Consider the following 72089-nt stretch of genomic DNA (forward strand, 5'->3'; position numbering starts at 1 on the left):
TGTTGGGGTGTATTAGTTGGGATTGAAATCAACTTGATAAGTGACTCCTAAAATCTCTCAAGAGGTACTTGCCACTACGATCTTCCATAGTGACTTTTACTTTATTCCTCCACATCAACCTTGTACTCTTTGAACTAATCAAAGTACTTAGTCTTATGGTACATTAAGTAAATTTATTTGTATCTTGAATAGTTGTCTATAAATTAGACAAAATATTCAATACTACCTCTTGTCCGGATAGTCATAGATCACACAAATCGAATGAACCATATATCTTCGACTCCATACCCCTTGGACTTAAAAGCTTCTTGGTTATTTTTCTTCCAAGTAAGACTCGTAGGTTGAAAGATTTCACTACCAATGAACCCAAAAGTTCATCACCTACCAATGAATCCTACTCAAGTATAACCTAGCTTTATATGCCAAAGATATAATTAGTTCATTTCGAATGTTGCTTTCTCTTAAAATTAGAAGATGTGTTACTAATTTCCATTTGTTGGAGTTATTGGATTATAAATTGTCAACCATCATACCGTAATAGATAACTTTCCTATTTTTCTTGATAACAACTTTGTTATCAAAATAGACACAATATCTATAATAGTTTAGAAACTGAAATCAGGTTCTTTCTAAACTTGGTACGTAAAGACAATTACTTAAAATCCATATTTTATTCTTATCAAAGGATAAACATCTCCCACTGCAACAGCTACCACATTTACAGTAGTGCCCATGTGGACGGTGATTTACCTTTCATTTAGTTGTCGGGTTTCCTGGAACCCTGCAATGAATTGCAGACATGATTAATGGCATCTTGTATCTACACTCCAGGTACTAGTAGATAACACCACTGGACATGTTTCAACTAATGAATTAAATACATCTAAATTGTTCTTAGTTCTAAGAAGACAGTCTACCTTAATGTCCAAGTCCTATTTCCAATCATTACAATTGGGACTAATAAGTCTTTTTCTATAGTATGACTACTAGGGATTGACAAACATCCTAAGAATCACAAAAATATTTGGTCAAGATCAACTCCTTAAAATCTCCATGAATTTTGTGTATACAAAATCGAAGAAGAGATTTTATTCATTAATTTTATTATCTCGTCAACTTTACTTTATGACGAATAAAATTAATAGTTGATCTGTCTTTGATCAAATATTTGGTCAAAACTTTTGAATTTAAAATAAAATATTGATTCCTCAAACAATATTATTTAAATTCACCAACACCTCAAACACCGTGAATTTTGCATGCCACGTTAGTGTGGACGTATACAAATTCAACATTTGTAAAGGAGGGTTTTACCCATTAACTATCTTGTCAACGTATCTTTATGACAAATAAAATTATCTCAAACACCGTTAATTTTGTATGCCACGTTAGTGTGGACGTATACAAAATCAATCATTTGTAAGAGGGGTTTTAACCCTTTAATTTTATTATCTTGTCAACCTAGTTTTATGACAAATTAATAGTTGGTTTCATTTGGTCACACAAATAATAGCAGTGACTCGATGGGAGGATACTATTAGATGTGTCTAAGTGTATACCATTACTTGACACTAAGTCCATTAATAAGATTATGCCCCTTCCGTTGGGGAAGATCACACGCTCTTAATTAACTTCCTATAGTCATCCAAAATGGAAGTCTGTTCTAGTGATCCACAAACAAGCTCATCCGTTATGGAGGAAGGCACTCGAGCCAACGCGCAAGCTTGTTTGCATCACTTACAAAACAGTAATGGAGACCATGGGATTTATTTAAAATCCCTCCCACTTAGTTATTTATAAGCGAGGAATTTTAACTATGCTAGCCTACTAGTCATGTATACTAACATGCACACAAAGACAATATAAAAGCAATAAATAGAAAATCTAATTTTCAACTATTATGGCTTTTATCTCTAGTTGTCCTCCATGTGTTGTCATCCCAAGCTGCTGCCATATTTGGCCACCGCCATCGGGTCTAGCTGTCGCATCCATCTTTACTAGTTCCGCTGCGCCTCTGGTCCTTAGAAGGTTCCACGCTTTGCAAGATTCGATCCGCGACATACATAGAATTTTACATTTTGATCCTATATTCCATAAAAGGAATGTATATGTATCTAGATCAAAAATAAAATCCTAATAAAACTAAATACAGCTGTATTTTAAATACAATCATGCACACAGATAAATGCCCTTGACATGTCCAAGGGTCCAATCACACACATAATAACTAAAAGCCATAATAGTTGGATCCTCGTGATCCACAAAGTTAGCACATCCTACTATTAACTTGCCTAAATTATGTATGACATGCATAATTAAACTAATACCAAATACGAGGCAAAACCCTAGCTCGATACCAATTGTTGGTTGCTACTGAAAACCTATAGGTTCCACTGCATAAAAATTTTGTACAAAGGTCTGAACCTTTCCTAGCTACCATGTGTTCTTTTAAATTAAATTTTGATCGCCTGGAACTTAACACGTTTGATCCAAAACTTAATCTATTTGTTCTTTTAGGTTTTGACTTGGATCTCTCGCGGAACTTAACACGTTCGACCCAAGTCTCCTTAAGTTATTAATTCCATTAAATATTAATTTCCATAAAAGGTTCCCAAGTTCGACGTGGCGAGGCACATGGCCTTCTTGGATATGGGAGCAACCACCACCGACTAGACAAAACCTTTAATAGAAAGCTAATATTTAATTTCCTAAAATAACTTTAGGTTAACCAAAGAGAACAATCAAATCACAAGGAAAAGAAAGAAACAAAGAACACAACTTGAAAAACATATTCAAATTCTAGAACGTAAGCCTCTTGTATTTGGTATTATTTTCATAAATAACTAGCATGATGCGGAAATAAAATTTACTAGTTATACCTTGTAGAACAACCTCTTGATCGTCTACCGTATTCCTCTTCTAACCTCGGACGTTGTGTGGGCAACGATCTTCCGAGACGAGAAACCACCAATCACCTTCTTCTCCTCCTAGCTAGGTTCGGCCAACAAAGAGGAAGCTTCACCAAGGAAGAAAACAAAATACTAACCAAGCTCCAAGAGATGCTAGCTTTCTCCTTCTTCTTCTTCTTCTCCGAGTAGTATCCGCCACCACAAGAGCTCCAATAGAAGGGTAGGGTTCGCCACCACAAGAGGAAGAGAGGGAGAGGATGATGGCCGACCACACCAAGGAACAAAAGAGGGAGAGAAATAATAGAGGTTGTGTCTCATGAAGGCACCCTCACCCATTCTTTTATATTCCTTAGCTTAGCAAATTAGGAAATTTAATTACAATAAAATTTCCTTAATTTCCTTGACATGATTTAATTGAGAAAAATAAAATAAAATTTCCAATTTAATCTCTAATGGCGGCCACTTCTAGAGGAAATAAATTAGACAAGTTTTAATCAACAAATTAAAACTTCCTAATTTGTTTCCGAAATTTTAAAAAATAAAATTTCTCTTTAAAATCTCTTCATGGTTGATAAAGGAAATTTCTATAATTTTAATTTTATCAACATGTGGATAATTTTTAAAGAGAAAATAAAATAACTCATCAATCTACAAATAAGGAAAGAGATCTAATCTCTTTCTTTAATCTTTGTAGATCTTTTACAAGAGAGATATTTTAATTTTAATTCTTTTAAAAATTATTTCTTCCACATAATAAAAACTAAAATTAAAATCCCTTTTTTTTAATTTGGCCCCACTAGCTTGGGTTCAAGCTAGGCCGGCCACCCATACCTAGGTAGGCCCTAGCTTGGTTCCCAAGCTAGCGCCCCTATTAGTGGGTATAGAAGGTGGGTATAGGTGGGTATTAAACTTCTACAAATAAGAGGCTACGATAGGACCGAGAGGAGGAATTGGTTTTGGTCTCCGATAAAATTAAGCATCCTGTGTGCCGAACACACAACTTAATTTATCAATGATAATTCATTCCACTAGAGAATTATCATTGAACTACCGCATCAATCCCAAATTACATTTTTGGGCTCCTTCTTATTATGAGTGTGTTAGTCTCCCTGTGTTTAAGATATCAAATGTCCACTAATTAAGTGAGTTACTGACAACTCATTTAATTAATATCTAAGTCCAAGAGTAGTACCACTCAACCTTATTATTATGTCGGACTAAGTCCACCTGCAGGGTTTAACATGACAATCTTTATGAGCTCCTCTTGAGGACATTATCAACCTAGTATCTCTAGGACACAGTTTCCTTCTATAATCAACAACACACACTATAAGTGATACCATTTCCCAACTTATCGGGTTTATTGATTCAACGAACTAAATCTCACCCATTGATAAATTAAAGAAATAAATATCAAATATATGTGCTTGTTATTACATTAGGATTAAGAGCACACACTTCCATAATAACTGAGGTCTTTGTTTCTTTATAAAGTCAGTATAAAAGAAACGACCTCAAATGGTCCTACTCAATACACTCTGAGTGTACTAGTGTAATTATATAGTCAAGATAAACTAATACCTAATTACACTACGACCTTCCAATGGTTTGTTCCTTTCCATCATGGTCGTGAGCTACTGTTTATAATTTATAAGCTACTGATAACATGATCTTCTGTGTGTGACACCACACACCATGTCATCTACAATATAAATTAATTGAACAACTACATTTATCATAAATGTAGACATTCGACCAATGTGATTCTTATTTCTAGATAAATATTTATACCAAAAGCTAGGCTTTTAGTATCAAGAGCGGGATGAGGGCTCCGCTCCAGAAGAAGAGCGGCCTCTCCAACAAAAAAAGGCGCCGAGTGGAGACTCCCCTCCGATCAGCTAGGTCTGCGGTTCAACCGTCCGCTCGAGCCACTACAAGTGCTCGCGGCAAGGCTCCAGAGATCGAAGCTATTTCGTCCGACCAGACTCCCTCTGAATGGGACGAGCCGGCAGCCCCTATTGAGGCTATTCCGGTCAGCACCCTTCCGCCTGCTACACAACCAGTCCAACGTTCAACCATTCGATCTCAGTTTTCGGCGCCGGCCTCTGATCCTTTCCCAACCACCGGTCAGACGACCCCCGGTCATGGCCGCGCTGTACGGGTCACTCTGCATCTCCCGACTGAAGAGCTGCTGTTAGAGGCCGACCGACCAATCGCGCCCGAGCATACCATCACCTTGAAGGGGCCCCTAGCTGAGATGTGGGCCGACGCTCGAGCGCGCGTCGCGCTGATCCCCCTCCGAAATTTGGCCAATAGCCATATGCAGGAGGCCACGGGGGTAAGTTTATTTTCTCCGAAGTTTTGTATGCCTTCCTTCCGATAGGCCACTTACAAGTTTTAATTTCTTTTGTCAGAGATGGGTGGAGGAGATTGTTGTCTCCAACCGCCTGGCCATGGTGGATGAAGAACTAGCCCAACTGAAGGCAGTCGGTCCGTCCAGCTCTCGAGGCCCATCATACTCTGAGCTGCAAAAGGAGCTTAAAAAGGCTCAGGATTTGCTGGCGGCCGAGCAGAAGAAGACAGCCGACCAGGCTCACCATCTGGCCGAGCTCGAGTGAGTGAAAAAATCTCTGGATCACAAGATAAGCTTGGCGACCGAGCGGAAGAACACGGCTATCTCCGACCTGGAGAAAAAGAATGTGGAGGCTCGGGGCCTAGAGCAAAAAGTAAAGGAGCTGATGGATCAGCTCGATGGCGAGAAAACGGGCCGCTCGGCTGACGCGCTCAAGCATGTAGACGAGCTGAAAACTCTGTAGGAGTCCCTCGCCGCGTCCCAATTGGCCTTCAAAGAATACCAAGAGGCCGAGCCAAGCCGGGTCGCCGCCCTGAGACAGAATTACATCCGCTCACCCGAATTTTCGAAGAAAGTTTGCGAACGTATGTACACAACCTTCGACCTTGCTATGACCGCCACCACAGCGTATTTTAAGTCTAAGGGTCTTCTTCCGGATTCCACTACTATCCCGGTCGGAGATCAAGTGGCGCTCCTGGACAACATCCCCAAGGACCTTTGCGATTATATTGAGTAGACATTTTATATGTAATTCGGCCGCGCCAGAAAATGATCCTTTTTGTAATTAGGCCGCTCGGCCTAAAGTTTTATTTTTAATGCAACGCTTTCCTTTCGTTTGCTTTGCCCTTTTGCTGGCCAATGTGTGTGTTGTCCGTTCGCCTCCTATCACACCTCCCATGCTTGACAGGTATTTTTACGAAGTATTTTGCGATACATTTCTGCTCGGACGAATATGTCCTGCTTCAACAGAAGAGGTTATTCACTGAATATTGATGAAGTACCTTTGGGTACTGGGCCGAGCGGAACGCAAAGGTGGTCAAGCGATGTTGACAGCGAGTACGAGTCTTCTTGATCACCTTATTCCTCTCGGAGGGTTTATAGACGCCGGCCCGTCTCTCGATTTTTAACGTCGGAGCTCGACGGTCTTTCGCTCGGAGGGTTTATAGACGCCGGCTCGTCTCTCGATTTTTAACATCGGAGCTCGACGATCTTCAGCTCGGAGGGTTTATAGATGCCGGCTCGTCTCTCGATTTTTAACGTCGGAGCTCGACGGCCTTCAGCTCGGAGGGTTTATAGGACGCTCGTCCTCGATTTTAACGCCTGAGCTCGGCGGTCTTCCCTCGGAGAGTTTATAGACACCGCTCTCTCTCGATTTTAACGCCGGCTCGCTGGGTCTTCCGGAGGGTTTATAGGCGCCTCGCTCTCGATTTTAACGCCGAGCTCGGCGATCTTCCACTGAGGGTTTATAGGACGCCTCTGCCTCTCGATTTTAACGCCGAGCTCGGCGGTCTTCCGCCGGAGGGTTTATAGACGCCGGTTGCTCTCGATTTTAACGTCGGGCTCGGCGGTCTTCCCCTCGGAGGGTTTATAGACGCCGGCTCGTCTCGATTTTAACATCGGAGCTCGGCAGTCTTCGCTCGGAGGGTTTATAGACGCCACTGCCTCTCGATTTTAACGTCGGCTCGGCGGTCTTCCCGGAGGGTTTATAGACGCTCGACTGCCCTAGATTTTTAACGTCGGAGCTCGGCGGTCTCACTCGAGGGTTTATAGCACTCGTCTCAGATTTTAACGTCGGAGCTCGGCCTTCCGCTGAGGGTTTATAGCACCGGCCTCTCTCGATTTTAACGCCTGAGACTCGACTGTCTTCACTCGGAGGGTTTATAGCGCCTACTCTCGATTTTTAACGCTTGAGCTCGACGCTTTTAAGGCTAATTTTGATCGCCGTTCGTGAAGCTATTTGCCATCCTTTAATTATTTTCTTCCCGCATTACAAGGACATAGGCGACCAAAACATATATAAAATTACATCACCGTACCTCTCACCCACTCGAGATGATTCGCGCTCCATGGTCGTTCTAGCCGCCGTCTTCATCCTCCGTAATAAGTGCCCGAGCGGAGCTTTCGATGACTTTGAAGGCCCGCCAAGGAGCCTCCACTATCACGCGTCGGCTTTACTTTCTTCCACAAGGTCGCCAACGAATGCCCAGGGATTACGTAGTTTTGCTTCATCCGTTGACGGTACGCCATCAGCCGGACGGACGCCTTGGCTCGCTCTTCATCGACCAAATCCAGCTTCATGTTCCTCCGCTCGGCGTTATCATCATCATAATTCTGAATCTGGACGGACTCGACGCCGACTTTGACCGGAATAACTGCTTCGCCGCCATACACCAAGTGGAATGGTGTCACGCCCGTGCCCTCCTTCGGGTTCGTTCGGATGGCCCATAGGACGCCCGGCACTTCATCGACCCAGCTTCCTCCCCAATGGTCGAGCAGAGCGCGCAGAATGCGAAGAATTTCCCGGTTGGCTACTTCGGCTTGACCATTGCTTTGGGGATATGCCACGGACGTGAAGTGTTGCTCGATACCATAGCTTTTGCACCAATCTTCGAGCAACTTTCCCGCGAACTACCGCCCGTTGTCGGAAACAAGTCGACGGGGTATGCCGAACCGGCAGATGATATGTTGCCAAATAAACTTCTTGACCATCTGCTCGGTAATCTTGGCTAGCGGCTCGGCCTCCACCCATTTAGAAAAATAATCGACCGCCACTAGTAGAAATTTCCGCTGTCCGGTCGCCATAGGAAACGGACCCACAATATCCATTCCCCATTGGTCGAACGGACAGGACACGGTGGCTGCCTTCATTTCCTCCGCCGGTCGGTGGGAGAAGTTATGGTACTTTTGGCAAGAAAGGCAAGTCGCAACGGTCCGAGCGGCGGCCGCTTGTAGAGTTGGCCAAAAGTATCCGGCCAGCAGGATCTTCTTAGCCAGCGATCGTCCGCCCGGATGCCCTCCGCACAATCCTTGATGCACTTCTTGGAGGATGTACGCCGCGTCTTCCGAGCTCATGCATTTCAATAGCGGGCGAGAGAAAGCCTTCTTGTAGAGTTGGTCTCCAACAAGCGTGAACCGACCGGCTCTCCTTCTTAAGAGCTGGACTTCAGCCCGCTCGGACGATGTAGCACCCGAGCGGAGAAACTCCACGATTGGTGTCCTCCAATCGCTTGGAAACGCGAGGCCTTCCATCCGGTGGACGTGCGCCACCAAAGATACTTGTTCAATTGGCTGCTGGATGACGACTGGCGTTATTGAACTTGCGAGTTTGGCTAACTCATCTGCTGCCTAATTTTCCGCTCGGGGTATCTTCTGGATTATGACTTCTCTGAAATTGGCTTTAAGCTTTTCGAAGGCTTCAACGTAGAGTTTGAGCTGAGCGTTGTTAATCTCAAAAGTACCAAAGAGCTGTTGAGCGGCCAACTGAGAGTCTGAATGTAGCGTCACCCGTCCGGCTCTCACATGCCAGGCGGCTTCTAAGCCAGCTATAAGGGCTTCATACTCCGCTTCGTTATTTGTAGCTCTATAATCCAGCCGGACGGATAAGTGCATTTTTTCTTCTTGAGGAGAAAGTAATAACACGCCAATTCCGCTGCCGAGACGAGTGGACGATCCGTCCACAAATAACTTCCACATAGCTTCGGGCTCTGGCCTTTGCACTTCGGTGATAAAATCTGCCAAGGACTGCGCCTTTATCACCGAGCGGGGTTGATATTGAATGTCGAATTCGCTCAACTCCGTGGTCTATTTGATGAGCCGTCCGGACGCTTCTGGCTTCTCGAGCCCGGTGTAACAAGATTCAGCATCTTTTAAAATATGGCTCAGAAAATATACAGGCTCTTCTCCGCTCACCCTCATTAGTGCCGAGCCGACTGCTTGCTCATTTGAAGATAAATAGATACAAAGCGGCTCACCTACGGCTGGCTTGGCTAGCACAGACAGAGAATTCAGATATGCCTTCAGTTCTTCGAACGCCCGATCGCATTCTGCGTCCTAGTGAAACTTAGTGGCTTTGCGCAATATTTTGAAAAAAGGTAGGCTCCGGTCGGCGGTCTTGGAGATGAATCTGGACAAAGCAGTTATCCGACCTGTCAAGCGCTGCACTTCCCTCAGATTTCTTGGGGGCGGCATATCTTGTAACGCTTTCACTTTGCTGGGATTTGCCTCGATGCCCCGCTCGGTCACTATGTATCCCAAGAAACGCCCGCCTTTGGCTCCGAACAGGCACTTTTGAGGGTTTAGCTTAACTCCATATTTCCGTAGCGTTCGGAAAGTTTCCTCCATGTCTTCAAAGAGATCGGCCACTCGGACTAACTTGATGAGAATGTCATCCACATATACTTCGAGGTTTCGCCCGATCTGCTCCCTGAACACTTTGTTCATTAAGCGCTGATAAGTGGCTCCCGCGTTCTTCAGTCCGAACGGCATCACCTTATAGCAATAGGTGCCGTCGGCTGTAACGAAGCTGACTTTTTCTTGATCTTCTCGGGCGAGCGGCACTTGATGATAGCCTTGATAAGCGTCGAGCATGCATATCAACTCACAGCCGGCCGTGGAGTCCACCAGTTGATCGATCCGGGGTAGGGGATAAAAATCCTTCGGGCAAGCTTTGTTGAGATCCCGAAAATCTATGCACACTCTCCACTTGTTGCCCGGCTTGGAGACTAATACTACGTTCGCCAGCCAGCTCGGGAACTGAACCTCGCGTATATGGCCGGCCTCCAGGAGCTGAAATCCCTTTTTCTCTGCTTCACCGGCCGAGCGTCCGGTCGGACATGTAGCTCGTGCTGCGCTATGCTCGGTGAAATTCCGGGCAGCTCATGCGTCGACCAGACGAAGACATCGCAATTTCTCTGGAGGCATTTGATCACTTCGTCTTTCCGGCTCGCCTCCAGATCGGCCGCAATGAACGTGGTGGCCTCCGATCGGGTCGGGTGAATCTACACTTCCTCTTTTTCTTCATACACCAAAGAGGGAGGTTTTTCAGTTATAGCGTTTACCTCAATCCGGGGCGCCTTCCAAGCAGAATTGGCTTCTGCTCGTACCATCTCGACGTAGCATCGCCGAGCTTTTTCTGATGGAAGGTGGAGACGGCCGCTCGGAACTCGCTGAGCGCCGGTCGCCCTAAAATAACGTTGTATGCTGAAGAAGAGTCGACCACGACGAAATTTGCTGTCCGCGTCCTTCTGAGCGGCTCCTCTCCCTGTGAAATTGCCAGCCGGATCTGTCCGACCGGCAGAAATTCGTTGCCCGTAAACCCATAAAGGGGGGTTGTCATGGGCAGCAGCTCGGCTCGATCAATTTGTAGTTGGTCGAAGGCCTTTTTGAATATGATATTGACCGAACTTCCTGTAGGAAGACTTCGGCAATCTCTGGTGTTATGCGTGTCCGTCCGGTGGAATGAGCAGAACATTGGGGTCCATCTCTTCTTTTGCTTGGGTCGTTCGGCATCTACCTCTTGCACCTGGGACCTAATATGGGGGGAGCGGATTGCTTCGGCCCTAGGTCCTCTGGACGGGTGATGAGCAGTGTGCGGCTTCCGCTCGGAAGGTGGTGGACGCTCAGTCGGAGCTTCCTTCCTCCGGGTCGTCTGGGCTTCCTCCACATTGATATATTCATTAGCCCGGTGTAGTATATGATCATAGTCTCGGGGCGGCTTCCGAATGAGCGAGCGGAAGAAATCCCCGTCCACGAGGCCTTGCGTAAATGCGTTCATCATCATCTCGGAGGTGGCCGTTGGAATGTCCATGGCCACCTGGTTGAATCGCTGGATATAAGCTCTGAGCGACTCTCTGGGCTCTTGCTTGATGGCGAATAAGCTCACGCTAGTCTTTTGGTAGCGCCGACTACTCGCAAAATGGTGGAGAAAGGCCGTTCGGAAGTCTTTAAAACTTGTGATGGATCCGTCCGGAAGCCTCCGAAACCACCGTTGAGCCGATCCCGAGAGGGTGGTAAGAAAAACTCGACACTTCACTCCATCTGTGTATTGATGAAGGGTAGCCGTGTTATCGAACTTACCCAAATGATCGTCCGGGTCGGTGGTTCCATTGTATTCATCGATCGCCGGGGGCACATAGTGCTTCGGCAGAGGGTCCCGCAAGATGGCCTTCGAAAACTGACGGTTGATCCGCTCGGGAGAAGCGTCCGCTCGGGGGGCTTTGCCTTTTCTATTGTCTCGTATTGGCACTTCGTTCGATGAAGATCCTCGATCATGATTAACTGTTACTGCTTCTGGAGGTGTGCGGAATAGGGCTCGGTGAAACGGAACCGTGGCCTGAGGTGCTTCCGCTCGGCCCCCTGATACTGATGTCGCTTGCTGCTCAACCCGCTCGGCTTGCGCCTTCTGTTTTTGTTCCACAAGCTTAGCGGCCCTCGACTCAATCAGAGCGTCGAGTTCCTCCGTGGAGAGCGTCACTGTATGCGGTCGTCCAGCTTCGTCCATTGCTTCCGATCGGATGCAGGAGCGTTCCCACAGATGGCGCCAAATTGATCCTGTCCGAAAGCTGAATCAACAGACACTAGGCACGTGGAGCTCTCCAAGCGGTTGATGCAGATCTCTTGACTGCCCGCACGGACCTCCGGCGAACCTGCACAGAAGTCGGGCCGGGAAGGGGTTCCCGGCGACGACCCTCCGACGCTCAAGTCAGGTAAGCGAACAACGAAGAAATAGCTCCAAGTATCCAAGAATGCGTACCTCCGGTGAAGTGCGAGGCTCCTTATATAGAGCTAGGAAGGAGCCCCTGCATACATACCGAGGCGAATACGTGTCCCCAGCCCATACCTTAGTAAGGGCTTGTTAGCAAGCTTACCTGACACCATACTGCTACAGTCCAAGCACGTCTTCGATGGGACAGCGGAACCCCTTGTCGTAAGATTTGGAGTATGGCCGGATTATAGAGCATGCCTACTGTCAGAAGATGTCCCTTGTCCTTTTCTCCTTATTCCCTGCTGGTCGTCCGGTCGGCCAGCACGCGCCTTACGTCCGGCCGGTCATATATAGTGGTCTACTTGGGAGATTCTCGGTAAGGTGCTCTGTGGGGACTGTTAGCAGTATGCCACCTTATGTCTTCGGTCGAACGTGCCATCCGCTCGGCCCTACGATCTTGTTCAATGAGCGTCGGAACCCCAACTCCTGCCAGGGCGCCTTTTGCCATCAGTTAGACACCGGTCGGCCGGTCAGGCTTCGGCCCTCCCCTATCCGGTCGGCCTATCGATCCAACCCTTTCTCGGGTGTCCGGTCGGTCCATCCTTCTCCTATCGACCACCTGGCCATTTGACTTCCACGTGACGTTGACTCCCCAGAACGGGGGTCCCCTGCTCTTACCACCGGATCACTATCGTTGCTTTCATTGGCGGACGACCCGAGTCATTCCTATGCTACATTAGTGTAGGAGGGGTTTGGTATACATCATTTGATGGCCAATTCGCGATAAAATTGGCCGTAATCAAGGGGCACAATCCTATTTAATGGACTAAGTATCAAGTAATGGTATACACTTAGACGCATTCAATAGTATCCTCCCCAATGGAGTCACTGCTATTGTTTTGTGTGACCAAAGAAAAACCAACTATTAATTTTATCTGTCATAAAGTTAGGATGACAAGATAATAAAATTAATGGGTAAGACCCTCCTCTTACAAATGTTGAATTTGTATACGTCTACACTAACGTGACATGTAGTATTCACAGTATTTTGAGGTGTTGGTAAATTTAAATAGTATTGTTTGATAAATCAATATTATTCTAAATTCAGAGACCTGACCAAAGTTATTTTTGTGATTCTTAGGATGACTTTCAACCCACTGGCCATTATACTGAAAGAGAATAGACTTACTGGTCCCAACTATATAGATTGGAAAAGAAACTTAGGCATTGTCTTAACTACTGAAAGCTATAAGTTTGTACTGTCAGAGGTATGCCCAGATACACCTAACATTGATTCTACCCCAGAAGATATTGAGTATCATAAGAAATGGGTAAAAGCAGATGAGATGGCGCGGTGTTACATTTTGGCTTGAATGTCAAATGTATTGCAACATCAGAATAAAGATTTACCAACTGCTTATGATATAATGAACAATCTCAAAGAACTCTTTGGGCACCAGAGTCGGATTGCTAGGCAAGAGGCAATGAGAAAGTTAATGACAGCCACCATGACAGAGGGGACACCTGTAAGGGATCATATCCTCAAGATGATGACTTATCTGAATGAAATACAAGTCCTTGGAGGTGAAATCGATGGGGAAACCCAAGTCGATATTATTCTCCAAACGCTACCCAGAAGTTTTGAGCAGTTCCACCTGAACTATAACATGAACAAAAGGGAGTATACGTTGGCGGAACTTCTGACAGAACTATAGGCAGCAGAAGGTATATTTCGTCACAGTTCTCAGATTCACTATGCTAAAAATGGTTCTACTTCTAAGTCGAAAGGTAAGAAGAAGAATAAACAGGTTGTTTCAGTAAAGAAGGTGAATAAACCTCTAGGAACAGGACAAAAAGCTGGAATGAAGAAGCCGAAGGGCAAGTGCTTCATTTGCAAGCAAGCTGGACATTGGAAGGCAGATTGTCCTCGTAGGAATCAGAACAATAAAGGTATATCTCATTCTCTAGTAGTTGAAACATGTTTAGCGGTGTTATTTACCAGCACCTAGTGTGTAGATACGGGAGCCACTGATCATGTCTGCAACTCTTTGCAGGGGTTCAGGAAACCCGACAACTATTTGAAGGAGAGATAACTGTCTACATGGGCAATGCTACTAAGGTGACGGCTGTTACAGTGGGAGATGTCTACTTATCTTTTGATAGGAATAGAAGTTTAGTTTTAAGAAATTGTCTTTATGTACCCAGTTTTAGAAAGAATTTAATTTCAGTTTCTAAACTGTATTTGGATGGGTATTCTGTTTCTTTTAATGACAATGTGGTTATAAAGAGAAATAGGGTTATTATCTGTTCTGGTGCATTGGTTGGCAATTTATATACTTTAAATCTAATTCCTTCCACAAAGCAACAAATAGAAATTAATAACACATCTTCTAATTCTAATAAGAGAAAGGAACCTTCTAAAATGAATCAAACATATCTTTGACATCTAAGACTTGGTCATATTAACTTAAGTAGGATTCAAAGGCTTGTAGCCGATGGACTCTTGGGTTCATTAGAGTTGGAAAACTTTTCAACTTGTGAATCTTGCTTAGAAGGTAAAATGACCAAGAGACCTTTTAAGGCCAAGGGGTATAGAGCCAAAGACGTGTTAGAACTGGTTCATTCTGATTTGTGTGGTCCTATGTCAATATAGGCAAGAGGTGGTTATGAATATTTTGTCTCTTTTATAGACGATTATTCAAGATACGGATACATTTACTTGATGCGCCGCAAGTCTGAATACTTTGATAAATTCAAAGAATATAGGGCTAATGTGGAGAAACATTTTGGTAAAAGTATCAAGACACTACGGTCTGACCGTGGTGGCGAATACCTCTTTGGAGAGTTTAGGAATTACTTATCAGAAGCCGGGATTCAATCCCAATTGTCCGCACCTGGTACACCCCAACAGAATGGTGTGACAGAACGAAGGAATAGGACTCTTATGGAAATGGTTAGATCGATGATGAGTTATTCAGAATTATCAAATTCGTTTTGGGGATATGCTCTGGAAACAACAGTGTACATTCTAAATATGGTACCTTCTAAAACAGTTCCTTTTACTCCAATGGAATTGTAGAATGGGCGTAAGCCTAGTCTGAATCATATCCGAATATGAGGTAGTCCAGCATATGTGCTGAAGGGAGATACTGATAAGTTGGAATCACGTACATAAGTATGTCTGTTTGTGGGATATCCTAAGGGAACGAAAGGGGATTTGTTTTATAATCTTAAAAATCAGAAGATCATTGTTAGCACCAATGCTCGATTTTTAGAAGATGATTATGTAATGAACCATAGGCACATGAGTAAAATTGTTCTAGAAGAAATAAGAGAGGACACGTCTACTTTAGTACCAACAGTACAAGATGAAGTACCACAAGAGATTGCAACACGTGTCACACATGATACACAACCAGAGATAGTGTCACGTCATAGTGGGAGGGTTGTGAGACAACCTGAGAGATTCATGTTTTTGGGAGAGTCTTCAGACTTGATCCCGGGTAAACATGAACCTGATCCCAGGACATATGACGAAGCACTCCAAGATTAAGATGCAGTATCTTGGCAAAAGACAATGAATTCAAAAATAGATTCTATGTATTCTAATAAGGTCTGAGAGCTTGTAGAACCACCAGTTGGTGTAAAAGCCGTTGGATGCAAGTGGATCTACAAAAGGAAAAGAGGGATAGACGGGAAGGTAGAAACCTTCAAAACAAGGCTTGTTGCAAAAGGGTATACTCAGAAAGAGGGAATTGATTATGAGGAGACTTTTTCACCGGTAGCTATGCTTAAATCTATCCGGATACTCTTATCCATTGCCGCTCATATGGATTATGAGATTTGGCAAATGGATGTCAAGACAGCTTTCCTTAACGGAAGTCTTGAAGAAAACATCCATATGAAGCAACCAGAGGGATTCATTGAAAAAGGCAAAGAACATCTAATGTGCAAGCTGAATCGGTCCATTTATGGACTGAAGCAAGCTTCAAGATCTTGGAACATCCGGTTTAATGAAGTAATCCAGTCATATGGATTTATTCAGTGTCCGGATGAGTCTTGTGTATACAAGAATTGTAACGGAAACGTGATGGTATTTCTTGTACTATACATAGATGATATTTTGATAATTGGCAACAATGTCAAAGTGTTATCGGACGTAAGGGTATGATTATCCAAACAATTTGATATGAAGGACTTAAGAGAATGTGCACATATTCTTGGGATCAAAGTCATAAGAGATCGCAAGAAAAGGATGTTGTGTCTATCTCAAGCTTCATATATAGATACAATCCTTGCTCATTTTAGCATGCAAACCTCTAAGAAAGGTTTCTTACTTTTTAGGCATGGAGTAACTTTATCTAAAGAGATGTCTTCGAAGACATCAAAGGAGATAGAGGACATGAAGGCGGTTCTTTATGCTTCGGCTGTGGGAAGCTTAATGTATGCAATGCTGTGTACGAGACTGGATATCTGTTTTACCGTGGGTATGGTTAGCAGATATCAGAGTAACCCTGGACAAGGACATTGGATTGTTGTAAAGCATATATTAAAGTACCTGAGAAGGACTAGAGATTATATGTTAGTTTACCAAGCAGACGATTTGCTCCCTGTGGGTTACACGGATTCAGATTTCCAATCAGATAGGGACAATAGTAAGTCTACATCAGGCTATGTGTTTACTTTAGGAGGTGGAGACATTGCATGGAGGAGTGTCAAGAAGAAATGTGTTCCAGATTCAACCATGGAAGCTGAGTATGTGACAGCCTCTAAGGCAGCCAAAGAAGCTGTATGGCTCAGGAACTTCCTAATGGACTTAGATGTGATTCCTGGTTTGCCCAAAATCATCACAATTTATTGTGATAATAGCGGTGCAGTTGCAAACTCGAAGGAACCATGAGCCCATAAGGCGAGTAAACATATAGAGCACAAGTACCACCTGATACGAGACATCGTCAAGCGAGGAGAAGTTGTTGTCGCCAAGATTGCATCAGCAGATAACCTGGCAAATCCTTTCACTAAGGGCCTTTCGGTGAAAGCTTTTGATCGACATGTGGAGGGGATGAGAATCAAATGTATGGCAGCAGATATGACAGCTTAGTCTTTTAGTATAAGTGGGAGATTGTTAGAGTGTATACTAAAAGCCTAGCTTTTGTAAACATTTATTTTTGAAATAAAAGAATCACATTGGTCAAATGTCTACATTCATTAAGTGTAGTTGTTCAATTAATTTATATTGTAGATAACATGGTGTGTGGTGTCACACACAGAAGATTATGTTATAAGTTCTTTATAAATTATAAACAGTTGCTCACGACTAAGAAAGAAAGGAGCAAAACCATTGGAATAGTCGTAGTGTAATTAGATATTAGTTTATCTTGACTAATAAATTACACTAGTACACTCAGAGTGTATTGAGTATGACCATTTAAGGTAAGTTCTTTTTATACTGACTTAATAAAAGAACAAGACCTTAGTTATTATGGAAGTGTGTGCTCTTAATCCTAATATAATAACAAGCACATATATTTAGTATTTATTTATTTGACTTATCAAAGGGTGAGATTTAACTCAATAAATCAATAGACCCGATAAGTTGGGAAATGATATTACTTATAGTGTGTGTTGTTGATTATAGAAGGAAACTGTGTCCTAGTAATCTAGATTGAGAATGTCCCCAAGAGGAGCTCATAAGCATTGTCATGTTAAACCTTGCAGGTGGACTTAGAATGACATGACAATGAGGTTGAGTGGTACTACTCTTGGACTAAGACATTAATTATAGTGAGTTGTTAGTAACTCAATTAAATTAATGGACATTCGATATCTTAAACACAGGGAGACTAACACACTCATGATAAGAAGGAGCCCATAATGTAATTTGGGATTGGTGTGGTAGTGCAATAATAACTCTCTATTGGAATGAGTTATTATTGATGAACTTGAGTTGTGTGTTCGGGGCGAACACGGGATACTCAAGCTCATCGGAAGGCTAAAACTAATTTCTCCTCTAGGTCGTTGTCGTAGTCTCATTAAAGCCTCAAGTTCATCCATATAAAGGCCATCTTGGTGTCCAAGAGGGGGTCGGCCCAAGGCTTGGTGACCAAGCCAAGGGTCGACCACTATTCTTCCTAAGGGGGCCGACCACAATTAGTTTTGAGGGGCCGACCACCATAAATCAAATTAGGAGGGGTGTTTTGAATTTTTAAAATTTTCTCTTTGTAGATAACTACAAGTTTAAAAGATGGATTTTAAATTTACAAAACTTTCCTTATTTGAATTAGGCCACATGGTTTAAAAGAAGGTTCAAAAGTTTTAAAACTTTCCTTTTTTAACCATCCTCATGGTTTTTAGAAAAAAGGAAGAGAAGTTTTAAATTTGAAACTTTCTATTTTTGTAACCATGTTAAAAAAGAAAATTTTATATGAGAAGTTTTAAATTTTAAAACTTGGTTTTAATTTTTAGAACTTTTCTTTTTTAACATCCATATTAGGAAATTAAAAAGAGTTTGTAAAATTTTATAAGAGCTTTTTCTCTTTGCTTATAAAATTTTTACAAGGATTATTTTCCTTCTTTTAAAGGGTCGGTCGCCCTTGTTTGGTGCCCAAGCAAGGGGTCGGCCAATCATCCTATTAATTGTTGGTGCAATATTCCCCAGGTCAAGGTTGACCGGGTTGACTGAGCTTGAATTGAGTCAAGCTCGAGTCATGATATTTGGGTTTCAATGTTTGACAATACATGTAGACAACACATGAAGATTGCAGGTGCAATTGTTTATGTGGGGAGATTGTGAAGGAGAGACAAGTAGGTCAAGGTTGACTGGATACTTGACTGGAAATCCTAGTGAGTGAAGCCAGACAAATGGAAAGTTCTAACTGGGAAGTTAGGCAATGGGAAGTCCTGGTGAGTGAAGCCAGGTAGTTGAAATACCTAGTGAGTGAAGCTAGGCAGAAAGGAAGTCCTGGTGAGTGAAGCCAGGCAGTTGAAAGACCTAGTGAGTGAAGCTAGGCAGAAAGGAAGTCCTAGTGAGTGAAGTCAGACAGTTGAAAGACCTAGTGAGTGAAGCTAGGCAGAAAGGAAATCCTGGTGAGTGAAGCTAGGTGAAAGACCTAGTGAGTGAAGCTAGGCAGATGGAAATCCTGGTGAGTGAAGCCAGACACGAGAAAATCCAGATGGATCAAGGCTGATCGGACATCTGGTGTTGGAAAGACCAAGTAGGTCAAAGGGATTGACCAGATACTTGGCACAAGGAGGATAGTCCAAGTAGGTCATAGGGATTGACCGGATACTTGGCACAAGGAGGAAAGTCCAAGTGGGCCAAAGGGATTGACCGGACACTTGGTGAGCGAGTCGCGATTTCGCGCGATGGGACCTGGATCGATTGACCGATCGATCCAGGTGATTCCCAGGAGCACAGAGGCACTCTGGATCGATCGACCGATCGATCCAAAGCCTCCTCGATCGATTGGGAGCAATCCAATCGATCGGGATCTGACCGTTGGCGCAGGATATAGCTGTTGGCGAGCGCTTCTCTCGGTAGAACTCACGGCTTCCATCTCTGATCCTCACAGCATCTCTCTCAGGTTCAGATCGCCAGTTCTTGAAGGTTCTTGGAGGCTTGTGCTGGTGCACGTCCAAGTCAAGAGGCGAGGAAGAAGTTAGGTTAGGGTTTCGTGTGCAAACTTGTAAGCTTTTGCTTGTATCTTGTTTTCCCTTTCCTTCTTCTTGTACTGAGAGCTTGTAAGGCTTCTCCGCCTTCGGTAGTTACCGTAAAGGAGGGTTTTTATTAGTGGAGGGTGCGTGAGTGTATGAATCCTTGGATTAGTCACCTCTTCTTGAGGTGGATACCAAGTAAATCCTTCGTGTTAGCTTTGTATGTTTTGTTTCTTGTATTTCCGCTGCATATCATTGAAGAAACAATCAACGAAGAGCACGAGGAGCACGCAGAGCTATTCACCTCCCCTCTAGCTACATAATTGGTCCCAACATTAATGATCCAATCAATGATTGAATCAATCAAGAGGAAGGAAAAGGAAAAATAAAAGGGGAAAAGGAAAAATAAAAGGGGAAAAGGAAAAACAAGAGAAAGATTTTAATTTTTGTAAAAATCTTTTCCTTATTTGCCTTGGGCAAGTAATATAAAAGAAGGGAAGGGGAGACCTCATGAGATATCAATTCTTATTCTCTTGTTGGAGCTCTTCATTGTGGTCGGCCCCTCTCTTCTTTCTTTTCCCTTTGCTCTCTTTTGTTCCTTGGTGGCAGTGGTGGCCGAATATAAGAGAAGGAGGAGGAGCTTTGGGTGGTCTTCATCTTGGATGATCGTCACCCACACGACGTCCAAGAGAAGGCAAGAAATATGACAGAATATCTCGAGGTTATTAGTATACAAAAAAGAGATATAACTAGTAATTATTTTCCGTATCATACTAGTTCTTCTTTGTTAGAATTCTAAACACAAGAGACATATGATTCTAAAGTTTCGGATTTGTTTCGAAGTTGTGTTTGTTTTGTTTTGTTTTTTGAATTTGTGATTCGATTGTTCTTTTCGGTTAAATTTAATGTTATTTTAGGAAATTAAATATTGAATTTATATTAAAGGCTTTGTCGAGGCAGTGGTGGATGATCTCATACCCAAGAAGGCCTAGTGACTCGCCATGTTTGACTTGAGAGCCAATTTTAGAAATAAATATTTAATCAACTTTATAACATAGATGAATTTGGATCAATAGTATTAAGTTCCGCTTGCGATCCAAATCTAAACCATTAAGAACTGATAAGTTAAATTTGGAATCAATAATGTTAAGTTCCGTTTGCGATTCCTAATTTAATTTCTAAAGAACACAATAGGTTGTTTAGGAAAGGTTCGATACTTGTATAAAATTTTTATACAGTGGAACCGGTACGATCTTCCTAGGACCAACCAACATAAGGATTGCGGGCTTTGGTGTAAGAGTCGACCTAGGCTCAGAATCAATTAACCGAACCTGTTATATATTTTTCCGCTGCACGACTTTGATTTAAACGATTAAAAGAAAAGTTTTTAAAAGCGCGATATTCATCCCTCCCTCTATCGTACTCTTTCGATCCTATACGGTCGACCTTCGACAAAGGTGGGTCGGTCGTCGCCTCCGGTGGAAATGGCAAAATATTTTTATTATTTTATAATAATATAAATTATATTTCTTATAAAAAAATAATAGCCATCAAAGGAAAAAAATATAATCATCCTAATAAAATATATTACATTATTAAATATAATAATATACTCAAAATTACATTCCACCGTGTTACGATGTTTATTACAAGCTTTATTACCCCTAAGAAAAGGGGCGTACAATTGGCAATGAGAAAAGTTTAGAAAATTGAGATTTTTTTTTAATTTTAAGATTAAAAAATTAATTTTACCCAAAGTTTTATTGGATAAGAAAAAAAAATGATAAAAAAGAAAAATGTAAAGAAAAAAAAATAAATAATAAAAAAATATAAAAAAAATAAAAAAAAAATTAAAAATAAAAAATAAATAAAAAAATAAATAAAAACATAAAAACTAGAAAAAAAAACGTAAAAAATTTCAAAAAATATAAAAACATAAAATGTGTAAAAAATAAAAATAGACAAAATGTAAAAAAAATAAAAAAACATAAAAAATAAAAAAAAGGTAAAAAATATAAAAAACATAAAAAATTTAAAAAACTTAAAAAATAAAAATAAACATAAAAATAAACTAAATGAATAAAAAGTAAAAAAAAAAGAAAAAAGAAAAATAATAAAAATAAGGAAAAATGTGAAAAAAAATAAAAAATAATAATAATATTATATATGATGGATTTTAAAACTAAAGATAATATAATAAAATATTAAAATAGATTATTCATTAAAATTTTTAAATAAATAAATTTTTATTGTATTATCTAAATTAAATCAAGTAGTATTATTTATATTTTATTTCTCGTAATTTTAATTATGTGATTATTTGATATATCTAAATTAAGATTATATATATATATATATATATATATATATATAATCTTAAACACTTTTAATATATCAGTTAGACTTGTTCCGCTATTTTTTTATTATTATAAAACATGGGATTTGCTAAAAATAACTCTACTATTTTCGAAAATAAAATGAAATAAATGGCTGATTTATTTGTCTTTTAAGAAAAGACTATTTCCATTTAATCTTTTCCCTGATATTCTCAGCCGACGTGGCGGACCACGCGCGTTCCCAGCTACTTCCTCCGATATCCGCCTTCAACTCGTCACCGGTCTCCCCAAATCTAACGGCCCAGATTTCTCCAGAGGCACCTGCAACGGATTCCCCATCAGACACGTGTCGGTCACCAACCAAAACATTACCCTATAGCGACTAACAAAACAGAGGCCACTTTACACATAAACCCTTCATTTCCTCTATTTCTCAATTACACCACTCATTCTTCACTTTCCTGAGTCCCTACGAGAATCTGGAAAGGGTCTAAATAAAGTATTTATATCTTGCAGGGTTTTAGAGAAAATCGACAGTTTGGTGGTCGATCTCGATCCTAAAATAGGTGCTCGAAGACGCATTCCTCTCTCTCTCTCTCTCTCTCCTCGTACGCTTGCCTGGCAACCGAGAGGAGGACGATAGGTTTTGGTCCAGTCGTTCCGAAACCCTAGGATTGTATCCTCTCTCTCCGCCTTCGGATCGTCTCCTAGCTCGCTATTTCCTCGCTCAGATCTTTGAAGGTCGCTTGCCCTTTGTTTATCTGCTTCGCTAAAGAGTACGCTGACCGGCTTTTTCCTTATCCTTAGTTGATGTTTAGATTAATTGGTTCCGAGGAGGGGTTGATTGATTGCTCAGTTCCTGTTGGGGGTTGCGTCGGAGGTTAATTCAGATCCTTGATTCTTTGATCTTGTAATTGGTAGATGATCCCATTTTTTAATCCTTTGTTCTATTCTTTTGCTCTTTTTCATACGGCTCAAGAGGGCTCAATGATGTGTTTGGGGCTGTTTTTTTTATTTGCTATCCAAAATTGAGGGTTTTCTTGGAGTGCTGAGGATTAGGTTAGTTTGGATTTATTAGGTATTGAACCCCGCCAAAAAACGATCTTTGTAAAATTAGTGACGATAATTTTTCCCCTACAGAAGTTGGGTTGAACAGGAAGGGATTTGGATACTTTAGGTGCGTTAGCATGGCACTAAATTTTTCATCTTGTTCTGTCTTTCCTACTCCATTTATTCATTCCGACGATGAGTCCTCCTGCGCGGGATTCAAGAAGAGCCCCCTTAACTCTCTGCCTGATAGTGAATTTGCTGATGCGGAGTGGATGTTTGATCCAGCGGACTTACTGCCTGATGACCCATTTGGGATGGGGCTTGATGGCAGTATGGAAGCTGCAATTGCCAGCTTTATTGAGGCTAATGGTGGTGATTTGTTTGAATGGACTTTGATGAACTCACCTGAATTTCAGTTTTACCATGATGGTTGGTTGGAAGAAGAGCATAGCTGGGTGGAGGATGCCTTCAGTTGGTTATCTGTTCCTAAAATCCAAAATGAACAATCTAGCTTGGATATAGGAGAATCTTCAAAATGCAATCATGAAGAAACCTGTCATGGAAATGAGGGCCTTCCACATGAGGCTTTTGTTTTTGTGCTTGAACATTTGAATTTTCAGGATCTCCTCTCAGTTGAAGGGGTCTGCAGGTCCTTGCATGCAGCTGTTCGGTGTGATTTTCTTTTATGGTCATGTTTACATATGGACTCTCCTTTGAGTGAGAAGTTAACTGATGATGCTTTGCTACGATTGGCTCAGAGATTTCAAGGTAATTTGCAGTGTTTGAGCTTATCTGGTTGTTCAAAGATCACAAATGATGGGCTCAAGCGTGTGTTAAACATTTGCCCAATGTTAAGGAAGGTTAGTATGGATTAGAGGAATATGCTTTGCCCTTGTTTCCACTTTTAATTGTGTTGCTATATATTTTTTCTTCTTCTTATGCATCAGTTTTCTTGCACCTTTTTTTTTAATTTATTCAATAGTCCAATAACAGCAGTTATCTTGCATCTATACTATTTAAAAATCTAAAATACTGCTGCCAGAGATTCAAGGCAGATTAAGGTGATGATCTCTCTCCTTTTATCTATCATTCATTGGTCACAAAATTCCATGAGGAGAAAGAATCTCGCCTGAATTTGTTGGGTATTACATCATTGCATTTGGCCAATAATTTCACAAATTTGTTAATTATAAGTATATTCAAGTTTTCTAAGTGAATCATAGTTAGATTTCTAATGTCCTAATTCTATTGTGGTGCCAGATCTGTATGAAAATTTATATACATCCATTGAGAACATGTAATCGATAGTCAATCAGTGAATATAAAAGTATCTTGGGATAGTTGTGGAGGATGAACTCAACTCTCACTTGTTACTATCCAAAATGATTGTTTCTAATTTATCAGAGAAAGAAGCTCTTTAATATTTTTTTATATTATACGTGGAACAAATGCTTTAGGTTTCTAACATGTTGAACATAAAAAAGTGAAAAGAAGCATGTTAGAAATGAAAAAATAAAATAAAATTATGGGAGGATACTAACTGTTAGTGCAATTTCCCCCAAACCCAAAACAAGAAACTTAATTGAATAACCCATATATTGACAGTGGTGGATATCTAGGCCTTCATCCCCAACTTGTCAATTTCATGTTCTTAAACTATTCACTGCCAGTCTAACTTGTTGACTTGGAACCACAACACTATCTGGTCTGCTTTGTGTATAAAACTGGAAATAGAAAAGGGTTAATCCAGTAGAATTGACAAGACTAAGTTCTTTTTTATCAAAAAAATTCCAGCCAAGATATATACTATCATATCATTGCTATAGTGGTTGAAATGTATATTTCATCCCTGTTGGTTTTTTAGATTCAGGGGTTGGTATGATTTTCTTTCATAATACTTGTATAAGGTCTAGAGAGATATATAAGAGAATACTAGTGAGATGATTTAATTAATTTAAATGTTATTAGTGATATATCTGTGCAAAGAGCTCGTTGGGACAAACATGCTATAATCCATCCATTAGGGTCTTTTGATAACCCGAACGGTTTTTCTTCTCTTATTACTATATTATATATATTATGTCTGATACATATTATATCATATATGTTTTTATTAAACTATTTATTATATATTTATCGTATACAAGCTTTCCATTTTAAAAATTAGTTATCATAGTGTTTGATATTTGGATAAAATTTATATAAATATTTAATACCTACAAAATATAATTTATACTTATAATACTATTTTTCAGGCCAATTGGTTCAAATGATGGAAGATGATTTAATTAGTTTGAATATTATTAGTGATATAACTTTGCGTAGGGATCAATGGAGGAATAAAATTTATATAGCCTATCAAATAGTTGGAACTAAGATGCTATAATCTGTTCATCAGGTATTTTGGTAATATTCGAAGGGTTTATAACAATATTTGTATTATGTCTGATACATAGTATTGTATATGTTTTGGTTAAACTATTTATCTTGTATTCATTACAAGTTTTTCATTTCAAAAATTGTTATCATAGTTTTTGATATTTCTATTAAATTTATATTTATACAATACTTGTAAAATATAAATTTATATTTACAATACTACTTTTGAGATCAATTGGTTCTAATGATTTGACCAGTTGAATTGAGATGGCCTTGCCGAATATTTTGAGGAGCATTGGTCAATTTGAAGTTCTAGGATTTTTGACAATGTCTTAATCATAGAAGGGATGAGAATGATCTGGGATGAGTGGTGGGAGTAGTAGAAGTAAGAGGCAGGGAAGGACCACCGGCGAGGAGCAATGAGGCAGGGTGATGGTGGAACTCTGCATAAGAGACAGTAATTGAAGGTGGGAGTTTTAGGAAATGATTAAATACATAAAATGAAATGGCAGCAAGAAAGAATTGATCTCGTTGAAGGAAAGAAAATTAATACCTTTGTTTATTAAATACCAAGTTTTAAAAATTATTATTTTTTTTCATTTTTTGATGAAGTTATTAATGTTTCTTTATTAATAAGGTCAACTTTGTATGTATATATATATATATATTTGTTATTACCAATATCTACATAGTTCAATTAATGAAATATTGTCAATATTTTTCATAAGCATCCTTGTTGGTTTAGGTAAACTGTTATCTGTTTTGTCAATGCAGCTAAATGTTAGTGGATGCGTCAGGCTAAGTGTTGATGGAATCATAAGCAGCCTGAAGGAGTTCCAATCACAGGGAGTGCTGGGAATACAAAATCTCAAGCTTGGCAAGCTTTTCATTGTCTCTACAGAACAATACAGTGAGCTGAAATCATTGCTGTGCTTGGATCAACTTCAACTAGTTCAACCCCAGAAATCAAGGTTCTACCACACTTATCAATTGCCGCATCATTGCGATGATGATTGTGTCCTTGACTTTGAAAGCTGCCCATTATGTGGAAAGTACAAGCTTGTTTATGACTGCCCTTCAGAAAGTTGTCAAGTGGAAGTCCCTAAACGGTGCAGGGCTTGTGATTTTTGCATTTCAAGGTGTGTTCAATGTGGAAAATGCATCAAAGATCACAAATACATGGAGACATTCTGTCTTGAATATCTCTGCTCAGGTTGTTGGAGTTTACCACCATTAAATGAGATAGAAGAAGAAAAGTGAACCTACTTTTCAAATGGTTTTGTTTATGCAACCTAAAATTACAAAAACCAAATGTCGTGTTCGTTCTTATTCGATCTGTTTATGGAGGTCAGTTGGCCTTGTCTATGGCAAGTTAAGGAAATACAAATTCCATTAGAGTTATGTTTGGAATTGGATAGGATTTCAGAAAAGTAGTCGAAGCCTGCGAACTACAAAATAAGTCAGAAACTGCTGATAAGGTATTTTAACTATTTGGAGGTTTCTAAGGTGGATATTGTTCGGTGGACTACTGAACATCCTTTATTACTCATTTGCAGGAAATTCTGTTGCATTTCATTCTGGTGCTCCTCTCTCCCCTGGTATGTAACATGGAGGTCAGATCAGTCTGGTTTGCTCCTACAGGGAAAGTGATTTCTTCTAGTATCCATCTTTGCTTGTGACGTTTGTTAAATTAAATCTGAAACTCTTTCTTAACACGCCATTTCTGTTAGGTTGATGCGTCGACATGTATCATTTCCTTTGTTTAAATTCATATAGCAATCAATTATTAGACCGAAGCATACAAACAAAGAGTCTCTTGACCTGCTGTCTGATCAATTATTTCCTCCATGATAAAAGAACCGTTTCATGAATTCCATGCAATGACTCCTAATGGAACATGAGAGTTTGTATTTTTATTTCTTTATTTTTAGGTTTTTGACAATGATGCAAAAATGTGATAACGTTTACGTCAAGCATCCCTTATTGCCGGTTATTGCCGGTCTTACGGTTAGATGAAGGGAGGTAAATTAGGTACTAAGTGCCCCTTTAAATTGGAGGGTTATTTGTTACAGCTATGACTTGAATCCTCGTGTATTTGATGCAAGTTTACCATTTGAGTACTAACTTTGCTACACCCTGGGCCTTCAGGCTTTTGACAGTGTTAATATAGATGGGTGATCTTGTAGAAAAAGTCGAGCTAGGCTAGAGATCCTGTCAAGCTGTTTCACCATGCTACATAATCACTTTCAAGTCCTTTAATAATTTTGAGAACATAATCACTTTGAAACTAGGCAGAAACATTTTGATCCAAAAGTGTTGCATAATAACTTTTAAGTCATTTGATAAATTTGAAAACATAAATGAATTTCAATGACCTTTTAGCCTCTGTTTATTTTGAGGTACGGAAACTAAAATAAGAGTACTTTTTGCTACGGAAAGTTTTCTAGTATTTACTTGATTAAAAATTTAAAGCTGATGGAAATATATTCCTTTGGCGGAAAATTTATCCCATCCGACCGAATCGGACGGGAAGATTAAGGAACGAAAAATAAATAAAAGGAAATCATGTAAATACCCCTAACCTTACCTTTCCTTTTCCTCGTCAACTTTTTTTTCCTTTTCATCTGCGGACTCTTCTTTTTCTTTCTCAACCGTCGATTTTTTCTTCCTTTTCAACCACGAACTCTTCTTCTTCTTTCTCCACCGTCGATTTCTTCTTCCTTCTCACCCGCGGACTTTTCTTCATCCTCCTCATCCATCAACTACTCCACTGAATCGTCAATTTCTTCTTCCTTCTCACCTACACTCTTCTTCTTACTCCTCACCCGTTGACTACTCCACCGATCTCTCTTTTTCTCTTCTGTGACTGCTACAACTGCTCCAAGATTGTTGCGCTCATGATTGATTCACAATTGTTGTCAACTATTGCTCTGTGATTGATGTATGTTGTCACTCCAGCTTTCTTCTATGATTATTAAGTGACTGCTTGTCATTGAGTTTTCTTACTATGTGATTGCAGTGACAAGCTTTCTTCTACGATTATTAAGTGACTGCTTGTCATTGAGTTTTCTTGCTATGTGATTGCGGTAAATTTGGAATTTACTAATTTCTATATTCATTTTAATTTTTAACAGTAGAGCAATGCTGATTAGAAAATTTTGATTAGATGAAATATAATTTTCAAGTAATTTCTATATTCATTTTAATTTTTAACAATAGAGCAATGCTGATTAGAAAATTTTGATTAGATGAAATATAATTTTCCTGATTTCTATATAACTCTAATTAGATGGATTATAACTCTGATTTCTATCTTCATTTTAATTTTATGATCTTGTTGATTTCTACCTTTGTTTTACTAATTCTGTCTTTTAAATGAAATATAACTTAGATAAAATATTAGATTTTGATAGCGGCACTCTTGAATTTATTATAGTAGTATATTTTTATTGTTTATTTTTCCACATATTTGATGAAATAGAGTGGGATAATAATAAAGGAGATTATCTGAATGTTAATGATTATTATGAGAAGAACAATGATAATATTGTTGGTTAATTAGTCCTAGGAAGATCGTATCGGTTTCACTATATAAAAATTTTGTGCAAGTGTCGAACCTTTCCTAAATAACCTATTGTGTTCTTTAGAAGTTAAATTAGGAATCACAAATAAAACTTAACATTATTGATTCCAAATTTAACTTATCTGTTCTTAATGGTTTAGACTTGGATCGCAAGCGGAACTTAACACTATTGATCCAAATCCACCTATGTTATAAATTCAATTAAATATTAATTTCCAAAATTAGCTTCCAGGTTAAACATGGCGAGGCACTAGGCCTTCTTGGATATGTGAGCAACCACCATTTCCTAGACAAAGCCTTTTAAGGAAAGCTAATATTTAATTTCTTTATATAACTCTAGGTTTAACAAAAAAGAACAATCGAATCACAAATTCAAAAAATAAAAAAAAAACATAAACTCGAATAACAATTTGAAAAACTAGAATCTAATGCCTCTTGTGTTTGGAATTCATATAAAGAAAAATAACTAGCATGATGCGGAAGAAAATTACTAGTTATACCTTCTCTTTGTATGTTAATGACCTCGAGATCTTCTGCCGTATTCCTCATCTCGCCTTGGACTTTCGTGTGGGCGACGATCCTTCAAGATGAACACCACCCAAAAACCTTCTTCTCCTTCTCTATGTTTCGGCCACCACCACCTTAAGGGAACAAGAGAGCAAAGGGAAAGGAAGAGGGGAGAGGGTCGGCCACAAGAGGAGCACCAACAAGAGAATAAGAATTGTTATCTCATTAGGTCTCCTCTCTCCTTCTTTTATATTACTTGCTCAAGGCAAATAAGGGAAATTTTTTTACAAAAATTAAAATCTTCCTCTTGTTTTTCCTTTTTCTTTTTCTTTCCTCTTGATTGATTCAATCACTAAACAAGGATTGATTAGCTTGATTGGTCGGCCCTTGCTTGGGCACCAAGCAAGGGTGGTCGGCCACATCATCAAGAAGAAAAATAATTTTTATAAAATTTTATAAAAGAAGAAATCCTCTTATAAAATTTTACAAGCTCTCTTTCTTAAAGTGGATGTTAAAAAAGGAAAGTTTTAAAAATTAAAACTTCTCTTCTAAAAATTTCCTTTTTTAACATGGTTACAAAAATAGAAAATTTTAATTTTAAAACTTCTCTTCCTTTTTTTCTAAAACCATAAGGATGGTTAAAAGGGAAAGTTTTAAAACTTTTAAGACTCTCTATTAAACCATGTGACCTAATTCAAATAAGGAAAGTTTTCCATTTTAAAATTTCTCTTTTAAAACTTATAATTTTCTACAAAGAGAAGATTTTTAAAAATTCAAAACACCCCTTCAACTTTGAATTATTATGGTCGGCCCCTTCTTGCTTGGGCACCAAGCAAGGGGCCAACCCCTTAAGAGAAGATGGTGGTCGGCCCTTGGCTTGGTCACCAAGCCTTGGGTCGGCCCTCTCTTGGACACCAAGAAGGGCTTTTATTTGGATGGACTTGAGGCTTTAATGAGGCTACGACAGGGACCTAGAGGAGAAATTGGTTTTGGCCTTCCGATAAGCTTGAGTATCCCGTGTTCGCCCCGAACACACAACTCAAGTTCATCAATAATAACTCATTCCACTAGAGAGTTATTATTGCACTACCGCATCAATCCCAAATTACATTATGGGCTCTTTCATATATGAGTGTGTTAATCTTGTTGGGGTTGCAAGGTTGCAAACATAGTCCCATATTGGAAACACATGGGAAAGATCATGTGTTTATAAGAGAAAAAAGATATCTCCATTGGCATGAGGCCTTTTGAGTAGAGCCCAAGAGCAAAACCATGAGGGCTTAGGCCCAAAGTGGACAATATCATGTCATTGTGGAGATATCTAAATTCTTTTCGATCCTACAATTGGTATCAGAGCCCGGACTGCCAGAAGGTTTAACCACCGACTGTGCACAAGAGCTATGGTCTGATTGAACCATGTGAGTACAATATTGACCTCGAACAAAGAAAGTGGGGGCTCTTATGTTCGGATCAAGAGGACCAGACACCAGGCAGGAAGTCCTAGTTGCGGCTAGGCAAGGAAAGTCCTAGTAGGTCGGGTGGACCGAGGGGCAGGAAGTCCTAGTTGCGGCTAGGCAAGGAAGTCCTAGTAGGTCGGGTAGACCGAGGGGCAGGAAGTCCTAGTAGGTCGGGTAGACCGAGGGGCAGGAAGACCTGGTGGGTCGAGGATCGGACATGGGAAGCCTATGGTCCTTTGTTTGAGGGGGGGATTGTTGGGGTTGCAAGGTTGCAAACATAGTCCCATATTGGAAACACATGGGAAAGATCATGGGTTTATAAGAGAAAAAAGATATCTCCATTGGCATGAGGCCTTTTGAGTAGAGCCCAAGAGCAAAACCATGAGGGCTTAGGCCCAAAGTGGACAATATCATGTCATTGTGGAGATATCTATATTCTTTTCGATCCTACAAATCTCCTTGTGTTTAAGATAGCGAATACCCACTAGTTAAGTAAGTCACTGACAACTTCACTTAATTAATATCTAGCTCCAAGAGTAGTACCACTCAACTTCATTGTCATGTTGGACTAAGTCCACCTATAGGGTTTAACATGACAATCCTTATGAGCTCCTCTTGGGGACATTCTCAACCTAGATAACTAGGACACAGTTTCCTTCTATAATCAACAACACACACTATAAGTAATATCATTTCCCAACTTATCGGGCATATTGATTTATCGAGCTAAATCTCACCCTTTAATAAGTTAAAGAAATAAATACTAAATATATGTGCTTGTTATTATATTAGGATTAAGAGCACACACTTTCATAATAACTAAGGTCTAGTTCTTTTATTAAGTCAGTATAAAAAGAACTTACCTAAAATAGTTCTACTCAATACACTTAGAGTGTACTAGTGTAATTTATTAGTCAAGATAAACTAATACCTAATTACACTACGACTATTCCAATGATTTGTTCCTTTCCATCTTAGTCGTGAGCAACTGTTTATAATTTATAAAGAACTGATAACATCATCTTCTGTGAGTGACATCACTCACCATGTTATCTGCATTATAAATTAATTGAACAACTACACTTAACAAATAAAATATAGACTTTTGACCAATGTGATTCTTTTATTTCATAAATAAATGTTTACAAAAGCTAGACTTTTAGTATATACTTTAACAAATATAGACGAGAGTTCAAATGATGAAGTTTTCATAAATAGAAATTGTGTAGTTATCCTTTGGATGATGTTGAAGGATATGAATAAATATGTAGATAAAGGTCTAATGGAGAATAATGAGCAAAAAGATTATGCACAACGTATTTTGTTGCACAACCTTATGACATCTAATGAGACATATCGTAACATTCTTAGGGTAAGTGTGGATGACTTTATTCGCTTGTGTGAACTATTAAAGCACAACACAAGGGTAAAAGCCAACAGAAATTCAAGTGTTGAAGAGAAGGTTGCTAAGTTTTTATATTTGCTTGGTCATGATGTCAAGCATCGAAAGTTAAGTTTTTTCTTTCGTCGAAGTTTAAGGACTATTAATAATCAATTTCATGAAGTCTTAAAAGTCATTATTGGACTTCATGCTGAATTTATAAAGCAACTAGATGGTTCTGAAATCCCTCTGCTTATACAGTGTAGTAGTAGATTCTACCCTTACTTTAAGGTAATACTCATTTTGAATTTTAGAAGGTTTGTAAGGTACTTTGTAGCTAAATATGCTCCCTGTCTCCTAACTATAGAATTGTGTTGGAGCATTAGATGAAACTCATATACGTGTTAAGGTATTCGATACAATTGCACCTAGATATAGAGGAAGAAAGGATTATCCAACTACAAATGTGTTGGCGGCATGCTCCTTCAACTTGAAGTTCACATATCTTATCTGGGTGGGAAGGAACTGCATCTGATTCTCGAATCGTCAAAAATACTTTATCTAGATGTGATAAATTATTAATTCCTAATGGTATTGAGTTTACAATTAATGTTCATTGATGGACAATGTTTGTAAGTAAATATGATTAACTTATATCCTTTATTTGTTAGTAGGTAAATAATATTTAGTTGACTCCAGGTTTATGCTGAAGAGGGGTTTAATTACTCCTTATCGAGAAATTTGTTATCATTTAAAGAAATACTCAAGATGTGACTCTACAAATGCAAAAGAGTTTTTCAATATTAGCCATGTATCTCTTTGTAATGCAATCGAGAGAGCTTTTGGGGTTCGAAAAAAGAAGTTTCTCATTATTGCTAGTGGAATAAGAACCTCACTATGAAATTAGCATTCACACGGATATTATCTTAATATGTTGTATTCTTTATAATTCCTTAATGGGGTGGCTCTAGATGAGAGGTTAATTAGTGAAGTGGATCATGAATTGAGTACAAATTATGACAATGAAGTGCGTTGCAATGAGAGACAGGACGATGACCAAAGGTAAGGGATATGATCAGGGATAACATAGCTAATGCTATATGGTCGGATTACAAAAACAACTAAAGAAGACTTATTGGTTTTATTAGAAAAATTATGAGAACAGTTTGATGTAGCATATTAATTAATAATGCTTAATATGAATAATGTGATGTTTTGAGCGTACTATTGCTAAATCTTAATACTAGATGCTCTTTGATTGATATTATTTTTTATGTATTGATTATGTTTGTTAATCTAATATTATATAGTTGAATGTTACGAGTTTATGTATAAGATTTGATTTTTTGCATGGTCACATGTGAATTTGATATAGGTATTGAGTAAAAATGAGTTATACAATCGAACAAGACAAAATTAATATAATTAAGTGGACTAATGAAATGGATAAAATTTGTAGATGTTATGTTAGATCAACAAGTTAATGGCAAAGAATAGGTAGCACTTTCACATTTATTGTATACAAAGAAATGGTTGTCATTTGCCATGAGAAGACTAAAATTCCATTGAAAAAGGACCATTTAGAGAATAGAATGAAAACATTGAAGACTAACTTTAATTTGTGTTATGATTTGTTTAAGAATGCAAGTGGAGTTCAATAGCATGCTGAAGTTGGAGATTTGAGGCTGAGGAAGAAGTTTGGAAGTAACTTATTGATGTAAATATTAATGGTAGGTATTTCTTTTTATATTTTGTCACTTTATATAACTATTATATTTATGATTAATTTTATTTTTAGCTAGGCTAATCCATTAATTAAAAAGTGGAGATATTATCGTATATCTCATTATAAGAAATTGTTTGAGTTATTTAATTATGACAGAATGAATGGTTAAGGAATTTCCATTTGTCGAGGGATTAAAGAAAATACAAATTGCATTTGTTGATGCTTGTGGCAATAAGAAAAGTTCAGCCCTACTTAAGTATCAAGGAAGTTGTGTTGTAATTAACCATTCAAGTTTAGTTGTTGAAAATAAGTCATTTTGTCAACAAAAGTTGAATGAGAAACTCCACAAAGATTTAGTGTCTTTGATGTTCTAGATAAAAATATATGTTGGACAAAACAATTTGCTGCCAGAGATTTATGAAATATTAGCTTAATTTAAATACACTGAATTAAATTCACTTATATATTGACATGACCTGAGTTGATAATCTCAGGTTGCCAGCAAATGCTGGTTTCTGCTAATTGCTGAGCTCCGAGTCTGAGCAGCAAAGTCCGAGCAGACTTAATGGGCAAGCGGGCAAGCAGTAGATTGGTCGACCGGGCAGTATGGCCAAGCAAGTTCGGCCAGACAGAGAGCTGACCGGGCGAGAGGCTAGCTGGGCGAGTAGACAGGTCGAGCGAGAGGCTAGTTGGGCTAACAGATAGGCCGAGTGAGAGGTCGGTCGGACTAACAGACAGGCCGAATGAGAGGCCGATAAGGCGAACAGGCAGGCCGAGCGAAGAGGCTAACAGGGCAGAAGAAGAGGTCGACCAAGCGGACAAAGAGGTCGACCGGGCGGACGAGGAGGCCGACCGGGCGGACGAGGAGGCCGACCGGGCGGACGAGGAGGCCGACCGGGCGGACGAGGAGGCCGACCGGGCGGACGAGGAGGCCGACCAAGCGGACGAGGAGACCGACCGGGCGGACGAGGAGACCGAGCAAGGTAACCGAGGTCTGCGATTGACATAGTTTCCTTGAAACAGATTCGCCCCACCTCCGGAAGTGCTTCAAGGTTTACGTGAGTCGTCTATTTTCTATGATGCAATGGTTAACCGTGATTTCATCAAGTACTGGTGGTCACGGCGAACTAAGTGGTACCCGACTGCTATCACGAGTACTCCACCGAGCAGGAGTTGCACGACAGAGGAAAAGGGAATGCAGGTGGATACAAAATGCCATTGTTTCACTCGATCGTTTTACTTCTGCATTAATTTTACTTTAATGCATCTGTTACACAACCAGCAAAAAGGTTTACGTGGTAAAATATTGGTTGTTCCACTTGGGTAAATTTTACACCGACCGGTCCGGCATTTAGCGGGTGCAGGTCGTGCCCGCACATGAGTCAACATGGTTCAGTGTAATTCGGGCCCTTGATTTGCACCTCCCTGCGCACTCACGCATTGAAGACTAACTTTAATTTGTGTTATGATTTGTTTAAGAATGCAAGTGGAGTTCAATAGCATGCTGAAGTAGGAGATTTGAGGCTGAGGAAGAAGTTTGGAAGCAACTTATTTATGTAAATATTAATGGTAGATATTTATTTCATTTTATATTTTGTCACTTTATATAACTATTATATTTATGATTAATTTTATTTTTAGCTAGGCTAATCCATTAATTAAAAAGTGGAGATATTATCCTATACCTCATTATAAGAAATTGTTTGAGTTATTTGATTATGACAGAATGAATGGTTAAGGAATTTCCATTGCCACTAAAAGAAATGTTGAAATTATTCAAGAGGAAAAACAACTGGATGATGTAAATATGAGTTCTGAAGTGGATCTTGATAGTTCACCATTTGTCGAGGGATTAAAGAAAAAACAAATTGCATTTGTTGATGCTTATGGCAATAAGAAAAGTTCAGCCCTACTTAAATATCAAGGAAGTTGTGTTGTAATAAACCATTCAAGTTTAGTTATTGAAAATAAGTCATTTTGTCAACAAAAGTTGAATGAGAAACTCCACAAAGATTTAGTGTCTTTGATGTTCTAGATAAAAATATATGTTGGACAAAACAATTTGCTGCCAGAGATTTATGAGGTATTAGCTGAATTTAAATACACCGAATTAAATTCACTTATATATTGAAATGACCTGAGTTGATAATCTCAGGTTGCCAGCAAAGGCTGGTTTCTGCTAATTCCTGAGTGCAGACCGAGCTCCGAATCTGAGCAGCAAAGTTCGAGTAGACTTAATGGCCAAGCGGGCAAGCAGTAGATTGGCCGACCGGGCAGTATGGCCAAGCAAGTTCGGCCAGACAGAGAGCCGACCGGGCGAGAGGCTAGCTGGGCGAGCAGACAGGTCGAGCGAGAAGCCAGTCGGGCTATCAGACAGGCCGAGTGAGAGGTCGGTCGGACTAACAGACAGGCCGAGTGAGAAGCCGATCAGGCGAACAGGTAGGCCGAGCGAAGAGGCTAACAGGGCAGAAGAAGAGGCTGACCAGGCGGACAAAGAGGCCGACCGGGCGGACGAGGAGGCCGATCGGTCGAACGAGGGGACCGACCGGGCGGACGAGGAGACCGAGCAAGCTAACCGAAGTCTGCGATTGACGTAGTTTCCTTGAAACAGATTCGCCCCACCTCCGGAAGTGCTTCAAGGTTTACGTGAGTCGTCTATTTTCTATGATACAATGGTTAACCGTGATTTCATCAAGTACTGGTGGTCACGGCGAACTAAGTGGTACCCGACTGCTATCACGAGTACTCCGCCGAGTAGGAGTTGCACGATAGAGGAAGAGGGAACGCAGGCGGATACAAAACGCCATTGTTTAACTCGATCGTTTTACTTCTGCATTAATCTTACTTTAATGCATCCGTTACACAACTAGCAAAAAGGTTTACGTGGCAAAATATTGGTTGTTCCACTTGAGTAAATTTTACATCGACCGGTCCGACATTCAGTGGGTGCAGGTCGTGCCCGCACATGAGTCAACATGGTTCAGTGTAATTCGGGCTCTTGATTTGCACCTCCCTGCGCACTCACGCGTGCACCTCCCTGCGCACTCACGCATTGAAGACTAACTTTAATTTGTGTTATGATTTGTTTAAGAATGCAAGTGGAGTTCAATAACATGCTGAAGTAGGAGATTTGAGGCTGAGGAAGAAGTTTAGAAGCAACTTATTTATGTAAATATTAATGGTAGATATTTCATTTTATATTTTGTCACTTTATATAACTATTATATTTATGATTAATTTTATTTTTAGCTAGGCTAATCCATTAATTAAAAAGTGGAGATATTATCCTATACCTAATTATAAGAAATTGTTTGGGTTATTTGATTATGACAGAATGAATGGTTAAGGAATTTCCATTGCCACTAAAAGAAATGTTGAAATTATTCAAAAGGAAAAACAACTAGATGATGTAAGTATGAGTTCTGAAGTGGATCTTGATAGTTCACCATTTGTCGAGGGATTAAAGAAAATACAAATTGCATTTGTTGATGCTTATAGCAATAAGAAAAGTTCAGCCCTACTTAAGTATCAAGGAAGTTGTGTTGTAATAAACCATTCAAGTTTAGTTATTGAAAATAAGTCATTTTGTCAACAAAAGTTGAATGAGAAACTCCACAAAGATTTAGTGTCTTTGATGTTCTAGATAAAAATATATGTTGGACAAAACAATTTGCTGTCAGAGATTTATGAGGTATCAGCTGAATTTAAATACACTGAATTAAATCCACTTATATATTGAAATGACCTGACCTGATAATCTCAGGTTGCCAACAAAGGCTGGTTTCTGCTAATTGCTGAGTGCAGACCGAGCTCCGAGTCTGAGCAGCAAGGTCCGAGCAAACTTAATGGCCAAGCGGGCAAGCAGTAGATTGGCCGACCGGGCAGTATTGCCAAGCAAATTCGGCCAGACAGAGAGCCGATCGGGCGAGAGGCTAGTTGGGTGAGCAGACAGGTCGAGCGACAGGCCAGTTGGGCTAACAGACAGGCCGAGTGAGAGGTCGGTCGGACTAACAGATAGGCCGAGTGAGAGGCCAATCAGGCGAACAGGCAGGCCGAGCGAAGAGGCTAACAGGGCAGAAGAAGAGGCCGACCAAGCGGACAAAGAGGCCGATCGGGCGGACGAGGAGGCCGACCGGGCGGACGAGGAGACCGACCGGGCGAATGAGGAGACCGAGCAAGCTAATCGAGGTATGCGATTGATGTAGTTTCCTTGAAACAGATTCGCCGCACCTCCAGAAGTGATTCGACGTTTATGTGGGTCGTCTATTTCCTATGATACAATGGTTGACCGTGATTCCATCAAGCACTGGTGGTCACGGCGAACTAAGTGGTACCCGACTGCTATCACGAGTACTTCGCCGATCTGGAGTTGCACGACAGAGGAAGAGGGAACGCAGGTGGATACAAAACGCCATTGTTTCAATCGATCGTTTTACTTCTGCATTAATCTTACTTTAATGCATTCGTTACACAACTAGCAAAAAGGTTTACGTGGCAAAATATTGGTTGTTCCACTTGAGTAAATTTTACATCGACCGGTCCGACATTCAGCGGGTGCAGGTCGTGCCCGCACATGAGTCAACATGGTTCAGTGTAATTCGGGCCCTTGATTTGCACCTCCCTGCGCACTCACGCGTGCACCTCCTTGCGCACTCACGCATTGAAGACTAACTTTAATTTGTGTTATGATTTGTTTAAGAATGCAAGTGGAGTTCAATAGCATGTTGAAGTAGGAGATTTGAGGCTGAAGTAGGAGTTTGGAAGCAACTTATTGATGTAAATATTAATGGTAGATATTTCATTTTATATTTTGTCACTTTATATAACTATTATATTTATGATTAATTTTATTTTTAGCTAGGCTAATCCATTAATTAAAAAGTGGAGATATTATCCTATACCTAATTATAAGAAATTGTTTGAGTTATTTGATTATGACAGAATGAATGGTTAAGGAATATCCATTGCCACTAAAAGAAATGTTGAAATTATTCAAGAGGAAGAACACATGGATGATGTAAATATGAGTTCTGAAGTGGATCTTGATAGTTCACCATTTGTCGAGGGATTAAAGAAAAAACAAATTGCATTTGTTGATGCTTGTGGCAATAAGAAAAGTTTAGCCCTACTTAAGTATCAAGGAAGTTGTGTTGTAATTAACCATTCAAGTTTAATTATTGAAAATAAGTCATTTTGTCAACAAAAGTTGAATGAGAAACTCCACAAAGATTTAGTGTCTTTGATGTTCTAGATAAAAATATATGTTGGACAAAATAATTTGTTGCCAGAGATTTATGAGGTATTAGCTGAATTTAAATACACTGAATTAAATTCACTTATATATTGAAATAACCTGATCTGATAATCTCAGGTTATCAGTAAAGGCTAGTCTATGCTAATTGCTGAGTGCAGACCGAGCTCTGAGTCTGAGTAGCAAAGTCTGAGCAGACTTAATGGCCAATCAGGTAAGCAGTAGATTGGCCGGCCGGGCAGTATGGCCAAGCAAGCTCGGCCAGACAGAGAGCCGACCGGCCGAGAGGCTAGCTGGGCAAGCAGACAGGTCGAGCGAGAGGCCAGTCGGGCTAACAGATAGGCCGAGTGAGAGGTCGGTCGGACTAACAGGCAGGCCGAGTGAGAGGCTGATCAGGCGAATAGGCAGGCCGAGCGAAGAGGCTAACAGGGCAGAAGAAGAGGCCGACCAGGCGGACAAAGAGGTCGACCGAGCGGACGAGGTGACCGACCGGGCGGACGAGGAGATCGACCGGGCGGACGAAGAGATCGAGCAAGCTAACCGAGGTCTGCGATTGACGCAGTTTCCTTGAAACAGATTCGCCTCACCTCCGGAAGTACTTCGAGGTTTACGTGGGTCGTTTATTACCTATGATACAATGGTTAACCGTGATTCCATCAAGCACTGGTGGTCACGGCGAACTAAGTGGTACCCGACTGCTATCATGAGTACTCCGCCGAGCAGGAGTTGCACGATAGAGGAAGAGGGAACGCAGGTGTATACAAAATGCCATTGTTTCACTCGATCGTTTTACTTCTGCATTAATCTTACTTTAATGCATCCGTTACACAACCAGCAAAAAGGTTTACGTGGCGAAATATTGGTTGTTCCACTTGGGTAAATTTTACACTGACCGGTCCGACATTCAGCGGGTGTAGGTCGTGCCCGCACATGAGTCAACATGGTTCAGTGTAATTCGGGCCCTTGATTTGCACCTCCCTGCGCACTCACGCGTGAAAAAGAGTCTCTCTCTATGCATTTGTTCATATCCTTAATGCATGTGAATCAATATAAACCAACCAACATGTCATGAAACTCCTAATGTGAGACTAAAGTCTCATTCACAATGGAGCCTCTTTCCTCTTCCACCTCTTCTCCATTCACATCACTTATATTCAACAATATACTTGATGTCTATATATTCCTAAGAGAGAATAAGGAGAAGATGATGCTTGTTATAGGATGTCTAGTAGAGAAGAGACTTGCTCTTCTAAAATGTTTTCTTTCTAATTTTGAATTGTGATATTTCGAATAATTGTAATTTGTAAAATTTGGATAGTATTTAGAGTATAGGGTTATATAAGCTTATTAGTAATTATTAGTATACAAAAGTAGTTTAATTTTTTAATTGGTAATAATTTTATAATAATTATGAATTATTTTTAAGTAATATTTATTGTTGATAATTTTTTTATTTTAATATACGATAATAATGTAAGTTTTTTTTTATTTTAGTATATGCTTTATCTTGACCAACATTTTATTCCATTTCTTTGTAATATTTTCTTACACTTTATTTCATTTATATGCAGTATTTTTCTATTTCTTTCAATAGAAACTTTTTATCATATTAAAAATGCATCATGCGTTCTTTTGAATTCACAATTATATGACCATATAAAAAAAAATTTAAAATAAAATAAAAACATTGGATATTGAGAACATAATTATAAATAGTTTTTATATATTTTTTAGTTTAATAAAGAATTTTAAATTTTTATCTAAAAAGGAAAAAATAAAAAAGGTATTTTAGACAATATATTATTTATTTTTTTTTCTTTTGTTGTAATTAAATGATGTAATAGATTGAGGGTAAATTTGCATACAACCCTCAATCATGAACTCAACTTTGCATACAGTCTCCATTGACCAAAATATTTATTTCCACTCCCTAATCCAAAATAATATACACTAATTTACCCAATTATCCCTGATATTTTCAGGTATAAAAAGTCTAAAAATGAGTATAATTTTTCTTAAATTCAGCACATTAAATTAGAATTCAGTATATTTTTCTATCAAATTGAGCACGATTCTTTTTCCACTTTAATTAGATGAAAAATATATTAGATTTTTTAAAAAATAATACTCAATTAGATAGAAAATATACTAGATTTTCTTTGAATTGTGCTAAATTTAGAAGGAATTATATTAAGTAGGAAAAAAGTCATATGCAATTTGATAGAAAATATACTGAAATCTAGTTTAAAGTGCTGAATTTAAGAGAAATTATACTCATTTTTGGACTTTTTGTATCTAAAAAATCTGAAGGGTAATTAGGTAATGATATTTGCATGAGGAAGTTGAAACAAATGAAACTTGCATGCAATGAGTGAAAATAAAATTTTTTAGACATAAGGACTGTATATAAAGTTAAAATTGTGATTATGAATTTTTCTCTAATTTACCGATAGATGGATGTCATTCATCTATCTCAATTAAAGTAGATAAAAACATTCCTTTCCTTTTTTCTATGAAATTCTTTCCACTATGAATTTCTTTCTTTTCTCAATCCACACCTTACCCTAAACAGGGCATTAGAGTTCATTTATATTTTTTCGCTTAATAGTTTTGGCTTTTTTAAAAAAATCCTTTTAAATAAATTTTTTAAATTATAGTTTTAAGAAATTTATAGTAAAATCAATAAATATAGATTTTCCCTCTTTCATTTTCTTTAAAAAAAATGATCTCTTACAGTAACTTTTAATCAAAATTAATAAATATATTTAATTAAATACAAATCACTCATAGTATGAAACTACTATTTTAATGTTTTAAATTCCATCTTACTCATCTTAGATTTGTATATATATTCAAAAGATAATATTGATACTTATATCGTAAAATATTTAGAGGAATAATTAAAAGGATCACGATTAAAATCATATTTTAAAGGTAGCTCAAAAATATAAAAAAATATTGGGCATTGAAATCTTAAAAAAATTTATTATAATTATTTTAAAATTATAAAATTTTATCAATAATTATATTTTTATATATTTAAATTAAAAAATAAATGAATTTATATTTAATAAAAAATAATTATACTTATCACAGCCAGATTATATAAAGGAAGATAAATTACGAGATACAGGATGGATGAAGTTTGCTTTTCAGAGAACATGCGTTGAATTGATCCCAACTCTATTATAATAAATCTATCGTACTTTAACCAACTGGGCACCCTATAGAAACAATAAATGCACTTTATAGTAAGTTTGTTCAGAAGGTTAAATTATCAAGTTAATCACGAGTATGGCTGTAAATGAATCAAACATTCGTGAATAAGTTTGGTGTTCGGCTTGGTAAGAGTTTGTTTATGTTCGTTCAATATACATAAAATTAATTAAACAAACAAACTTGAATAATTCGTTAAGCTAAATAAAAAACTTGAACACATATGTGTTCAGCTCGTTAATGTTTGTGAACAACGTTCGTGAACAATGCTCGTGAACAATGTTAACAAACCATATTTATTAATAAAACTCTTTTCAATATGCTAAATAAATAATAAAATAAAATAAATAAATTTAAACTATCAAGCTCAATAACCAATCATTTATTGTCATTGTTGATGTTTGGATTATAGGAATGGAAATACAAATAAGAGAATGAATCCTTATAATTGGGTAATGACTCATTCCCATGTCTCCCCCCCCCCCCCCCCCCCCTTTAATGGGTTTAATAGCTAGCGCATGAGGTGTTGTCATCATGAGGTCTGGGATTCGAATCTCGGCAAAGCTGAGGTAAATGTCTTCCTTATGTGCTAGTCATTATTCCAAAGGCTAGTAGCCGCCAGTGATTTACCTCCTCCGTGTTAACCCTGGGACGGGTTGGCGGGGGATGTTGGGGGCAAGTGTATTCGCCTTTTGCCATCATTACTCTATTTTCAACAATCAAAATATTCCCTTATTCCAAAAATACCCTTGACCCAAAATTAAATTTTTTCCCTTAATATCAAATATCAAAATATATTTATTTAATTTTTCTTTCATATTACTTTCTCTCTCCTTGTTCTCTCTCATCATATTTTCTCTCTACTCATTTTATCACTCACTTTCTTTCTCCTTAATCTCTCTTATCACACTTTCTTTCCTCTTTATTTCTCATTATACTTTCTTTCTCCTTAATATCTTCCATCACACTCTCTTCCCTTTTTTTTCTCATCACACTTTCTCTCTCATCATACTTTCTTTCTCCTCAATCTCTTCCATCATATTCGCTTTTCTATTTTTTTTCTCATCACACTTTCTCTCTCTTCATCCTCTCTCATCATATTTTCTCTCTCATCTTCTGTCACTTTCTCCCATCACACTCTCTTTTCTCATTTTCTCTCATCGTACTTTCTCTCTTTACATTCTCTCCCATCACACTTTCTCTCTCATCACATTTTTCTCTCACATTCAACTTTTTCTCACATCTATTTTTTCTTTTATTTTCCTTCAAGGGTAAAAAAGAAAATTTTAATTTATTCCGATAGAAAATATTTAACTAACCAAACATTGCTTTTAAGAATGATATCAATGCTCATGCTCATTCCCATTCCACAATACTATGATTTCCATTCCGATTTCTATTCCTAGGAAAGAACCAAACACCCCCTAAAAGTTTCAAACAATCAAACAAACTTGAATTGAGAGCTTGATAAAATCTAAACGAACCAAGCTCAAGCCAAGCTTGAATTGAGATCTTGATAACATCTAAACGAACCAAGCTCAAGTCAACCTTCAAATAAGCTCAAGCTAATAAAAAATAAACCAAGTCAATTTTGAACACTCATTTCAAAAGTTTAGTTTATTTTAAGCTCGGCTTGACTCGACTTGGTTATCTTATCAAACAAGCTTGATCATCCCAAATTTCAGCTCGACTCGGCTTGTTTACCGTCCTAATCACGAGTACAAAAAGCTGGCATTGCCCATTAATACCATGTGATGGGCCGGACCATAAGCATACATAGATAGATTTGGGCTCGGCCCATTAACATCTGTAGAATTAATAAGAGACTGCAATAGCGGCGATGCAAAAAACAACAACAAAAAAAACCCCTCGCCCGTCGTCTGGCTTAATGGCGGAGGCGGCTCCCGATACAGGGTCCGGAGCGGCCGCCGGCGCGCCCATCCCGGACGCCGGGACGGGCGTCGAGACGACGATACGCGGCAGTGGCATGCCCTTCAGGGAATGCGTCGACCGGATCAACAAAAGCCTCGACCGTGCGAAGAAAGAACCCTAACTCCTTTCTTTTTCCTCCACCGAAATTCCTGTCGACTGATTTCTCGTGATGCTTTCGGTTTGATCAGATCCCAAAGTGAGGTTCTTGAGGGAGCACATGCTGAAGGCTGGTTGCCCCGTCTGGGTGCAGCTCCTCATGCCATTGAATTGCAATAGCGAAGGTTTGTCCTACGCTGGCGGCTACGCTCGTGGCAAAGGGGTTTGTCTCCTCCTACTGAAAATGTAGCTCCCTTTTAATTTTTTACTGTGCCGGTTTTTGGCCTTTGTTGGAGATATACCTTTGTTGATTGCAAATCATCAAGCCCTTTTAACATTTAATTCCTGCACACAAAATAAATGGCCATTTGATAGGAAGAAATGCTGGATGATTATCCCCTTAGGAGATTGTTTACATAGTCTTGGTTAGCGATAAAATAAAATTTATTTAAATATCGATGATGATATAGTAGGATCCAATGACATAGAAAGATTGTTTAGAGTTTAGGGATAAAACTTGATTGCTGTTTTTGTTATTGTATTAGGCAATTGTTTATAGGACTACCAACCTAGGATGATGCTTGTGGAGCTTGTTAGGCATTTGCATGGTGAAGTTTGTTAATATGAATGTGCATGTTTGTCATCACTCTAATCTACCATTGTTACTGTTGGAAAGTTGATTGGAAGGCATCTGGGCAAAATTTATGTCACATTACTGGTCGACAACATTTATCAACTTTCTGATGGTTGATCATGAATGGCATTTGACAGTATGCTTTGTTGCTGAATTAATGTTCTTCACTTATTATGCACAACTAATGGTGAACAAATATGGTATTATTGTAAATGCAGTTGCTTGAAAATTCTGGCTTCTATAATTGTACACATTATTAACTTATTTTTTCTTTTTTCGTCAATTTAGATAAGTGTTTGTTGCAATCACATGACTTTCCAAGATGAAATAAATCAAGTACTTATTCATGAATTGATCCACGCTTATGATGATTGCCGTGCAAAAAACATCACCTGGTCAAATTGTGCTCATCATGCTTGCTCCGAGGTTAAGTAAATCGTTAATCTCATAAAAGTTTATAGTATTAGTTAGTAGTTTCCATCCAGTTTAGTGTTTTGCCACCGATTTAACTGATAAGTGAGTTTCTTATTCATTCAGATTCGTGCAAATCATTTGAGTGGTGATTGCCACTACAAACGTGAATTGCTACGTGGATACACTAAACTACGGGGGCACGAACAAGTGAGTTTCGTTACTCAAATTATTAGAAGATCTGTGTGCCTTAGTTGATGATTTCAGGGGGCCCTATGTCTCAACCAATGCTGAATTGCACATGATGGATATGTATGCCTTAATCCTCAATCTCATGAGGTTGAGGGCTTCGGTTGGTGATCTCGTAAGAGAGAAGTAAAATATGAAGTAGAAACTCATAGAGAAATGATACCCTATACATCCTTAACCTACACACTCTTAGACGACCCTCACATGTCCAGATGTCCGTAAGCATTCTCGAGTGGCTCGATTCAGTTTTTGAGAATCAGGACGTCCGTGCATGTATCCGAACGTGCATCCGGATGCCCAGGCAGGCATTGGCTAAGTGTGATGAAAATAGTAAATTAGAAACATAATTTTATTTGCATCATTCATATTTGTTAAGAAGAATTTAACTCCTAAAATGTTGAGAAATTATCTTCATGGAAAATTTGCCTTATATTCAGTGAATCCTCCTTTCTAATGGGAATCAAGAAGTCAACCTGCTAAAAATCAGGAAAAAAATTATAATGTCTCCATATAATAAAGTTAATTCTGACATGCTCAAGATTTCACTGATCTTTAAGTTGATTGGGAAGAAAAAAATCATTAGAAATCAATTTTTCTCTCGTGGACTGTGGTAATGGAGTGGATACGAGTTTCTTAGAGAAGTATTTAAGGAAGTGGGAAATAGCTTATTTATTTTCAATGTCCAGTTGCTAGATGATCAGAACTGATTTAGCTTAGCTCATTGTTATGTTGGAGACTGATGCTATAACCTCGTCGAGTGTTTGTAGTTTCTCAATTGACGACTATTATTATTAGTTTTTTCTAAATTTGTTTTTTGTGCCATTTACTTTGGTGTGCTAAAAGGAATGCGTTAAGAGGCGGGCGTTAAAGTCACTTCAACTTAATCCAAATTGCTCAGGAGCAGCTGCTAAGGATGCCATCGAGGCTGTTTGGGATATATGCTACAATGATACATACCCTTTTGAGAGAGCTCCATAGATTCATTTTAAACCTCAAACCTCCTGAAATAACCGTTGCTGACTGCTTATTCATTCCGGAGTCAGTTCCTTCAAGTGTCTATCATTCAGGGTGGTCTCTCGAGGAAGAAATATTTTTGATACAGTCGAAACTACTAATTTATCATTAGTTTGTTACTTAACGACCATCTTTTTTGCCAACAACGTGCACGTATCATGGCATTTTGAGTTGGGTAATAATATTAAGAAACCATTTTGCTTTTACAATATTGGGATGCCAATTACAAATTGTTATTCAACCCTATTGTAATCTTAGCAGCGGCATAGTAGGTGAAACCCTTAGCAGCTATGGGTAAAATTTTCTTCGGACAAATCGATACTAGTATGGTGGATTGTATGTGTGTTTTTCCTTTTTTTTTTTCTTCTTAACATAAACTGAAAAGATCTCTTCGTATTTTCAATACACTTCTAAGCATTATGTAACTCTTGTTTTGGTTCAAACATGTACTTTGAGTTGTGTTGCTAGTGCAAGGAAAGGATGTGTTGAGGAATGATTATTAAGAAGCTCCACAGAGTATGGTGCTATGCGACCAGTGACACGGAAGTGACTAGCCATAGAGCGGCTGTAGTTCGTCTCTTCAAATAAAAGTGTTTGCGGTGCAAAGGGACTCACGTTAAGGGTCCTCAAGTCGCTACTAATGTTCTTCATGTTTACTCTCATTTGGTTGTTCGGAACAAATCTTGCTATCAAAGGTCATTCTTCTAGGCACCCGGTGAGACGAATATTCTAACGATCAACTTATGAGTGTGCAAAATATGCGCTTAGAATTTACTCAATAGAGACATTATGAAAGAATTTGTAATGAAGTTAGCAAAGGTGGCTATTTTAAAGGAGAAAGTCTCTGGATTGTCAACCACATTGATGTCAATAAATCAATTAACATGATCATTATTGGATTAGAACCCTAGGCAACATGATAGATTTTATAGTAAAAATTAAAATTATCATGATCTCAGACTCAGTTGCTCCATTCCATGGAGAACATGATAGAAGATTAATCAACATGAATAAATTAAAAAAACAATTTATTTTCATATGAACTTGAGATGTTTAAAGACCATGCTAAACAATTTATGGACACAGAAAAACAAGCAAAATTAAGTACAAATTGAAAAAACATGAGACCAAAACAAAAAAGAATAAAGCAAATAATAACCTCCGAGTCCATATGAATCCCATAGCAAGGCATGTTTGAGAGCAACCCAGTGAACCATTTGACACCTCTATCATTCCCTTTGGATATATCTAGAGGCAAGAATAAAGGGAGATTATGACAAATGAAGCAGCAAATTCATGTAAACATAAGCAAAAAATTATGCAGGCAAATCTTTATAATGTTTTATGCCAGCATATAAATAATGATACTGACAAAGAAAGCAATAACATTAAGCAAGATGATAATACAAAGGATATGGAACATCACTTATGGTAATTAAGCAAGTAATTAGCATAAAATAAATTATGCAAGACTGTAAAACAATCAATAGTTTTCGACAAGCAACTAAGAATAAAGAAGGTCAAAGGATTCTTCCTCCATGGAACTAAGATAAACTATTAGAATTTTCATCTTGCCAAGACAAGCACCCCAAGATATGGTAATTATTATTATTAGAAAATATATAGATTTAGTGCCACTAGAACACTTGGGATTTAAGATAAACCTGCCAAAATGTAGTTCTCCATTTTACTAGAGCAGTTAAAAGTTCAAATCTTTAGTATGCAAGCATGAAAGGACAATTAATTATCTGATCCTCTAGAAAACTTATTAAATTCTAAATTGTAGCAATTAGACTTAGCATGAAAATATCGGGTCAATCTGATATACCACTAAAAGGAGTGGTTATGATTTTCAACCAGAAATATATAGGTGATCCTGACCTTTCAGTTGGATCTTCAATTCATAAAAACGAATTTGGGATATTGATCCATTACAACCCAACCACCCTATCAATTCACCATTTAACTTGATAATGTTGTGCAAATTAATAAGAATCAAAATGAACATTTGAAACTGAAGGAGAAATGCTAAAGATCAAGAGAGCCCGCAGGGCACAACGACTTTTTTTCCTGCAAAACCTGAAAGATTGAATTCATTGTGTAGCTTCTTTTTAACTTTTAATTTCCCAACAGTTAAATGTGCAAATGCAACCGGAGTTAAAAGAAGAACCTGCAAACATATTTCAATATTCAAGCCACCGGGTTGCTATGAATAAAGACGATAAAAATTGACGTTCTGTAGTTGAGATGCTCTTTAAAACCCAAAAATTAAGATATGAATGAAAATAAAATGAGTAAAATGTGTGGCCGCTCTGCCACAAGCAGTCATAGACTGTATTAAAAAATTTCTGCAAACATGTAGATTGGTTTCAAAACATGGGATAAATACTGGTATGCAACTTACTAATTTAGAAGATGGAGAACCAGACATGCAAAATGTATTGAGTGGCTCATCTCGTGTTTAGCTGCCTTTCTTAATTTTCTTTTTCCTCGAAGCAAAGCTGCTTGGCCCAACAGCTATTGACATTCGTTTGGTCCTGCAAAGGAATGTGTTCCACAGGCAAGGAAAAAAAATACCATAACCAAATTTTAAGGATCAGAAGAGACAAATACCGTATGGATAGCTCAGTAGCATCTGGATCATCATTTTTGAATGGCCCATCTGATAAATAGCACAAGCATACGACAGCGAAATTAAAAGATCATCCTCATTGACAGCTTCCAATATTAGCAAAACATGCTACAGTTCGTTTTATTCATTTTCCTATGTTTCTCCACTTGCATCATAAAGACAACTTGCAGAATAGATATAGAAAACAAAATGAATCATTTGTCAATGCAACAAAAAGTAATTTAATTGATTGAAATATTATTGGTGATATAATCATAACTATAGTATAATCCACAACCTAATAGACAAATAAGACTCAAATAATTCTCTCTAAATATTACGGAAAATCATGACTTGGTGATAATGAAAGTCAAGGAAAAATAAAATCAAAGTTCAAAATTTACGTGAGGTGACATAAAAAGCATACTAGTACCTTTCATGCATTTTGAAATGTAGGCCTCTCATTGCTGATTAGTATTGGCAGTTATATCTTGTGTTTTTATATATTATTTTTTTATATGGATGAAGTTGTTGCAACGATAAAGTTGTTGCCATGTGATCAAAAAATCACGGGTTCAAATTCTGGAAACAATCTCTTGCAAAAAAGCAGGATAAGACTGTGTACAATGGATCCTTCCCCGGGACCCCGCATGGCGAGAGTTTCGTGCACCGAGCTGCCATTTTTTTTTATATATATATGGATGCATAAATTAGATGCGTTGGTTAATATAATTTATTGAGTATGCTAGTCATTTTATCAATATAAATAATTTTAAAATATTACTTTTATTGCCTTCCATATTCCACATATATAATATACAATGGGTCAGCCAAATCCTATATACATGTTTTTCAAAACAAATCAATTGGAATACAACACGTTACACTAAACCAAATACATCAAATTATCAAACTTCATGGATCAAACAAAGACAAGATCGAGAAATAATCACAAATCAAATTGCTTCATATAGTGCAACAATCACTGATTCCAAATATTTGATCAATTTGGTCAAGTCGACATAAGAGAAAATTAAAACATAATCTCAAGGATCAACATAAACTGAATACAACAACTAGTTTTCTAGATTAATTGATTCAAGATAATCTTTTAAACTAATCAAGTACGATTAAGTCCAAACCACAACAAAAAATCATCTTAGTCAATCTATAGATAGAGGTCTTGAATATTATTTTTAGGAATTTCTTGCTCACTACTGAGAGAATACCCATTGATAACTCATGTTTTTCACATCCATTGGACTTTTTTTTAGTATTTTTGTGTGTACTACCTGGGCTTTCATGAGCACTTATATTCATGACTAAGATATCTAGTTTCAAGTTATATATATAATTTTTCTTATGTAACTGATATGTTGAGTTTGTAGAATAGAAAGATTATTGTTCTATTTGATGGGTTTTGTAAGAAATATCAATGCAGTCTGACTTCATTGTAAAGTTGTGCTGTAGCAGAAAAGATAAACTAGTACGATCTATCTTCATGCACATCCATTGGGCTTTTTTTAATATTTTCGTGTGTACTAGCTGGGCTCTCATGAGCACTTATATTCATGACTAAGATATCTTTGGATAAAATTGTTCATTTATTAAGTTTCAAGTTATATATATATATATATTCTTATGTAACTGATACGTTGAGTTTGTAGAATAGAAAGATTATTGTTCTATTTGATGGGTTTTGTAAGAAATATCAATGCAGTCTGACTTCATTGTTAAGTTGTGCTGGAGCAGAAAAGATAAACTACTACGATCTATCTTCATGCAACATAAATGATTCCACAAAAAGGCCGATGGCATTAGCATAAACAATAAGCAATCTTGTCTCTTTTTTTTTTGGTCAGAACTGCTAAATGTTTTGGGGAAAAAGGGAAAGAAACGTACAAACCATGGCACTAAGGACCAACATACAATACTAAAATGCCAATACAAGTATTAAATATGTGAGGCAATGGAAAACCAAAAACAAGTTAAGATAGTATAAGATACATGAGTGGTGATCTTTAGAAATAAGAAGGAAAAAACTTGAAGCTAATAGCTTGACAAGCCAAGCTCTTCAAGATTCATATAATTAGAATTAGTAGGCTTTTCTTGTTTTAAACATGACAAAGATAAGTGAAAAAAGTTTTTTTTTCAAGTATCAAAAATATCATTCAAAGATAACCATAATCATTACATCAACATAGCTTGTGTAGAAAAATAACATCTTCATATTACCTAGTTCACTAACACCATCTCCTTCATCATTTGAATTTGCAAGCAAATCCCAGCAATCTTTTCCATCGTCAAAACCCAAATGACTTCCAATATGAGGGGCCGACAAATTAGGCTCCTCTATAACCATACTCTCTGCCTTTGTGTGTTTGTTAAGTGATTTATTATTCTTCTCATCTGTCTGTCGCCCTTGTTTGCAAGAAATGTTCATATTTTGTTGTTTTTTCTGTTGTTTTGCATCTTTCTCCCCTTCTGCAGAAGCATGCTTCTCCATTTCTTTTTGTTCTACAACAAGGACAACACAAATCACATCATATTGACCATTGACGGAGCATGATACATTGAGTATTAAATGCTGGGAAAAAACATTGAAGGCCATTTGTTGAATGCTTCTAGGCGGAAATGAAGAAATTAATTCAACATACATGATGACTCAAAAATCGATTAAAAAAAGGGATCATAGGTTCACGATGAAACTATGGGAATAGAAGGTTTTCAGTGCTCAAAGTAACTATATAATTTAGTTTTACAGAAACAAGCAATCTATAATGCATTGTGGAGTAGTAATATCCTTTCACATCTGCATGGATTATTCATTAAGCAACCCTGAATAAGAATATGAATCGCCTTGAAGTCAGCAATAGAAATGAGAATCGACTGAATCCACAGATTAAATTTGCTGGTTGTTTGAACAGCTTTTGGAAGTTTGAAATTTATTTGTGAATAGAATGAATTCTGACCAAAAAAGACCACAGTCTTGGTCACTAATCCATGAAACATACAGGTTGCTTCCAACTCACACTATACATGCCTTACTCCTCAGGCATTGGACTTTCATTTGTTTCATTATGATACTTTCATTTTTGCAGATTATTTCCAAAATATTGTATTTTCCAGAATAATTTCCACACTGCAGTGTACATCTCACCAAAAAGTTCATAATTGAAAAGAACTCCAAACAATGATAATGGAGATATTACGCACATAACCAATTGCTGAATTCTTTTAGGAATGGGGAATACATCTGATTTGCATCGTTAAAATTCCAAAAACTAGTTCCTGCTCCAGAAACAGGGAATACAGTATCCAAACAGAGCAAAGTTTCTCCCAAGAGCATGTAAAAAATTACCTAACTTGTGGAGGAATTTCTTTCCAGTGACGTGTTTCCAGATGTGTTCCTCGGTCTTGTTCACTGTATCTCCGGTCAGCTTGCACACCAACAGTGACCTGCAGCAAAGCGCCGATAAAACACTTCCAAATAGAAAATAACATGCCACCCTAATTCAGTTACTACCTCGAAGTCGGGTGGAGTTGAAAAGCGCCGAGAGGCGGCCTCTTCTTGGCCACCGCTGCGTCAATGAGTCCGAGCCGGCAAGCCTTGGTGCGGCTATAGGCGTCCTTTTCGTTGGCGCGAAGCTCGTGCCCAGTCTCCAGGCAACGGAGCCTCCCTCCTCCAAAGTCGAAGAAGGTCGGTTGGCCAAGGAAGAAGGCGCCCTCCTTATCCACCTCCATCCTATCCGCCTTGCAGCCGCCGCCCTTCGCCTTCGACGAAGCGTTCTTCAAGTCAGGGCCTGAGTCTAAGGACTGTGATCCTCCTCCTCCGGACTCCGCCGCCATTCCCCCGTTCTCCGCCTTGGCGATGGACTCGTTATGGCTGTCGCAGAAGCATCTCTCGATTGGGCTGCTTTAGGGTTTTCTGTACGGTCCATATAACAATGTTTGGCTGGAGACGGCCCCGCCCGGTAAGGAAAGCCCAGTTAGAGAGGGATGGCTAGCTAGACCCATGGCCTAGTCACCAACTTTGACCGATTCATCATCAAAACACATGTTACAAGAGGTGACTCGCTCACCCCATAGATCAGATCCTTGTCCCTAATTCTTGGTCCTTTTCTAGTTCTTTTTATAATTTGTATATCATATCATGATCGATTGATTGGAATCTGGCTAACATTGGCTACAATCTCCTTTGAATTCACCTTCCTATCTAGTTTATAATTTGAGTTGACCCAAGTGGTTGGAGGCCACCAACGATGGACGGGTCGCCTCCTGATCAGCACCATACGGTCTGCCCAATAGTTGGCAAGCTCCGACCGCCTGACTTGACCCAAACTATAATATACGTTGAAAAGTGAACTCAGGAGAAATCGCAGTCAATTTTAGCCTGATTTCAATCGTGATCTGACATGCAAATTGTGAAAGGAACGTAGAGGAGATCAGGTATTACGAGCTAGAGGATCTGAACTCCTCACCCCAAATATCTTTTACCATCACTCTCATAATGAAATAAAAAAAAAGGTAAATCACTATAACGGAACAATCTCTCTATCGAAATACATGAATTGAATAAGACAGAGCTTGCACCGAGACCAATATGTAAGACATAAAGTACTCGACAACATTGAAGTAGTATTTGTTGGTGTAGTTTGCACTAATGGTCTTACTAAGGTTTTAATAAACGATAAAGTAAGTTAAATTAGGTATTGTTGTAATCTAACCACTTTACCAAGTGTGCAGGAGTTAACCAGATAGGTCAATGGGTCGACTAGATATCTGGTGTGAAATCCAGATAGGTCAACAGGCTGACCAAATATTTGGCAAGAAGTCCAGATAGTCGAACGACCGACCGAATATCTGGCAAGAAGTCCAGATAGGTCGACGGACTGACCAGATATTTAGTAGGAAGTCTAGTTGGGTCTGTGGATCGGGCAACTGGCAAGATTGATAAATAAAGGTAAGTCATTAGAGAAAAGTGACTAAATGAGGGTGCGTTGCGATTAAGGGGACAGTCGGCGTCGGTCCAGGTTAGGTCCATTTCAGATCCCTAATATGAAACCTTGACTAGTTCCTAATCCTGGGAGGACAGGAACTAATTATACTCATTATTATTGTTGGTGCAATATTCCCTGGGTTAAGGTTGACCAGTTTGACTAGGCTTGAGTTGGCTCAAGCTTGAGTCTTGGTGTTTGAGTTTCAATATTTGACAATACATGGAGATTGCAGATGCAATCGTCCGTTTGGGGAGATTATTGATATAATTCCTCTCTAATCAAGGTTGACCAGTTAGATATGAAGAAGAGTTAAGTTGACTGGGAAAGTCCTAGTGAGTGAAGCTAGACAGATGGAAAATCTTAGTGAGTGAAGCCAGGCAACTAGAAGTCTCAGTGAGTGAAGCCGGGCAGAAGAAAGTCCTGGTGAGTGAAGCTAGGCAAGTAGAAGTCTCGGTGAGTGAAGCCGGGCAGTGGAAAGTCCTGGTAAGTGAAGCCAAGCAGGTAGAAGTCCCGGTGAGTGAAGTCGGGCAGTGGAAAGACCTGGTGAGTGAAGCCAGGCACATGGAAATACAAGTGGGTCAAGGTTAACCAGACACATGGTGTGGGAAGTCCAAGTAAGTCAAAGGGTTGATTGGATACTTAGCACAAGGAAATCTAGATGGGTCAAGGATGACCGGACATCTAGTGGAAGGAAGTCTAAGTGGGTCATGAAGGACCAGACACTTGGCACGAGACGGTAAGTCCAAGTGGGTCAAGGTTGACCGGACATTTGGCACGAGAAGAAAAGTCTAAGTGGGTGAAAGGGATTGACCGAACACTTGGTTAAGAAGTCCTAGCAGGTCAAGGTTGATCGGATGCTAGTCATAATATTCCAACAGGTCACGGTTGACCGAATGTTGGAATTGGAAACCTTGGACTTGGTTTTAGGCAAGTCAAAGGTGGTTCAATCGATCAACCGATCGATTGATCCGAAGTCCAATCAATCAGTTGATTGATTGGATGTGTGCCGCGAAGAAAGATGGCTCAATTGATTGGTCGATCGATTGGGAGTTTATGTCACGCGCACAGATGCTTTCCCAATCGATCAGTCGATCGATTGGGAACCTCCAATCGATCGGTTGATCGATTGGGGATAGGCTGGATTTCTTGCGCGATCGTGAGAAAGTCTGAATCGATTGGTCGATCGATTCAGGCTATTTCCAGAGAGAACAAAGGTGCTCTGAATCGATCGACCGATCGATTCAAAGCCTCCCTAATCGATTGAGAGCAAATTCAATCGATTGGGATCCGACCGTTGCACAGGTTATAGCCGTTGTCTAGCGTCTTCCTTTGCAGATCTTTGACTCCACTCTCAGCAATTCTTTCCAGCTCTCATCGCTAGTTCTTGAAGGTTCTTGGGGGCAAGTGCTGGTGCACTTCCAAGGTTCAAGAGGCAACAACAAGTAACAAGTAAGCAAGAAGAGAAGATTTTACACTTGTACTCTTTGTATTTTTCTTCTTGTGTTGAGTGTTGTATGTGTGAGTATTGTATGAGGTTTCTCCACCTCCGGTAGTTACCAAGAAGGAGTATTTTCTTAGTGGAGAGTGCTCGTGCGTGTGGATCCTTGGATTAGTTACCTCTTCTTGAGGTGGATACCAAGTAAATCCTCGTGTTAACATTGTAGAGTGCTTCGTAGTCTTATTCCGCTGCCTATCAACAACAACGAAGCAAGCAATCAAGCGCGACGAGCCATTCAACCCTCCTTCTAACACATTTCGACCCTAACAAGTGGTATCAGAGCGAGGTCGCTCTTCACCAGAATCATCGCCGGAAGGGGCAAAAAGGCTAGAGGGTGAAGAAGTTGAACCAATTTCATCAAGTCGAAGACTTCATCAAAAGCTCAACTTCAAGATGGAATTCCGAGATGGATTCGGATTCGACACAAGGGTGTCTCCACCATTCACAATGACGAGCTTCGATTCTTGAAAATCAAGAATTGAAAATTTCTTTATGATGGAGATAGAGCAATGGTTTGCTCTAATGGAATGCCTTGAAGCTCCAAAAAATACAAAGGGCAAAATTCTTAAGAAGAGCAAATGGAGCCAAGAGCAAATTCAAAGGAGAGAGGGAAATGACAAAGTGACCAAGCTATTGGTCTATTTATTGGCAAGCAATATTTTGGCTCAAATTGGAGAATTTAAAGATGGCAAAGAGCTATGGAGTAAATTGGCCAAGCTTCATAAAGAACCTTCCACTGTACCAAATCAAGACAAATCCAAAGAGGACAAGTCATTGGAGCAAGACCAAGAGAAAGAGGTCTCCGAGGTTGAGAGGTGCTCAACATCGGAAGAAGGAGAGGAAAGTCCATCCTCAAGAGGGCACGAAGATAAAGGCAAAGGAGTGTACTCCTGATTTAATGTGCATGAGGATCCGGAAGTTGAGAGATTCTCTGTAATACCCACTAAGCTTGTAAGATAAATATATGAATGTGGGATTTTTCCTTAGAAAAATAATAGGAAGTGAGTTGAAGCAAAAATGAATAAAATGAAATAAAAAGAAGTGAAGGTCAAGGATTGAACCTTGAACCTCTTATATTATATTTCATAGAATTAATGGGTAATAACCAGTTGGGATAGAGAGAAGATATTGATAGCAAAGGAGGAAAACTTATGATAAAGGTAAGAGTAAAAGCTAGCCAAAAGAAAATAAGAAAAGAGCAAGAGAAAGGCAACTTGCCTTCCTCCCTTTCTCTCCCTCTTCCTCTTTGATTTTGCCGAAAACTTAAAGAGGAATTAAGGGGATTCATTCCCCCTTATTTCACCATGAATGATGAGGATAAATAAATAAATAAAAATAAAAATAAAATAGAAAAAAAACTAAGGGAGAAGGAAAGTAAAAACTAAGTTTGCTACCTCTTTTCCTTAACTTAAAAGAGAATATGTAAAGAGAAGATTTTATTTCTTTCTCTCATTTCTCTCATTCACCCTCTCCCTCACCGAGAACACCACAGTCCCCTCTCCTTCATCTTCGGCCCCAAAGCCAAGTTTTTCCCTAAGAAAGCCTAAGATACAAGGAGGACTTAGCAAAGGAATCAAGGGAAAGGAACTAGAAGAAGAGACTACTTCTTCTTCACCATACCTTAGATCCACAAGAGAAAAGGATGTAAGCTTCCCCTCACCTGTGGTACAAGGCGTTTTAAGTGTTTTTCGGATTTTATGAAGATTTTAAAACCTAGAAACAAGTTTGAGAAAATTCGGCCAAGAAGGGCTTTCAAAAATCTAATGATGTTTAAACTAGTCTTCACTACATGATAGATTTTTCTATGCTATGTAGAGGGGTTCTTCTTCATGCTTTTATACCTATATGATGCTTGATCAGAGGAGTACTGAATCCTAGAATTTCGGCCAAAAATATTCTTAAGAGGCTAGGGAAATTTATTGTTTTACCCAACTAGTACAGGGTTCTCCCTATGAAATATTAAGGATCATGTATTAGTTTTTCTTCCTTAGAAGATATTTGAAACTAAAAGAAAACCCACTCATATGATTCGGTCAAGAAAGGGTTTAGGGTTAGGAAGACCTTTAAATTTAAATAATCATGCTCATGTGATAGAATACAAAGATCTTAAAGGATTTGTATGCTTAAATATGGCTAGAATTTCATGAACTCCTTCTTAGGGTTTTTCGGCCATGATGAGATGGATAGCTTAGAAAAGCTTAAACAAAATTTTAATATGCTCAAGACCTCTGTGCTGTTTAGATATGAAAGTTGTTTAATGCCCTCATGCTTAATTAGGGTATAGAAAAATTAGTTGCATGACATATAACATGCATGACCACAAGGGGTCCTAGCTTATTCATGAACCAATTTGTATATATGTTTCTTAGTAACTTTTGCCATGAAACTTACTTAGGTTTTTCATGCTTTAGGCCACTTAAGAACCTAGCTAAAGAATGGTAGGTTTCGGCCATGAGAAAAAAATAAAAGAAAAAGAGAAAAAGAAACCTAGAAAGCCTAAGACACAATTCATATGTATACTCAGTATGCTTGTCTTTACATATGCTATGAAACTCGTATGACTTCATATGTTTTTATGTTATTTGAAGCAAGTTTAAACACTGATGAGTTTCGGCCAAGTAGGGTTTAAATGACCTAGAGGCCTTAGAATTTAAACCAAAGGTGTTAAAATGCTTCTTATGAAAATATGCTAACCTATTGCTTGTGTCACATGCTTGTATAATTTTTCCATGACCTAAGTGGACCATTGTAAGTCTCAGCCATGAAGGTTTAGATGCCCTAGGGACCCTAGGACTTAAATTAAATATGCTCATGTCACTCTACATGAAATATGATAAGTAGAAAGCCAAGGTTCAATTGCTATATGTTGTTTTATGATCTAAAATGATGCTTGGGTATGTTTCGGCCATAACTATTGTATGATGCCTTGTATGAATTTATACATAAGGTTAGTACAAGTTCACATGCTTCTATGCTTGTTTGTAGCCCTAATGAGAGCTTGTTAAATTTCGGCCATGATATATGTTAAGGGCTTAAAGAACTTAGGAACTAATTCAAATGTGTCAAATGTGTTTACCTTGTTCCTTGGTAAAAATGTTATAAATATGATTTAAAGTTGTCCATGCTTTTATGTCATATGGAACCTTGTTTCACACCTTAAGGTTTCGGCCACATGAAATGAGGGACTTGAAGAACTTAGAAACTAAGTTAATCATGTTTATAATGCTTCCTATGAAAATGTTATAATGATAATTTAGGTGTCACATGCTTGGATGTTGTGTTTAACCTAAATTAAGCTCTAAAGGGGTTTCGGCCACAAGGGTTTAGGAAGCTTAGAACCAAGATGAATATGATACCATGTTTCCTATGATAGGATAATCACAAGATACACCCTTATGCTTAATATGTATGCTTGTGATTTATGACTTATGATATGATATGCATGCTTTTATGATATGATATGCTTTGTGCTAAAAATATGCATGCTTATGTTATGATATGTGGTTAAATTATGCATGCTTTAATGCTATGTTTAGTGCTTAAAATATGCATGCTTTCATGATATGCTATGTGGTTAAATCATGCATGCTTGATGATATGCTTTATGCTTAAGATATGCATGTTTTTTATGATCTATGCCTAAGTGATGCATATTGTTATGATATGATGTATGCCTAAGTGATGCATGCCTTTATGATGTGATGTATGCCTAAGTGATGCATACCTTTATGACATGATGGATGCCTAAGTGATGCATACTTTTATGACATGATGTATGCCTAAGTGATGCATACTTTTATGACATGATGTATGCCTAAGTGATGCATGCTTTTATGATACATGATATGTATGACATGTACTTTACTTTATGTGTGAGTGGCTTGTACCAAGGGTGGGCTCCATAAGCTCCCCGGGGACTAAGGACCTCGTTAGGGATGGGCTCCTAAGTGCCCCTAGGACTAAGGGCCTAGTATGTTTGCCTCGTAGGGTTCAAGACTTGCTACCTTGGACCTACAAGGTTGCGCGCAATATGTAAGTGGTACATAGCCGGGATCCCCCTTATGTTGAGATTACTTTCAAGTATATATATGTAAAAGAAAATGGTTTTAAAGATCATGAGACATACACATGTTTTTCGGATACATGTTTTCCAAAATCATATTACATACACCTTATGATTATGCTATGGTTCATGCTATGCTCTTGATTATGATATGTCATGATAAGGTATGATTATGTTATGTTCATGCTATACCTTATAGACATGTTTCGGCCATGGATATGTTGGTGCTTGATATATAGATTTCGGCCATGGATATGATGATGCCTTGATGTACATGTTCGGCCATAGTTATGATGCTTTGATATACATGTTTCGGCCATGCTTTGATATACCATGATACTTGGTTGTTATGCCATGTCTAGCTATGTTTTATGCAATGCACTAGGTATATATGTTTCGGCCATGATGATGTTTGATATGCCATGACTAGTGGTGATTATATTATGATGCGTGATATGCTTGAATAGAATGCTAGGTTATGCCATGATTAGTTGAGATTATGACTTGTTGATACATTCTTGATTATGTGCTGATTTTTGGCTTTAGTGAGTAGGAAAGGAACTTACTGAGCCATGAGTGCTCACAGCTTACTTTCCCTGTACCACAGATAAAGGGAAAAGCTGGATGAGCTAAAGGAGCAGCAGGAGGGGCAAAGAAGATGTGTGTGGCGGTGACTAGGCAACTAATTAAGAACCTGCTTTAAAACCTTTAAGAACTATGCTTTGGTTTTGTGAAATGTAATACACTATTGGTGACTTGATGTTAAGTTTTTATTGATTTTGTTATCATGTTATGAAACCATGTTAGTGTAGTTCGGTTTGAAATAAGTTAAGAAAAATAATTTTTAAGTCTTCCGCTGTAATACGTATGTAGAGTATCGTAGCCCCGTCCCTTAGGGTTAGCAGGGAGGGCGGGCGTTACAGGTTGGTATCAGAGCCAAAGTTTATTGCCAGCTCACTACACACACATTAAGCCTCCTACCTGCCGCTCCAAGTAAGAATGTTTATGCTTAATCTACTTGTTATATGCTTATGTTTAAATTTTCTTGTTACATGCGTATGTTTAGTTTCATGTTATATAACTTATGCTTTATTTTTCTTTCTTGTCATATTGCCTATGTTTTATTTCTTTACTACATTGCTTATGCTTTATTTCCTTATGTTACATTGTTTGTCATTATATTCCTTATATTTTTCCTTATGTTGTTTATGCTTTGGATTCATGTTTTACTTGCTTATATTTGATGCTTTATTCTATGCTTTTAGTTATAAATTAGATTAGGAGTACATATTGGTAGGTTAGGAATAATACCATAACAAATAGATAGAAACAAACCAGTACGTTAGATTGGCTAAAATTGATAACCACTTACACTAGTCTATTTCTTTTAGATAAACATGGTTAGGACACGCAATGCCCGAACCGGAGGGACAGTGACTCCACCAGATCTGACGCAGGTAGTCACAGACCTCCAGCATCAGATCGCAGAACAACAACAGCTGATCACTACCTTAATGGGTTAGCAAGGCAACCCGGTTACCCCACCGGTGAATCCATTACCTGTTGTACCTACAGCCGCACCAGTACCCCCAGCAGCCCCTACTCCGATGGTCCGACAAGAGGCCTATCTGATTCAGTGGCAAAGGCTTAAGCCGGAAGCATTCTCGGGAAACTGTGAACCATGGGATGCGCAAGCCTGGCTCAAAACCGTGGAGAACATAATGGAACTATTGGATTGGCCTGAACACGAGAAGGTCAAATGTGCGTCGTTCTGTCTTACCGGAGATGCCCGGATGTGGTGGGACAGAGTAAAGGCGAAAAGACAAGTAAACCAAATGCAGTGGACAGATTTTGAGACAGAGTTCTTAGAGGAATTCTTCCATATGCGAGTGACCAACAAGCACTATGACGAGTTCACTGAGTTCCGACAAGGTGATCTGTCAGTTAATGAAGTCGTCAAGAGGTTCAACCGCCTAGCCCGACTGTGCCCAGAACTGGTCCGAACTGAAAAAGAAAGGGTCCGGTTAATGTTAAAAATGCTCCGACCCGAGATAGCTTTGAATGTAGCTGGCGGAGTTAATAGACCGCAGACTGCAGAGGAGCTGGTCAGCAGCGCCCTGATTACCGAGCACTATCAGGAAGCAATGAACAAGGGCATGAACCAAGCACTGACCGGAGGACAAAAATCGCACAATACCAGAACCGACTGGAAAGGAAACTCAAGTGGAAAGAGGAAACAGTGGAATAAAACAAACGGTGGTCCGACCAATAAGCAGACCAAGTACCCTCAGTGTGCCACATGTGGAAAGATACATTATGGAGTATGTCTCCTAAGCACCAGAAAGTGCTACAACTGCAGAAAGGAAGGTCATTTGGCAAGAAATTGCCCTACTCAGTCTCAGGCACTACCTCCGCAGAACAACCAGAATAGGAGTACCCCTGCACAGCTTCACCAGATGCACACTGCCATAGAAGGGACCTCAATCAGTCAAGGAAGATTGGAGGCCCCTCCCACTATGACCAATGCCAGAGTCTACTCTCTCGCTCAGGATGACATGGCGAACACCTCTGCCATCGTCTCAGGTCAGCTACCTAATTTCAATCAATATGCTAAAGTTTTACTTAATGTTGAAAACGAACCAATATGGGAATCCATCGAGGAACCGAGACGTGTTTCGTATCCTTGGGTCGAAACTATGTCCGGACGACTTTCTACCCTCACCATAACACCGACGTTATTTGAGAGTGAACCAAATATTAGAAGATACGTTAAGAGCTTGTGCCCTGGACTTCAAGGGAAGCTGGTGCCGATATTTATACCTGGCAGAATTCGCCTACAATAATAGCTACCAAGCTAGTATTGGAATGACACCTTACGAAGCTCTATATGGGAGGAAGTGTAGGTCTCCTATATGCTGGTATGAAAGTGGTGAAAAGAAGGAAAAGGGGTTCCGAACGGAACTTATTGATGACACCACCCGAGCTATACAAAAGATCCGTCAACGAATAGAAACTGCTCAGAGTCGGCAGAAGAATTACGCCGATAAACGGCGTAGGCCGCTAGAATTCAACATCAGAGACTTGGTATTCCTTAAAGTATCCCCCATGAAAGGGATAATGAGGTTCGGAAAGAGGAGCAAGTTAAGCCCACGATATGTAGGACAGTACCGGATTGTAGAAAGAGTGGGCCAAGTCGCATACAGACTAGAACTACCTCCAGACATGGCAGCCATTCACAATGTGTTCCATGTATCGATGCTCAAGAAATGTACTCCCAGCACAGATCAAGTGATTGAGCCTTAGTCGGTACAGGTGCAGGAAGACCTGAGTTACGAAAGTAAACCCATCCAGATTCTGGACCGAGAAATCAAGAGATTAAGGAACAAAGAAATACCCTTAGTAAAGGTATTGTGGCGGAATCAACGATTCGAAGAAGCCACCTGGGAGCGCGAGGACGATATGAAACAAAAGTACCCGGAGCTATTTTAAAGTTCGAGGACGAACTTTTTATGAGGTACGGGGTACTGTAATACCCACTAAGCTTGTAAGATAAATATATGAATGTGGGATTTTTCCTTAGAAAAATAATAGGAAGTGAGTTGAAGCAAAAAGGAATAAAATGAAATAAAAAGAAGTGAAGGTCAAGGATTGAACCTTGAACCTCTTATATTATATTTCATAGAATTAATGGGTAATAACCAGTTGGGATAGAGAGAAGATATTGATAGCAAAGGAGGAAAACTTATGATAAAGGTAAGAGTAAAAGCTAGCCAAAAGAAAATAAGAAAAGAGCAAGAGAAAGGCAACTTGCCTTCCTCCCTTTCTCTCCCTCTTCCTCTTTGATTTTGCCGAAAACTTAAAGAGGAATTAAGGGGATTCATTCCCCCTTATTTCACCATGAATGATGAGGATAAATAAATAAATAAAAATAAAAATAAAATAGAAAAAAAACTAAGGGAGAAGGAAAGTAAAAACTAAGTTTGCTACCTCTTTTCCTTAACTTAAAAGAGAATATGTAAAGAGAAGATTTTATTTCTTTCTCTCATTTCTCTCATTCACCCTCTCCCTCACCGAGAACACCACAGTCCCCTCTCCTTCATCTTCGGCCCCAAAGCCAAGTTTTTCCCTAAGAAAGCCTAAGATACAAGGAGGACTTAGCAAAGGAATCAAGGGAAAGGAACTAGAAGAAGAGACTACTTCTTCTTCACCATACCTTAGATCCACAAGAGAAAAGGATGTAAGCTTTCCCTCACCTGTGGTACAAGGCGTTTTAAGTGTTTTTCGGATTTTATGAAGATTTTAAAACCTAGAAACAAGTTTGAGAAAATTCGGCCAAGAAGGGCTTTCAAAAATCTAATGATGTTTAAACTAGTCTTCACTACATGATAGATTTTTCTATGCTATGTAGAGGGGTTCTTCTTCATGCTTTTATACCTATATGATGCTTGATCAGAGGAGTACTGAATCCTAGAATTTCGGCCAAAAATATTCTTAAGAGGCTAGGGAAATTTATTGTTTTACCCAACTAGTACAAGGTTCTCCCTATGAAATATTAAGGATCATGTATTAGTTTTTCTTCCTTAGAAGATATTTGAAACTAAAAGAAAACCCACTCATATGATTCGGTCAAGAAAGGGTTTAGGGTTAGGAAGACCTTTAAATTTAAATAACCATGCTCATGTGATAGAATACAAAGATCTTAAAGGATTTGTATGCTTGAATATGGCTAGAATTTCATGAACTCCTTCTTAGGGTTTTTCGGCCATGATGAGATGGATAGCTTAGAAAAGCTTAAACAAAATTTTAATATGCTCAAGACCTCTGTGCTGTTTAGATATGAAAGTTGTTTAATGCCCTCATGCTTAATTAGGGTATAGAAAAATTAGTTGCATGACATATAACATGTATGACCACAAGGGGTCCTAGCTTATTCATGAACCAATTTGTATATATGTTTCTTAGTAACTTTTGCCATGAAACTTACTTAGGTTTTTCATGCTTTAGGCCACTTAAGAACCTAGCTAAAGAATGGTAGGTTTCGGCCATGAGAAAAAAATAAAAGAAAAAGAGAAAAAGAAACCTAGAAAGCCTAAGACACAATTCATATGTATACTCAGTATGCTTGTCTTTACATATGCTATGAAACTCGTATGACTTCATATGTTTTTATGTTATTTGAAGCAAGTTTAAACACTGATGAGTTTCGGCCAAGTAGGGTTTAAATGACCTAGAGGCCTTAGAATTTAAACCAAAGGTGTTAAAATGCTTCTTATGAAAATATGATAACCTATTGCTTGTGTCACATGCTTGTATAATTTTTCCATGACCTAAGTGGACCATTGTAAGTCTCGGCCATGAAGGTTTAGATGCCCTAGGGACCCTAGGACTTAAATTAAATATGCTCATGTCACTCTACATGAAATATGATAAGTAGAAAGCCAAGGTTCAATTGCTATATGTTGTTTTATGACCTAAAATGATGCTAGGGTATGTTTCGGCCATAACTATTGTATGATGCCTTGTATGAATTTATACATAAGGTTAGTCCAAGTTCACATGCTTGTATGCTTGTTTGTAGCCCTAATGAGAACTTGTTAAATTTCGGCCATGATATATGTTAAGGGCTTAAAGAACTTAGGAACTAATTCAAATGTGTCAAATGTGTTTACCTTGTTCCTTGGTAAAAATGTTATAAATATGATTTAAAGTTGTCCATGCTTTTATGTCATATGGAACCTTGTTTCACACCTTAAGGTTTCGGCCACATGAAATGAGGGACTTGAAGAACTTAGAAACTAAGTTAATCATGTTTTTAATGCTTCCTATGAAAATGTTATGATGATAATTTAGGTGTCACATGCTTGGATGTTGTGTTTAACCTAAATTAAGCTCTAAAGGGGTTTCGGCCACAAGGGTTTAGGAAGCTTAGAACCAAGATGAATATGATACCATGTTTCCTATGATAGGATAATCACAAGATACACCCTTATGCTTAATATGTATGCTTGTGATTTATGACTTATGATATGATATGCATGCTTTTATGATATGATATGCTTTGTGCTAAAAATATGCATGCTTATGTTATGATATGTGGTTAAATTATGCATGCTTTAATGCTATGTTTAGTGCTTAAAATATGCATGCTTTCATGATATGCTATGTGGTTAAATCATGCATGCTTGATGATATGCTTTATGCTTAAGATATGCATGTTTTTTATGATCTATGCCTAAGTGATGCATATTGTTATGATATGATGTATGCCTAAGTGATGCATGCCTTTATGATGTGATGTATGCCTAAGTGATGCATACCTTTATGACATGATGGATGCCTAAGTGATGCATACCTTATGATATGATGTATGCCTAAGTGATGCATACTTTTATGACATGATGTATGCCTAAGTGATGCATACTTTTATGACATGATGTATGCCTAAGTGATGCATACCTTTATGATATGATGCGTGCCTAAGTGATGCATGCTTTTATGATACATGATATGTATGACATGTACTTTACTTTATGTGTGAGTGGATTGTACCAAGGGTGGGCTCCATAAGCGCCCCGGGGACTAAGGACCTCGTTAGGGATGGGCTCCTAAGGGCCTAGTATGTTTGCCTCGTAGGGTTCAAGACTTGCTACCTTGGACCTACAAGGTTGCGCGCAATATGTAAGTGGTACATAGCCGGGATCCCCCTTATGTTGAGATTACTTTCAAGTATATATATGTAAAAGAAAATGGTTTTAAAGATCATGAGACATACACATATTTTTCGGATACATGTTTTCCAAAATCATATTGCATACACCTTATGATTATGCTATGGTTCATGCTATGCTCTTGATTATGATATGCCATGATAAGGTATGATTATGTTATGTTCATGCTATACCTTATAGACATGTTTCGGCCATGGATATGTTGGTGCTTGATATATAGATTTCGACCATGGATATGATGATGCCTTGATGTACATGTTCGGCCATAGTTATGATGCTTTGATATACATGTTTCGGCCATGCTTTGATATACCATGATACTTGGTTGTTATGCCATGTCTAGCTATGTTTTATGCAATGCACTAGGTATATATGTTTCAGCCATGATGATGTTTGATATGCCATGACTAGTGGTGATTATATTATGATGCGTGATATGCTTGAATAGAATGCTAGGTTATGCCATGATTAGTTGAGATTATGACTTGTTGATACATTCTTGATTATGTGCTGATTTTTGGCTTTAGTGAGTAGGAAAGGAACTTACTGAGCCATGAGTGCTCACAGCTTACTTTCCCTGTACCACAGATAAAGGGAAAAGCTGGATGAGCTAAAGGAGCAGCAGGAGGGGCAACGAAGATGTGTGTGGCGGTGGCTAGACAACTAATTAAGAACCTGCTTTAAAACCTTTAAGAACTATGCTTTGGTTTTGTGAAATGTAATACACTATTGGTTACTTGATGTTAAGTTTTTATTGATTTTGTTATCATGTTATGAAACCATGTTAGTGTAGTTCGGTTTGAAATAAGTTAAGAAAAATAATTTTTAAGTCTTCCGCTGTAATACGTACGTAGAGTATCGTAGCCCCGTCCCTTAGGGTTAGCAGGGAGGGCGGGCGTTACATTCTCAACATCCAAGGATGAAGAGGAAGAAGCCTCCACCTCTAGGATTGAGGGGGAGCGTGAACCATCATTGCCTGATCAAGAGGAAGCCTCTACATCCAGACCAAAAGGAGAAGATGACACCCCTACAAGCAAAGGTATAACAATTTCAATTGTTAATAACAAAAATCATATCATTTTCTTTGAGTGTAGGAAACATGGATACTATAAGAGCAACTGCCCTAAATTGGCCAAGAAGAATGGTCAAGTGGCACAAAAGGGCAAGGAGAAGCTCAAGGAGACCACCCCCCACAACAAAGAAGAGCAAGGAACACATTGTGTATTTCTTGTGCAACAAAAAATAACATTATCGAAATCAATGTCCTAAGGGGAAGAAGTCAGTCAAGCCTAAGGGAGGAAGCACAAGTCAAGGGGGAGCTTCCAAGGTAAAATCCAAGGTATCATTTATTGAGTCTGTCCCTCTAAATCATGGTAAAAAACATGCTAGTTTTAACCTATATCATTTTAATGCTATTTACCATAAACACAGGAAGCATGATAGAATTAATGAAAATCATATGACTCTTCATGCTAAGACTACCACACCTAGGGTTAGGAAGGTAGATAAAAATTTAGGCAATAACTCTAAGAATTTTAGTTATAGGTCTAAAAGTAAAAATGCTCAAGGACAAAATGAAAAACCAAAATCTAGAGATTTATGGAAAGAAAATCAAGTCTTGAGGTCAAGGCTTAATAAAATGGAAAAGACCCTACAAAAGATGGAAAATATCCTAAAAGGACAAAATGAACATAACCTAGGTCTAGGAGTGCAAAAGTCATCCAATGGCCATAGAGGTTTGAGATACAAATCTAAGGCTAAGCCGCTAAGAAGGATGTAACTTTTTATCATAGGATTCCATATAACTATGGAACCAACTCTAGGTTTAGGTGTCAAGTCAAGGATACAAGGGAAGTTATCCCTAGGAGTATCTTTGCAACTGCAAATGTGACTAAGACTTCTAAGAAGTCTAAGAAAATCACTAAGAAGGTCACAAGGGAAGCAATCTCTAGAGTTGACCTAGAGGAGATGACCAAGGCTTCTAAGAAACCTAGGAAGGTCATTAGGAAGGTAACTAGGGAGGTTATCCCTAGTGAGTACCTAGAGCATCCAAGGAGCACCAATAGGTTTTAGGTTCGTAGGAGCATTTTCTCTACCCCTTAGATGGGTTAGAGAGTGTCAACTCTAATTAGAAGGGTAGTTAATCCAACCTTGATGAAGTTGACACTCGGAGAGCATTTTCAAGTTTATTGTTAACCTTTGAAAATGAAATGGATTATTTGTTCACTCTTGAAAGAGTAAAGTGTGCCAAACCTTGAGGAATTATGCTTAATTTAAATTGGCACAAATAAAGAAAAGAAAAAGAAATGTCAAGTTGGGTGGTGACATTTTCTTGAGATAATGTAAGTAATCTAGGATTTTGTTTTAAGTTAGCTAAGGATTAAGGATACTTAGATAGATCATCTAGGTACTTTATTTAAGCTAAATTATCATGCTTTGTTTGCCCATCATATGTCATGACATCATGTTTAGCATTCATGCTTTATTATGAAAAATACAAAAATATCATGTCATGTCATACATACATCATGTAGTTATAGCAAATTTTCTTTTGAAAATTATTCTTTTTGATGTATGCCATAACTCATCATGCATTATGTTTAATTCCTTGAAATTAAGCATAATGACATTTATTAACAAGTAACATCCTAGGTGGATGTCCATAGTCCAAAATACCTAGATAGATATGCATGATTTCTAGTTTAGGGCAAAACCAAACTTTACATCTCACAAAGAACTATAAGGTGACTTATATGTGTTTTATTACATATTAGATACAAGTGAGATGTTAGGATGATGAACAAAACTCAAGATGTTGATTTAGTGCATTCTTTTTGAGTTTTAGGTTCATCAAAACACATAGTTGTGTGTACTCCAATCATTGGGAAAGCTAATGTACAAGTCATGTGCATTGAGCTCAAAGAACATGGTTAGAAATTAGTTTTGAAAATAATTTTAAAATACTTTTGGAAAACCTTGGTGAAGACCATCTTTTGATAGTAATCATCATTAAAAAGTTAGACACAAACTAGAAGAAAACACTGAAGTTTTTACAAGTTTTCAAGTTTGTGTCAATCTTTGAAAATAGAAAGTATTTTCATAGAAAACTATTTTTCCATGATAATATATACCCTAAATAATGTCTACAATAATTTTTATGATTTTTAGAACTTTATAGAATTTTTGGAAAATTTCTAAATTTCGCTAAAACTTTATTTCAGGAAATCAGAGCTCCAATCGATCAGCCGATCGATTAGAGTGCCTCAATCGATCAACCGATCGATTGGGAGGTATTTCCCGTGAATAGTAGCTCACGGAATCGATCAGCCGATCGATCCATTCTCTCTTGGATCGATCGGGCAATCGATTCAGAGGCAGGTTCTGCGAACAAAACCTCTCTGAATCGATCAGTGGATCGATTGAAATGGTTTTAATCGATTGAGACCTAACCCAATCGATTGAAAATGCTAATTTTGACTGTAAATGTCTGATTTCAGCATTTTAAACCATTTTTAGTCTAGGTAACCATTCCAAACCTCTTGACACACATTTGTATACATTTAGGGGGACTTTCATAATGATAACTGTTGGAACCCCATGGTGTTTTGATGTGATCAAACAAGCTTAGTTAGGTCCTGCGTTTGTTTAACCCTTGTGTCTAAGTGTGCAGGAGCTTAGGAACACAGGAAGTCGAGCGGAAGACGCGGCTAGCGAGAAGGACGGCACGGGGAGAGAGCCGACAGGCTCGGTGCGTCCGAGGGACGAGGTGACCGCGGAAGAGTACACCGGTGGACGAGAAGAACGTGCACGGCGTTCGAGGGACGAGAAATCGGGAAGGAAGGCTGCTCGAGGAGAAGGCCGGAACTTGGGTTCGGGTGAGCCCTATTCCGGATGATCGAGATCACCCAAGCTAGCGAAGCCGGAGTTGAAGACCCGGACCGAGACGAGCTGAACCGAAGCAGAGCGACCGGACGGAAAAGTCAACCAGAGTTGACTTTTGGGGTCAGGGGCGCCCGGAGCTGACCGGGGCGCTCGGAGCTGACCGGGGCGCCCGGACCGAAGATGTTGACCAGATCGAGTCAAACTCGATCTGAACGTTGGGGGATAAAATTTTATCGTCCCAGGGCACCCGGAACCCCTTTGGGGTGCCTCGACCAATGCTATAAATATAGCACTGATTTGCACAGATCATTCAACTCACTTGTAATTCATTTATGCTTTATATTCTTTTGTACTATCAACGTTGTAAAAGGCTACTCTGCCAAGAGGAGAATCAGATGGTGCACCATCTTTGCCTTGGATTAGCAATCCTCTGATTGTAAACCAAGTAAACCCTCTTGTGTCTGATCTTTTAATTTAGTCTCTTCTTTTTTATTACAAGTGTCTGTTAATTAATTGAATATCCGAGAAAGGTTTTGTGTTTAATTTTTGTAGGGCAATTCACCCCTCCCCTCTTGCCGACCTCTAAAGGGACCAACAATAACATGAATTGTTTGGTTAAGAGAGACTAAGTAGAAGTTTAGGTTGAGGTTTGGTTTCAATATTGAAGTTCTGAACCTCAAAACTTCTAAATTTGGGTTTCCTAAAGGTTTAGGGATTTCAAGTCATTGTTGGTGCAATGACAGAAGTTACGAGCATGTCTTTAGGGAGAGTCACTCACTGAGGACATGGAAATTATTTTTCGAAACTATGGAAGGTAGTATATCCTTCTCTTGAAAAATGCTCAAGGATGAGCATTGGATATAATGAAGGGTATGAGACCTTCATTGTGTTTGCGAAGAGATTTAATGCTCAAGGGTGGGCATTGAAGATAATGAAGGGTATGAGACCTTCATTATTGAATTGGTTAATGCTCAAGGGTGAGCATTGGAGATAATGAAGGATATGGGACCTTCATTGTGCTGTTGTGAACAACGAGTGAAGTTGTAAACAACGGTAAATAAATCTTCAGAGGGAGAGTTCTTTTTGATGTGTGTCAATAGGGGGAGAATATAGGGTTAAGTTAGGTCTTTACCCCTCTAGGAAAGTTAGGGGGAGAATACAGGGTTTGTATTATACCTTCATTACCTTAAGAGGAAGTTTGTCCTCTAGGAAAGGGGGAGAATGGAGAAAACCCTCATTCATGCTTTGGCATGAGGAAGAAGTTGAGGCTATGGATTAACCTAACTTAAGGGTATTGTTAAACATAAAAAATGGAGAGATTGTTGGTGCAATATCCCCTGGGTCAAGGTTGACCATTTTGACTATGCTTGAGTTGACTTAAGCTTAAGTCTTGATGTTTTATCATATATGGAGATTGTAGATGCAATCATCCATTTGGGGAGATTGTTGATATAATTCCCCTCTGGT

General features: G+C 38.7%; 4 protein-coding genes across 7 annotated transcripts; 3 read left to right on the forward strand and 1 right to left on the reverse strand.

The window, feature by feature from the left end:
* The first annotated feature begins 22546 nt into the window (after window positions 1-22546).
* On the forward strand, window positions 22547-27254 carry LOC121967116 (F-box protein SKIP14-like). Of its 2 annotated transcripts, XM_042517150.1 has the most exons (4): window positions 22547-22630; window positions 23255-23864; window positions 26158-26861; window positions 26940-27254. In XM_042517150.1, the coding sequence occupies exons 2-3, from the start codon at window positions 23277-23279 to the stop codon at window positions 26641-26643; spliced, it is 1074 nt and encodes a 357-aa protein (XP_042373084.1). In that variant the 5' UTR covers window positions 22547-22630; window positions 23255-23276; the 3' UTR covers window positions 26644-26861; window positions 26940-27254. The 2 variants fall into 2 exon arrangements, with proteins under 2 accessions (XP_042373084.1, XP_042373083.1); XM_042517149.1 differs by having other exon boundaries at window positions 22547-23864.
* Window positions 27255-33363: 6109 nt separating this feature from the next.
* LOC122055038 (serine/threonine-protein phosphatase 4 regulatory subunit 2-like) lies at window positions 33364-36634 on the forward strand. The gene is made up of 4 exons (XM_042616435.1): window positions 33364-33373; window positions 34805-35020; window positions 35777-35926; window positions 36234-36634. Exons 1-4 carry the CDS (start codon window positions 33364-33366, stop codon window positions 36632-36634), a joined length of 777 nt encoding a protein of 258 aa, XP_042472369.1.
* Window positions 36635-44336: 7702 nt separating this feature from the next.
* Window positions 44337-47680, forward strand: LOC121967119 (mitochondrial inner membrane protease ATP23-like). Of its 2 annotated transcripts, none has more exons than XM_042517154.1 (5): window positions 44337-44537; window positions 44625-44755; window positions 45455-45592; window positions 45704-45787; window positions 47309-47680. In XM_042517154.1, exons 1-5 carry the CDS (start codon window positions 44345-44347, stop codon window positions 47327-47329), a joined length of 567 nt encoding a protein of 188 aa, XP_042373088.1. In that variant the 5' UTR covers window positions 44337-44344; the 3' UTR covers window positions 47330-47680. The 2 variants fall into 2 exon arrangements, with proteins under 2 accessions (XP_042373088.1, XP_042373087.1); XM_042517153.1 differs by lacking the exon at window positions 47309-47680 and adding an exon at window positions 46670-47046 and having other exon boundaries at window positions 44339-44537.
* Window positions 47681-47851: 171 nt separating this feature from the next.
* On the reverse strand, window positions 47852-53370 carry LOC121967117. Of its 2 annotated transcripts, XM_042517152.1 has the most exons (6): window positions 52978-53370; window positions 52813-52910; window positions 51687-51968; window positions 49454-49502; window positions 49245-49377; window positions 47852-48088 (listed from the first exon to the last, which is right to left on the reverse strand). In XM_042517152.1, the coding sequence occupies exons 1-5, from the start codon at window positions 53298-53300 to the stop codon at window positions 49302-49304; spliced, it is 828 nt and encodes a 275-aa protein (XP_042373086.1). In that variant the 5' UTR covers window positions 53301-53370; the 3' UTR covers window positions 47852-48088; window positions 49245-49301. The 2 variants fall into 2 exon arrangements, with proteins under 2 accessions (XP_042373086.1, XP_042373085.1); XM_042517151.1 differs by having other exon boundaries at window positions 49245-49502.
* Window positions 53371-72089: the final 18719 nt, after the last annotated feature.

The sequence above is a fragment of the Zingiber officinale genome, chromosome 3B (genome assembly GCF_018446385.1).
Source record: "Zingiber officinale cultivar Zhangliang chromosome 3B, Zo_v1.1, whole genome shotgun sequence".
NCBI lineage: Eukaryota > Viridiplantae > Streptophyta > Magnoliopsida > Zingiberales > Zingiberaceae > Zingiber > Zingiber officinale.

Bases quoted from the DNA above. Each gene is read 5' to 3' on its own strand.
- LOC121967119 (XM_042517153.1), top strand. From the start codon at position 44,345: ATGCAAAAAACAACAACAAAAAAAACCCCTCGCCCGTCGTCTGGCTTA. The intron at 44,538-44,624 runs GTGCGAAGAAAG...CGGTTTGATCAG, and splicing joins GATCAACAAAAGCCTCGACC to ATCCCAAAGTGAGGTTCTTG. The intron at 44,756-45,454 runs GTTTGTCTCCTC...TCGTCAATTTAG, and splicing joins GCTACGCTCGTGGCAAAGGG to ATAAGTGTTTGTTGCAATCA.
- LOC121967116 (XM_042517149.1), top strand. From the start codon at position 23,142: ATGGCACTAAATTTTTCATCTTGTTCTGTCTTTCCTACTCCATTTATT. The intron at 23,865-26,157 runs GTTAGTATGGAT...TTGTCAATGCAG, and splicing joins TTTGCCCAATGTTAAGGAAG to CTAAATGTTAGTGGATGCGT.
- LOC122055038 (XM_042616435.1), top strand. The intron at 35,021-35,776 runs GTAACCGAGGTC...TGAATGGTTAAG, and splicing joins GGACGAGGAGACCGAGCAAG to GAATTTCCATTGCCACTAAA. The intron at 35,927-36,233 runs GCAATAAGAAAA...TCCTGAGTGCAG, and splicing joins TGCATTTGTTGATGCTTATG to ACCGAGCTCCGAATCTGAGC.
- LOC121967117 (XM_042517151.1), bottom strand. From the start codon at position 53,300: ATGGCGGCGGAGTCCGGAGGAGGAGGATCACAGTCCTTAGACTCAGGC. The intron at 52,911-52,977 runs GTAGTAACTGAA...GCTTTGCTGCAG, and splicing joins CAACTCCACCCGACTTCGAG to GTCACTGTTGGTGTGCAAGC. The intron at 51,969-52,812 runs GTAATTTTTTAC...TCCTTGTTGTAG, and splicing joins GAAATTCCTCCACAAGTTAG to AACAAAAAGAAATGGAGAAG.